This window comes from Cryptomeria japonica, chromosome 8 (genome assembly GCF_030272615.1).
Source record: "Cryptomeria japonica chromosome 8, Sugi_1.0, whole genome shotgun sequence".
NCBI lineage: Eukaryota > Viridiplantae > Streptophyta > Pinopsida > Cupressales > Cupressaceae > Cryptomeria > Cryptomeria japonica.
In genome coordinates, this window is record NC_081412.1 from 106475676 (window position 1) to 106547764 (window position 72089).

The 72089-nt window shown below is 34.3% G+C and overlaps 1 protein-coding gene across 2 annotated transcripts; it reads left to right on the forward strand.

The window, feature by feature from the left end:
* The first annotated feature begins 11114 nt into the window (after positions 1–11114).
* LOC131062451 (transmembrane 9 superfamily member 2-like) lies at positions 11115–24898 on the forward strand. 2 transcript variants are annotated; one of them, XM_059209694.1, is made up of 7 exons: positions 11115–11536; positions 12247–12287; positions 12388–12973; positions 13138–13275; positions 13399–13555; positions 13657–14141; positions 24433–24898. In XM_059209694.1, the coding sequence occupies exons 1-7, from the start codon at positions 11385–11387 to the stop codon at positions 24650–24652; spliced, it is 1779 nt and encodes a 592-aa protein (XP_059065677.1). In that variant the 5' UTR covers positions 11115–11384; the 3' UTR covers positions 24653–24898. The 2 variants fall into 2 exon arrangements, with proteins under 2 accessions (XP_059065677.1, XP_059065678.1); XM_059209695.1 differs by having other exon boundaries at positions 13138–13227.
* Positions 24899–72089: the final 47191 nt, after the last annotated feature.

Sequence of the window (72089 nt, forward strand, 5' to 3'; positions counted from 1 at the left end):
ACAAACATGAACTGTTGAAGGAAGGAAGGCCTCACCCTAAGCATCGAACACAACTAAAGGTAACGTTGGGATGCCAAAGGTTTAGTAAAGATGTCTACAACCTGCTCCTCTCTAGGTATGTAATCCAAGGTGAGAAGACCATTTTGGATCTAATGTCGAATGAAGTGCATGTGGCTCTCAATGTGCTTAGTCCGTTGATGTTCCATCGGGTTGCGAGAAATGTAAATGTAACTCTAATTGTCACACAAAAGAATAGTGTGACCATCAGGAGGACAAACAAAATCTGTCAATGTCTGAGGAAGCCATAGAACCTCCTGGCTAGCAAGTAAAGATAAAAAGTATTATACATGATTAACAATTAGATTTTCAAGAGGTTGAATTGTTTTAAAGATAGAAAAGATTATGCATGATTAACAATTAGATTGTCAAGAGGTTCAAATTTTTTTATAGATAGAAAAGATTATACATGATTAACAATTAGATTTTACCCCTTTTCCTTTAATTAAATAATATCAATTTTAATCTATTTTCTTGTTCAAGAAAATGTAAGTATTATTAGAGAATTATTTAAGAATTTGTCCATTTTTTAATAAGGGTTTTGTTTATTAGAAATATAGATTATTGAAAAAGAATTCTAGTGTGATGAAGATACTGTAAGAGAATTTAAGTTGTATATTTTTATTATATTGCTTACTGTTTTAATAATAATTAAAAGATTTCATTGAGTCAATCTTCATCAATTAGGACTTAACTTGTGCATAATATATATTTAATTAACTTTATGTCCATTATTTTATGAATGATTTTGATTCGTAGACTAAAAAATATTTGTAACCATTGATTGTGATTCATGAATAGTGGTAATTGGTGGCACATTGAGAGAAGAAGACAAGCATGTTTCCTATTTTAGTGAAAAACTAAATGACACCCCCCCAAAAAAGGTATGGAACTTAAATAATAATAATTGTATGCTATTGTTTGTGCATCAAAATAATGGAAGCAGTAGCAATTACATAAAGAATTCATTTTGTGAGAAAATAATCAAGCACAAGAATTTATCAATTTGCAAGGTATATTATCTATAGTGTAGCATGTTAGTGGAAAATTATTAATGTAGGAGACATTGCCTACTTGTCTCAATGAGACAATCATTGGGTTTGAAACTTTGAAGAAATAAAAGAAGAGTATGTAGTTGATGCCTACTTCAAAGAAATGAATGATGTCGTTAACAATTCCACAATTGTATGAAAAGAGTTCTACGATAAATAAACTTCAACTTTCTATTTTTTATTTATTGATAATATTGGTTTTTATTAATATAGAAAAATAAAGTTACAACTTCAAAAGAGGAAATAATTTTTGTCATAGAATTACCCACAAAACCACCAACCACCCAACCCAGACATAACCACCCACCCAAAACCAACTTTGCAAACCACCAACCCCCAAAAAATTCTATAGTATCGCTACACACAAAAAATGCATCTAGTCGATATAGAGCATGATAAACCAAATTTGACATAGTCCGATAAACATAGAAATGGGAATAAACTCCCAAATAGAGACCACACATCATATACAATTCATAGAGAACTACTTGCAAGGACTGCTAGTGTTTGTTTCTTTCTTGCCATGACAACCTTCATGCTTCTGGTCCTCGGTCTTAGCCTTCGACCTGTCACTTCCACGTCCCTTGCTTCTGCCCGAGCTTGACAGATCACCTCCTCCAACTCCATAATTTGTGCAAACATCTTTAGTACCTCCCACCCTCTCCTCATCGTCGCTCTAAATCTTGCCTTCACCATCTAATAAAGGGATATACGTGCCTCTCCAGTCTTGATGGAACTCCAACACCCCTTCGGAAATGTCAAAACCTTCGCTCGATATAGCACACTCCAAAAGCGACTCCATGATGTCAAGGAACTCCGCTAGTATAATCGCCTTCATTACCTTTCGGACCTGCTCGCATGAAGAATCCAACTCAAGTCTCCACGCCATGATAAGGGAGTATAAATTTGCACGGGCCCGATATCTATGACCAATCACTCCCAATTCTTCACTGAGAACCAACTGCACGCTCCTAATCAACAGAGGGTCCTTAGAGAGAAACATGTTCTTCAACCTTTGCTCCAAGACCGGTCCCCAAAATGCAATGAGGAGATTGGAGGTTTTCAGTGTGAAATTGGCCGCCATTGCAATCTGGAAAACTAGAGTGCTAACCTCAAACTTTTTGGTGAGAAACCACTCTCGTAGACCAAAAATCTTCCTGAATACACAAGGAATAACACAAACTCCCCCACTCTCTCCATAAATGTACTCACCTCAGGCTTCGTCGTCGCTGCAGCATAAATCGACATTAATTTCTAACTTCAGTCGAGCCAACCTATGCACAGGGAAAGAAAACTAGATGTCCTCATCACACACTTCGCATTAACAGTCAAGTACAAAAACCGTACAGGCTGACTAAGAATGCCATTGGCCAATAGCGTCATCACCCCCCACCATCTTGTCACACATCTATCCAATTCACACACCACGTTGGGCAATGCTTTTGTCACCTCATTCCCCCCCTCCTAATATGAGAAATACAAAAATCCTAAAAAACATTAACTTTTGAGCAAATAATTGATATGAATTTTTTAATCTGCCAGCTTGGAGACACTCCTTTCACAATTGCATCCTCCACCACTTTAGAGTCCCCTTCTAGATGCACTCTTGGGATATTCATGTTATTGGCCAATTCCACCGCTAATAAGGCGACTTGCACCTCAGCCTCATTATTCGTCCTATCTTACAATCTTCACGCCCGTTTAAAGAGGACCTTCCCCTCATCATCACGAGCTACACACCCAACACTTGAGATGCTCAAATTACCTCTTGATGCCCCATCAAAGTTGATCTTAATTCATCCCTGCTTTGGCCTAGCCCACACCTCTTCACCTCTCCTAACCACCTTACCTGAAGGATGAACCTTGGAAAACCCATGAACAGGTAACTTCAACTTTCTATTACCATAGAGGCTACAGGGGAAATAAATCATTAGTTTACACAAACAAACTTCCTTGAATTAAGAGGTTCAAATTTTTCAAAACAAAGAAAAGATTATACATTATTAACAATTAGATTTTACCCATTTTCATTTGATTAAATAATATCAATTTTAGTCTATTTTCTTGTTCAAGAAAATGTAAGTATTAGTAGATAATTAATTAAGAATTTGTCCATCTTAAAGTAAAGGTTTAGTTTATTAGAAATATATATTATTGAAAAGGAATTTTAGTGTGAGGAAGCTATTGTAAGAGAATTTAAGTTGTATATTTTTATTAGTATAATTATATTCTTTATTTTTTTAATAATAATTAAAAGATTTCATTTAGCCAATTCTTCAATAAGAACTTGACTTATATATAATATATATTTAATTAAATTTATGTCAATTATTTTATTAATTAAAAAACAAAATTTAATAAAAAATAATTTTTTTATATCTTATAAGAGCAAAAACGATTGAAAGCTTCCAGACCATTATATTTTCCATTAGAGGCCATCCACGACTCATATTCAGATAGTGTGGCAGAGCTCAGCGGAAATTAGTTTTATATCTTCTCACATATTTTCTCCCCTGCATTCATTCACAACATCTTTCTGCTACAGCACAGGTACTTTGTCGGCAGATTTTCCTCTCCTATCAAGTTTATTTCTCTCGGTTATGTTGAAGAACAAATTCTCGATATTTCAATGTCGAATTTCTCTTTTCTTGCTTATGTAAATGATTGACAAATTCTCACAAACTGCTATTAAATGCCGAATTTCTCTTTCTCATGCTTATTTCCAAGAACAAATTCTCAAAAATGGCTATTTAATTGTCGAATTTTCATTTGCTAAGATGTTAATGCTTGTGGTTTTTGCAGATTTCGCAATGGTTGGTGGGTAGATGTCTATAAGAGCCAGAGTAGGGCTTAGCGGTGATCACATCTATTCAAACTCGAAATATTCAAGACCCTTTTCGTTGCCCATTTGAGATTGGCATCATTGTAAATGGCAGATATATTAGAGCTTGTGCCTACAAATTATCAGCTGTAGAAATGGACACCATCCAATAAAGTTAGCCATCCTGAAAACAATCTCTTGAAACATCAGGGGCCTTGAGGCTCCTGATAGGAAATATATCATCAAGAGATTCCTTAATGGACATAAAGACATGGATTGTCTCCTTCTTCAAGAGCTAAAGTCTGTCGGCTTCACTTTGCAAATCGGCCTCAAGTGTATTTGGAGAGAGGCTACATCTTTTGTCACTAACCATTCCAAGGGTAAAGGTGTATAGCCATACTACTTAGTCCTAGATGGGCTAACAAAGTGATTAGCTGGGGGCAATCCCCCTGTGCTAGGGCTATCTGGGTTTCTATTTAGCTGGATGACCAAAAGTTTGGAATTTGTTTTGTATAAACCCCTAATGACTATAGAGAGAGGGGGGAGCTTTGGAACTGGCTAGCAGGTTTGGAGGACATCCATTGGATTGTAGGGGGTGGTTTCAATATGATTGAATATGCAAATGACAAAAAGGGAGGCAACAAGTTTGAATGGAAGGGTATGGAAAGGCTGCAGTGGGACAAAATGATTAATAAACTACATCTTTTTGACCCTATTGCTGGAAGGAAAGATCATTTGAACACTGTGTGGTATACTTGGTGTAATTACCAAAAGCTGAATAAGAGAATCTATTGCAGGCTGGACAGATTTTACTTCAATAAAAATCACTCTGACATTGGCAAAGAAACTCATGGGGATCAATACTATGTATCCCCATACACACTGTCAGACCATCACCCCATACTAATGGGTATTGATCTCTCCTCCTCTAGTCACCCCCCTCTACAAGACCTGCTTCCTTCACTTTAAACACTAGGCTCTTGGGGGATGAGGATCTTTGCTCTGCCATGGCCTTCATCAGATTGTATAACATGAAAGGGTAGCACCGACTTTCTAATATTGACAAATGGAATCTGAACATTAAAAGTTGGACCACCCTCTGCCAAACAGTAGGGAAAAAGAAAGCCAATGATGCCAGGAGGGTAGAGAGGCTACTACGGGAAGATCTATGTAATGCAGAGATGAATCTTCGGGACTCACCTAATGATGAAAGCCTTACTAACACCTTGGTGTCAACCAAAAACCATCTTAGGAAAATTCAAAATGAGAAGGTTAGAGGGTTGAAAACCAGGGCCAAATTGAATTGGTTGGATTCAGGGGACAAGGGCTCAAATTTTTCTTCCAATTGCTTAAGGTCAAAGAGGCAAAAGAGAGCATCAATGCTATTTGGGAAAACAATACCCACATTGCTGACACCGAGGAGATCCTCAAGTGCTTCACTTTGTTCTACCAAAACTTATTCACTGCAGCAAATGTAAATGATGAATATAGGGCTGCCAGGGTGCTCATTAAGGATTTGATCCCACCTAAGCTTAATGAGGAGGACATTGATATTGTAGGGAGTCCCATCTCAAAAGAGGAAATTGGAAAGGCCATCTCCTCAATGGGAAATGATAGATCCCCTGGACCAGATGGCTTTCCAATGGAACTTTACAAGAAGAATATCAGCTAGATTGTTGGTGACCTACATAGCCTATATCTGGAAGCTATTAATCAATGAACTCTGGGCAAAGAAATCAACCAAGGGGTGATCAAGCTCATCCCTAAGGAGGGGGACAAGACATTGCTAAAGAACTGGAGGCCTATCACATTTTTAAATGTCTCCTATAAGATCTTGGCCAAAGTGGTGGCTCATAGGCTGGTTAAAGTCCTTCCAAAGATAACCAGTCCTACCCAAGCTGGCTTTGTTAAAGGCAGATGTATCCTTGAAAATTTGATCACCTGTTGGGAATCACTCGAGTGCGCTAAGGAATCAAGGCAGAATGGGGCCATGTTGTTGATTGATTTTGAAAAGGAATGTGATAGGATAGAGTGGAGCTTCATAATTCAAATGTTGGTGAGCCTGGGGTTCCTAGAAACGTTCTGTAGGATGGTTCAAACTTTATTCTGTGAGGGCAATGTTGTTGTTGATGTAAATGGAATCAAATTTGATAATATTGTTCTTTCTAGGTCAATAAGACAGGGCCGCCCACTTGCCCCGACCTTATTTGTGTTGGTTGTTGATGCTATATACTATGTTCTTGAGGATTGCAATATGACCCCTAGGGTCAAAGGCATCTCTCTCCCTAATAAAGAGGAAAATATCAATGTTCAGTTTGCTGATGATACAACTATCCTGCTTGTCTTGGAAGAGGAGAACCTATCCTCTTTGTTGCACAACATTGAAATCTTTTGCAAGGCTTCAGGCAACAAAATTGCTCTCCATAAATCAACCTTGCTAGGATGGATTGATTCCCCCTCTAACTAGCTTTCTAAATTTGACTTGGAATGGGGAGGACCGAACCTAATCACTAGATATCTGGGTATCCCCTTTTCCGTCTCCCCGAATCTAAAAGAAATGTGGGAGTGGTCTAGGATAAGGTGGATAAAAAACTGAATAAATGGAACAGAAACTACCTCTCCCTGGTAGGTTGGTTTCAGGTCTGTCAAAAAATCTCGTCTTCATACAACATCTGTTGCTCCTCAGCTTGGCTATTTAGTAATTACTAGTTCAATTATCTTCAAAAATAAATCAGGAAATTCCTATGGTCGGATGGGAAGGGGAATAGGAAACAACATGTTGTAAAATGGGATTGGTGTGTTAGATCTAAGATGCAGGGGGGCATGGGCCTCAAAGACCTCAAAATTCAGGGCATTACCTTGGTTGTCAAGTGGATTTTTAAAGCCCTTGATGGCAATGAACCTTGGCAAATTCTGATCAGACACAATATACAGTGCTCCCTCCCTAAAAAGGCAAAGAAATGGAGGAACTTGCCCATGTGGGACTTGATTACTGGCAATTTTGAGATCTCTCATGTTGGCTCAGAGGTCTTTAAGTCCATATGGAGGGCTTGGAACCATGTCAAACAATTTATTAGTAATAGTGGCATTGTTGATAATAAGGGTACTATCAACTTGGGCAGATCTATATGGTGGAATATTCTGCATAATAGGAAGCAACTGGCTTGCCTTCAAATTCTGCCTTGAAATGGCACAACTTAGGCCTTGTTACTTTTGAACACATCTTGAAAGACGGTTCTCTGATTTCTTGGGATGTTCTTAGTTCAGCTTTCAACCTCCCCATCTCCCAAGCCAGAACCTACAATGTCCTCAAGATGGCACCGGACCCCATCCTCTCCTCATCTTCCCCTCCTTCGCTCTCCCCTATTTCTTCCCTTTGTTGGGTTGACGACTCTCCCCTCCCTCTAATGAAAGCCAAACTTGTCTACTCTTCCCTTGCTGATTCCGAAGATATCCTAACTCATCTCAATAATGTCTCTTAGGAGACTCATTCTTGGCCTTGTTGCTATGTAGATATTCTAAGGAATGATGATGTGTTTATTGGCAAGGGTAGATACCTCATTGAGTCTCTTAGGAGACTCATTCTTTGCCTTGTTGCTATGTAGGTCACAGTGGTTCTCTGCCTTGATGAAGGCAAATTTGACAGATGGTTGAACGATGGTGCAACATATGTCCTCATCAGGGAGCTGTCTCATGGGTTTACCTGGGACCAAATGGGAAGTAATAAGACACACTTTGAGCAAGCATTAATGAAATTTATGCAGGAGATGGAGGCAAGACAACAGAGAGAGGACTTCACTTAGATGGAACTGGAAGGACTGCCTACCCACCTTTTAGAGACCAGTTCATCGAGGGACATGTACGGGTGTGGTGCGAGGGCGAATTGGGATGGACTGCGTGGCTCCCCCCTTTGGGAGATAATACTGATCTCGACTCCTCCTTCCTTTTTAGCTAGTTGATAACTTGTTCCTTTTATGTTATAGTGCTAATATGGGACCTCCAATGTTGTATTTTTGTAATTTTTGGGATATATTCTGTATTATTTCCTATGCTTCATCCATAACCTGTATGTAATCGACATATGATATGGGTTGTGGGTTTTCCAACCATGGTTTTTTGATATTATGAGTCTTATCTAATAGATGGTTGTGTGTTTTCCAACCATGGTTTTTTGATATTATGAGTCTTATCTAATAGATGGTTGTGTGTTTTCCAACCAGGACTTTTGAATATTGTAATGTTGTTCTATGATAATTAATACAAAAAATTATCAGCTGGAAAGATGTGTAACAAGAGAGATCTTTATTTTGAGAAATTATTTTTTTGTGTCAAAGGAGAGGGCTTTGGATTTGAATAAATTTTCCCTTAATTGGGTATTATCTTTATCCCCAAAATCGTTCTCTAGCAAATACCAGCCAAATGGTGGAATGAGGCATCCAACTTCTCTGTCTACTCTTCTGCTTCACCTCTTTTGCCTCTAGCAGCCCTCCTTGCAACTCCAGTTTGCTTGCTATGGCGTTGAAAGATGAGAAGAGATTTAGGAAATTTGAAGCTTACCTTCTATATTTCCAAACCCTAAAAGTTGAGAGAAAGCCTCGTAATCGATTATAGAGATATATCTAGCTATGGGAACTTCCCCTGTTTTCTTATTTTGCAAGGGCACAAATAAATCTCATATGGCTTTCACTATTCTCACAATGCTAGAGATGGACGATTTAAAAAGAATGGGAGGATGGACGATTTATATAGAGTTTGCGGGTCTAAAGATGAAGTTTTGAGATCTTTTCAAATTCATGTAAATAAAGAGCCAGGTTGAGTGGACGACATATGGGAAGAGACTCGTCTTTTCTTGTTTGTCTCCGAATTCCAAAAAAAAAAAATGGAAAATGTTGCAAGTAATTTCCCAGGAACAAGTCGATTCAAGTCCTCTTTTAATTATTTTTTCATGAATCTCGATACCCTATTACAGAGCTACCAATTCAACACATGCTAAGAGAACTCTAGAAAAAGTTATGGAATTTGACTTCACCCCCTGCAATTGCATTTGTATATAAAGCTTCAATGCTTTAATGTTGTCCATTTTGTACCATCTTGAAATCAGGAACAACATTTTGCACTGTCATTTTCTGAAACAACTTTAGGGATTCTTCAATCTATCCATTCGAGTCATGCATTTACCAACCAGGGAAATAGGCTGTGGTAATCTTCAAGATCTTTACACTCTGACAATTATTTAGAAGAAGTGACTTCGTTTTTTTCAAAACTCTAACATTTTTATTTGTAATTAGATCCTTGAAGACTTGTTGAAGTCGAGGAAGATATTTAATTCAATGGTGTAAATGGTAAAGGAAAATGGTTTAAATAGTTATGAATGAGTGCTTATTTATAGATAAATTTGTAAATGAATGCTTAATAATTTTTTAACATATGAATTTCAAAACATGAGCCTTACAATGATTCTTTACACCTTTAAGGATATTTTGTAGATTTCATTAGTCACTAACTATTTTTTATGCTAACTTTTGTATATCTTTGAAACAAATGATAAATTGCACCATATAGATGTGTTTATTGCATAAAAGATCTCCAAAACAATCAAATATGAAGCAAGATCTCAAAAGAGCTCTATATAATCTCAAACAAAAAGATCCTTAATTTGTCATTAATAAAATCAAACTCAATCATTCCTAGATATAGGATTTTTTTAGTTTGTAGGGCAATTTTAAAGCTTCACCAATAAATAGACTTGATGCTTTCCTATAAGCATATGAGGCTTCCTTCATACATAGACTTCAGGCACTCAAACATATTGATCAACATCACTTTTCTCTCCCACTAATATATTTAATTGTTTAAGACGAAACTATCAATAATTTTTTTTATATTTACTATTTAAGTCCATCTCTATCTCCATCTTCCTCTCTATCTCTCTCCCCTATTTCTATCTCTATAACTATCCTTGTATGTCTCTCTCCTCCACCTCCACCTCCACCTCCACCTTCCCACCCCACCCCCCCCTCCCTCCCCCCCTTCACTCTCTCACTCTCTCTTTATTACTTATCTCTGTCACCATTTGTCTTTCTATTTCTCTACCCCGCCTATCTTATTGTCTCCCTTCTTTTATCTCCATTTCTCCCTCTCCCTCTTCCTCTCTCTATCCATCACTCCCTCTCTTATTGTCTCTCTCTTTCTATCTCTATCTCCCTATCTCTCCCCCAATATTTATATCTCATTATCTCTACCTCTCTCTCTTATTCAACCCATCTCTCCTACTCTATCTCTCACTACCTCTTTCTCTCTCTATCTCTAATCTATTTCTCCATCCTTCTCCATATCTCTATATCACTCTTTGTCTATATATCTCCCTCTCTATCTCTATATATTGTGTTATCTCCCTCTTTTCCCTCTCCCCTTCTCTTCCCATCTTTTATCTCTCCTTCTTCCTCCTCTACCTATATTTCTCCCTCTATCGCATCTCTCAATCTCTCCACATCTACCCCTCCCTCGCTCCCTCCCTATCCCCCATCCATCTCTCTATCTCTACCTCTATCTTCCTCTTTTTCTTTCCCTTTCTCTATATCCCCCAATCATTATCCATCTCTCCCGGTATCCATCTCTCTATATGTGTCTCTACTTATCTTTATTTATTTGTCTCTTTATCTATCTCTTTGTCTCTATATCCCTCTTCCCCTCTATATCTCCTTATATCTCTATCTCCACATCTCTCTCTCACACACTCTCTCCCCACTTCTCTCACCCTCTTCCTATTGCAAACAATACATGGGTTTGTCAGTAAGTGATTTTGATTATCTTCCTAATAAATAAGTTCTATTTCAATTGTATTTGGATCCTTATAGGTGGATTCAAAATATCAATTGCTAAGTGGCCTACAAATTGACCTCATGTACTACAAAAATATATGCAAAAAATAGACATTTTCCCTCACCAACCTTCCACATATCTTTTATCAGCGTACCCATTGCACACCAAGGTACGATTGCTATTAAATATTGACAATCATTAAAATTTGATCTCTAACAAACTTATTAATCATTAGGATGACAATAAGCTTATTAGTCACTCAACTTCAACACTCTTTATCAATGGCATTCAATAATTTGAATGCTCATTTTAAAAAACAAATATATTTTTTATTTTTAAATTAATTAATAAATAGGTATATTTCTGTTCTCTGCATAGACAATTCGCATTTCGCTCTGGGCAACTCACAAATTTACAGTCAAAGTCGTTGCTACCAGCTGATATGTCTACTGCTAGTCAAGTTGACCCTGTGGAAGCTACCCCAGAAACTGCCCACAAATGTTTTGGAGTATTAACAAGGAGTATGTTGGCTGGCAGACTGTTAGCGCCCAAGCTCAGGATTTGTTGGGTTTTTGCTCCAAGCTCAGGGTTTGTAGGGTTTTTATGGTTACATACTGTTAGCGCTGAAAATCATGGCGGGTAGCGTGGATAAGTTGACGGCGATTTGGACGGTAGTTATGGCAGTCATAAACGGAGTAAATCGTGGCGCCTCAGATCACAAATACAGCACGGGAGATCTGGTGCCATTATTTGCGAACAAAGTCGGCCCCTTCAATAATCCCACGTAATCTCTCTTTCCAGAATTGAACAGTCATTCACTTGTGTGTTGGCGTTTGAATGAATTTATCTTGGATTGCATGTTTTTGTAATTGAAATTGGTGAGAATTTCAGCATTAGGGTTAGAAATAATTCTAAATTCTATTAATAAATTTGGGGATAAATTTACCATCTAAATATATTTTTTATCTTCTTCTTTGCTAGGATTTATTTGTTAAATTTATCTTTAGATTTTTAAAAGAGTATAATTTGATAATTGTAACAGATTTCAAGAGATCATTTTGTAGACATCTATTCTGTTTTAACTAAAAACGGTAGAAATAAGCATATGAAGAATGATATCTCTCAACATTGTTCTTGTTCTTTGATATTTTCTTAAACACATTTCATTCTTTGTTACCACTGTAATTGTCCCTCTTAATATAAAAAAATAAACAAATTAAATCTAAAATATTTGATGAATTTCTGCCCCACTGTAATTGTCCCCCCTTAATATAAAATAATAAACAAATGAAATGTAAAATATTTGATGAATTTCTGCCCCAAATGATTATGTTGTACGGCTGCATTGAACCCTGCTGTAAGAGATTCAGCGATTTGTGTGTCTTAATGCCAAGAACAGAAGGAAGTGCCACGCTGTGATTTGAAGTTAAAGATTTTGTTTCTATAGTAGCATTCCCTGTGTCTAATATACAATTTTTTTCATTTGGTCTGCAGTGAAACATATCAATATTTTGATTTGCCATTCTGTGCTCCAGGTTTGGACCATTTCTGCACACTTCATCTTGCTTAGTGTTGTAGTTTGTTAACAGCTCTGTATTTGACTTGGCGTGTCTATTTACAATTTGTATGTTATAGATAAAGTCAAGGAGAAGAGACAAGACCTTGGAGAGATGCTGAACGGTGATAAGATGGTGGAAGCTCTGTACAAGTTGGAATTTCGGGTAAACAAAGATTCTCAACTCCTTTGCAGGAAGAAACTCACAAAAGAGGATTCGGAAAGGTTTAGGGAACCTATCAAAAATTCTTATTATTTTCAGATGTACTATGATGATCTGCCCATCTGGGGCTTTATTGGAAATTTTCAGAAAGAAAACAAGGCACGTCCAAATGGCACTACATATTTACTGTATACGCATATAGGCTTTCACATTTTCTACAACAATGACCGTGTCATAGAAATAAATGTTCGCACAGATCCAAGATTCTCAGTTGACATTACTGAGGACAGGGAAATTGAAGCTGATTTCATGTACTCTGTTAAGTGGGTGGAGACTAAAGTTCCTTTTGAATGGCGAATGGATAAATATGAAAAGTCATTAGTTTTGCCCCATCATATCAAAGCCCACTCGTTCTCCATTACCACTTCTTGTGTAACAGTTCTACTTCTGACTGGGATTCTTGCTTCTATTTACATATATGTTCTCAAGAACGACTTTGTCAAGTAAGAAAGCATAATTTGATTAGGAATTTGCTTGTGCAATGTGCAGATAATCTCATGCCACGATTCAATGAAATTGAATTGAGTGTAACATTCGCTTGGTTAGAAACTAATCCTAAAGTGAGTTTTTGAATTGTCTGTCAATCTACTCTTTTTTTGCTATGAAGGTATTCTCATGATGTGGAGTCTACTGACGACCAAAGCGAAACAGGATGGAAGTACATTCATGGAGATGTCTTCAGATATCCTCGACACAGGTCTCTGTTTTGTGCTGTTCTTGGATCTGGGACTCAGCTTTTTGCTCTGTGAGTATATAAAAGCTCCATGAGTATGATACAGAACAGTATTCCAGGGTTTTTCCCCAAAATAATAAATTCACAGTCTTCTTACGTTTATATGATTTGTGTTTCTTAATGTGCTGATTACAGTGTCATCTTCGTCTTCATGCTCGCACTAGTGGGTGCTTTTTATCCCTACAGCAGGGGAACTCTACATACAGCCCTTTTGGTTATATATGCCCTTACATCTGGCATTGCAGGCTACACCTCTGCTTCTTTTTATACTCAACTTGGGGGATCAAACTGGGTATGTTTTTTCCTTTTTCTTCATTTTTTAAGTATAAATTTGCACCAGTCCAATAAATTGGACATAATAGAATAAAACTTGATTTTTTAAATCTATTTCAGGTAAGGAATCAGTTGTTGACGGGCTGCCTATTTTGTGGGCCTCTGTTTTTAACCTTTTGCTTCCTAAATACTGTCGCAATGGCTTACAAAGCAAGTGTTGCACTACCCTTGGACACAATCATAATCCTCCTTCTCATCTGGACAATTATTGCATTCCCCTTGTTTGTGTTGGGTTGTATTGTTGGAAAAAACAGCAAGACTGAGTTTGAAGCTCCTTGCCGCACCACAAAATGCCCTAGAAAGATTCCTCCTTTGCCATTTTATAGAGGGACTATCTCTCAAATGGCCATGGCAGGATTTTTGCCGTTTGGTGTAATCTACTTCGAGCTTCCCTATATATTCGTAAGTGTATGGGGTCACAAAATCTACACGTTATACAGCATCCTCTTCATTATTTTCATCATCCTTATCATTGTGACAGCCTTAGTTATCATTGCATTCACCTACTTACAGCTAGCAGTTGAGGATCATGAATGGTGGTGGAGGTATGTGGGTGCTTCTCTCTTCAGTTCAATTTGTTTTCCATTCTATAACTGATTGCTTTGTGACGAGGTTGTCTTTTGATTGGATTTTAGTTGGATATTTCATATTTGTTTGTTAGAGCTTTAATGTTTATGTTTCATAAATAAAAAATTATATAGATGTTATGTATCCATTTTTTTTTTAAGAGTTGCAATAGTTCTATTTGTTACAAAGAAATGGTTTGTATTAATTAGATGGATGATATACATTCATTTTGTAAGTTGTGAATCTGTTCAGATTTACAAATGGTCGATAAGATTGGGATTAAGAGATTAACGTTAGGAAATTATAATGTTGATTAAATAATTTCTTTCATAATTTTATGAGAGAAAAGCATACATACAAGTTTACAGAATAATCATAATGTAAAGATTAAATACATTATGAAACATTATAATACACTTTCAAAGTCCATATAAATACTTCTAAAATGTCAAGATCCTTTAATACAACCTTCATGTGTCCAAACATATAACCACACATTTCATGCCATGCTTCACATAATCACTCAACAAAAGAGCTCAATAAAATGGTAACCAAGTCAAAAAAAAAAAAAAACCAACCCCACCACTAAACATGTGTTTGCTTTTATATATTGAAGCTCGTAGAAAACAATGGAGTGGTAAAGGTAAAACCGTGAGTGCACAAAACTATTGACTCCAACATTTACCTTTTGGTAATAAGTTTTTATAATATTAAATATTTTTTCAATCTGCCATCCACATAAAAAATCTAACTAATGTCACCTACAACTTTACAAGTGGACCCAAATAAATATTTAATGTGGCTAAACACATCCTTAAAAAATACACCACAAGTAAATATTTATTCTAGACAATTATCTTTCTTTTGCAAAGTGCACAACATTTTTTCAACAATTAGATGGACTAAATTTGGTAGAAAGATTGAAAATGCTTTCTAAATATTCCTTTAGAAAATCACCACTGATTCAAAACCTCAATGGTGGGAGGAATTTTCAATTCACTACTATTCAATAGTAGCATAAATTTACCATTTTGGAACCCAAGCTTTCATATTTTTCTTGGTGTCTCCTTTACTAGAGTCTCTTTATTGGATCTCCTTTGGTCCAACTAGATATTTATTCCCTACCAATTTTTTTGTAGACATCTAGAAACTCTTGAGAACCACGTTTTATTTTACCTTTAAGTTCAAGATGTCTAGAATTCTATCCACTACTATTGAATAGTAGCATAGGTTTAGCATTTTGGAACCCAAGCTTCCATATTTTCCTTGGTTTCTCCTTTACTAGAGTCTCTTTATCAAATCTCATTTGGTCAAACTAGATATTGAATTCCCTACAATTTTTGGTAGACATTTAGAAATTGTCGAGAAACATTTTTAGTTTTACCTAAAGATGTCTAGAACTAGATTCATGATTTCTCCAAGCCTTTTTGGCCTAAGGTTTTTCCCTAACAATTTATTATTATAGGTGGAACTTTCAATCCACTACAACTCAATGGTATCATAGCTTTACCATTTTGGAACCCAAGTTTGCATATTTTTCTTGGTGTCTCCTTTACTAGAGTCTCTTTATTGGATCTCATTTGGTCCAACTAGATATGTAACCCCTACAAATTTTTTTGCAGACATCTAGAAACTCTCAAGAATAATTTTTTGTTTTACCTTTAAGTTCAAGATGTCTAGAACTAAATTTATTATTTGTTCAAGCCTTTTTGGCCTAGGGTTTTCCCATTACACTTGATTATTGTAAGTTACTTGACTATAATGTCAATAAATGCTACTCAAGTTTAGCATGCTTGTAGAGTGGAGATTCTATTTAGTATATGGCAAAATATCGAGATAGCTTTGTTTTCAAGAACTTGTGTAGATTAATATTTTTTGATATATTTTAAAGCCATGATATGTTTCAATGTTTACTTCAAATTGAGGAGCGTTTACCTCAAATTGAGGAGCAAGCCTATAAAGTTGTACTAGAGATTGCCCACTTGCAAACTCTTATGAAACATTAGGTAAATGCTTTGTATATTGTTGCACATTTGTCAACCTCTCCCAAGAGAGGTCCTTTTCCTCCTAAGGGCATGTGCATACATAGGTGTAACCATATTATTTGTTCTAGGCACCACTCTTATTGCTATGTGTTAGTTCATGTAGACATGTCCAAACTATATTGCTTTTCAACCTCGTGATAGAAGCACTTCTAGGTGGCTAGACAGTGACAAGTACTATTGGTTGGCTTTAGCTATCCTATTCGTATTGCTACTACTAATAAAAAATAGATAACCAAAGAGGATGATGGCATCATTACAAGTTGGGAGCCAAATCCCCGTAGACGAGGACCTCCCAAATGTTTGGAATAATCCCTCTAATAGAGACTTACCTCCTCCTTCCACTCAAATTGCACTAGTTGCTTGGCAATTTGATCGCTTTTGTATATTTTGTATAAGATTTCTCACGTGGAATTTTTGAATGTGATGTCATTCCACCCATTTTTTTAAACTAATGTATATTTTATATTTTGTCTTTTCTTTAACTAATATAGAAGTACACTATTCATTAAAAATATTAAAGAGGTACAATAGTTTCATTTTCATTTACATATGGTGCTACAATGAAATGGTCCATACAGATTAGGAGAAGGATGCACATCAATTTTTTATGCCACAACACTTGTTGGACATGAAAATTATGTAGGTCTTGCATATCCAAAAATATTGAAGAACTATAATAGTTTCATTTTCTTGGGTTACAATTTACCAATTTCACTCTATTCAACATAATATGAACTTGAAGTGAGATTTTTTAGGCTCGTGCCTAACAAACACCTTCTCAATAACAAGTGGGACCTACTTAACTAAATATATTTCTAATTATATATTCCCAAGTAGGCTTCAATTTTCAACCTTATAATAGAGAATATGAGTAAATTGGACTTTGCCACATTGTGCACACCCATAAAGCTACAGTAAATAAATGATTATTCTAAATGTAGTGTAAAAGAGATATGTTTCCTTATTTTTTTTTTACATTCCATCTCTTTGTTTCTACATATTAAACCATTGCGATAAATATTAGTATATGTAAATTGTTATTATGTAAGTTGATGCTCTAACTTCATCATTTTCTTCATGTGTGCAAAGGTTTATTGCATGTGATTAACATAATCAAGTATTATGTTTACATTATAAGTAATTATTACATGATTCAAGTTGTATAGTTACTTATTTCCTCTAATACACTCTAAATTAGAAGTTAAATGTTGGAAAGAAACTAGCCCCTAGGAAGTGAAAATCTTGCATCTAAAGGGCTCAAGACTCAATAAAAAGTCTACTATTTTCTTTCCATTAAGAGTTAATAAGTACTTTGAGGAAATGGGTTACTTGAAATCAACCAATGACAATTAGTGTTTGTGTTACATTCCTAAATGAGACGAATTGTTTCCAAAGCAATGTTGTAACCCTAGGACAACATAACTCATAGGTCCAAAATAATTTAATCAAAGTTGAAAGAATAAAATCAAATTATGAAAGCAAAAAACATTGAAATTTGTTCAAGAAAACCGCCAAGTTCTATAAAATTATAGTAAACCTTGTATATAAAAAATCGGACACTTTATCCAAGTTCGAAAATCTAAAAAATATTGAAATTGCTACAAGTCCAATATCTAAAAACTAGAAAATCTAAGTTCAATCGTATATTTATTTTAGTTTGGTAATCAAGAAAGACTATAGTCATAACTCTACTAGAAATTGAATGTTCACAGTACATATCAAATTGTAGATCATTTCCAAGAATGTATGGATACAAACTTGACCCAAATATCCAAGGCAATGTTGAATGCAACCTTTGTCCAAAATAATTATTGAATTTGTCTTTATCTTCCATCTAAACACAATATGAAACATTGAGGCCTATCAACCCTTTTACAATCAGGCATCCCATAATGGGTTGTCCACTCCATGTGTAGGATAACTACTAATAACTTACACATTGAATTATTACCAAACATCTTAGATACATTGGATCTACACACAACATAAAACAATCTACTACTTGAACACCAAATTTGTATCTTGCATACCTTTAAGGGTGATGTGGAGGTTATGAATTTCTCAACACCGATTATAAGGAGGATGGAACCTACTGAAACTTTCAGAGACACTTATTAATGAGCTATAGATTTGTAAGGGTGTGCAGGGAAGGTTATTTTATTTAGTGTCAAGCATAAAAAAATTAGAGACTCGTTTTTAACATTTATTTCTATGCCACATATTCTAAGGAAAATGATATCCGGTAATAAGGAAAACAAAAAATTGAATCCTCAAATTGCAATGTTGTAAATATTATATTTTTTAATAAATATAATAATAGTTTGTTTACAAAGATATAAGTGCCTTTTTTTATAATATTGTTTCTAAAAAGATTATGGTGCTAAAACAACATATTTATTTTGTTTGGTTGAAATCTCTTTTTGGTTTTTATTCTATTAAAGATGGTTACAATTCTCTGATTGCTAAAGAGAATGGAGAAAGTTGGCCTTCTAGGCTTTGTTGGGGAACACTTGCCTACCTAAAGCATGTGCTTTTTCTTGGTTGTCTATTCAAGACAAAATTCTATTTGGCATGAGACTCGATAGATTGGGGATCTCCACCCTTTTCCTTTGTGTATTGTGTGGATAGTGCTATGATTGTACAAATCATTTGCTTCTCCATTGCACTTTTGTTCAACACTATTGGTCACAGCCCAATTCCAAAACTTGATTGGTATTCACCTTTGCATTTTTCTATTTTAAAGCAATTTCAATGCTAGCTAGCTCTCTACAACACTTCTACTTTTGCATGTATCTAGGAGTTAAGCACGTCCATTCTTATTGAGAACGTTTGGCTTGAAATAAATAGTAGACTATTTAAAAAACATGTGTCTCCTATTATGGTAGTTTTACAAAAGATTGAGAAATCTATATCGAAAGTCACAATGAGTCATGTTAGAATATTGCAACAAAAAAATCATTTTCACCTCGTGGGATGCATAAGACAATTCCATACACCCTTAGCAGAATGGAGTTGCAGAAAGGTTGAACAAGACATTGGGGGAGAGGGCTAGGAGTATGCTTAGTGGTGCTGACCTCGAACAAATTTTTTGTGCTGAAGCTATAGCCATTACTTGCTATCTAGTAAACAAATTTCCTACATCATCACTTGTTGATAAGACACTTATGGAGGTGTGGTCAGGAAAGAAGCCCTCAATGAGACATCTCAGAGTATTTGGTTGTGAAATTTATGCTCATGTTCCGAGTGGAAAGAGATCTAAGTTGGAGAACAAGGAAATGAAGTGTATTTGTATTGGCTATGGTGTCGGTGTAAAAGGGTACAAGGTTTGGGATCCAGTGACAGAGAAGGTTCTCTATGGCAGGAGTGTTATTGTTAGAGAGATGAAACCCTCCACTATTGAGTTAAAACTAGAGAAAGAGGAGAAATAGAATAAGGAGGTAGTTCATATTTCTTCTACCCTTGAGAAAGAAGAAGTATGAGCTCCTATGGACGTGATGATGAGGAGAGCTCTAGCGGCTTTGAAAGTTCAAAAGAAGATGAAGAACCTCAACCTTAGTATTTGAGGAGGTCTACTCGTGATAGGGATAAACTTGATAGATATGATTATTCACTAGAAAGGTTTGGATATTCATTGTTAGATTCCAGTTGTATTTTTGCTTTGATTGCTAACATTGATGAGCCTAGGGATGTTAGAGAGGCAATGGGTATGCATGATGCAGATTCTTGGATGGAAGCCATGAATGATGAGATGACATCTTTGAAGAAGAACAATACTTGGGATCTAATAACTTTTCCTAAAGGATGTAAGCCCATGGGATGCAAATGGGTGTTCAAGAAAAAGTTAGGTCCTAATGGTAGTGTTGAGAAGTATGAAGCACAACTAGTCACAAAGGGGTATTCCTAGGTCAAGGGAATGGATTATGGTGATATTTTTTCCCTTGTTGCAAAGCTGAAATACATTTGGTTCTTGTTATCTCTTGCTACAATTCATGATTGGGAAATTGAGAAAATGGATGTGAAGGCAACATTCCTTCATGGTGATTTGGAGGAAGAGATTTATATGTCACCACCAAAACATTTCATAGTGAAAGGTAAATAAAATCTAGTTTGAAAGTTGAAAAAGTCTTTGAATGGTTTGAAACAATCTCCTAGGATGTGGTACCAAAAGTTTGATACCCTTGTGTTGAGTTTGGGAGGCAACATTCCTTCATGGTGATTTCGAAGAAGAGGTTTATATGTCACATCCAAAGCATTTCATAGTGAAAGGTAAATAAAATCTAGTTTGCAAGTTGAAAAAGTCTTTGTATGGTTTGAAACAATCTCCTAAGATGTGGTACCAAAATTTTGATACCTATGTGTTGAGTTTGAGAGGCAACATTCCTTCATGGTGTTTTGGAGGAAGAGATTTATATGTCACAACTAGAGCATTCTATAGTGGAAGGTAAAGAAAATATAGTTTGCAAGTTGAAAAAGTCTTTGTATGGTTTGAAACAATCTCCTAGGATGTGGTATCAAAATTTTGATACCTATGTGTTGAGTTTGGGATTTTAGAGGTCTAAATCCAATCATTGTGTTTACTTCAAAATTGACAATGGTTGCATTCTCATTATTGCATTATATGTGGATGATATGTTACTATTTGCGAATTGATATTTGATTTCTGACTTGAAGTCTCAGTTGTCAACACAGCTTGAGATGAAATATTCAGGTGCAACTAGGTACATTAAAGGGATGGAGATTAGAAGAGACAAATCAAACAGAAAAATTTGGTTAAGCCAGAGTAAGTATGTGAATTTGATGTTGGAGAGATTTAGCATGACAACTTGTAGATCTATGATAGTTGGTGTTACATTGGGAACAAAATTATCTATGGAAGATTGTCCAAAATATCCTTCTGAAGTGGAGGACATGACCAATGTACCATATGTGAGTGTAGTTGGTAGTCTCATGTATGATATGGTCTATACAAGACCAAACATTGCCCAAGCAGTAAGAGTCTGAAGTTAATATATGGCTAATTCTAGATGGGTGCATTAGATGTAGTGAAGAGAGTGTTCAGATACTTAATGGGTACTTCTAAGTATTTCTTGTGCTATCATAGTGATCCTACTAGACCTTGACATTCTATAAGTATTCGTGGATATGTGGATTAGATTGGGCAGGTGACATTGACATTAGAGGATCCACCAATGATTATGTCTTTACTATGAATGTTGGTACTATTAGTTGGATGAGTAAGTGACAAGTTGTAGTCCCTTTGTCTACGACAGAAGTAGAGTATATGGAAGTTACACATGCTTGTAGGGAAGCCATTTGGCTTAAACGGTTGTGTTCGGATGTTGGGTTTGATGGAAGATTGATTACTATATGTTGTAACAGTCAAAGTGCGTTTTTCTTAGCAAAGAATCCAACTTTCCATGCTAGAACGAAGCACATTGATGTTCAGTTTCATTTTGTTCGAGATATGGTAGAGGATGGGAAGGTAAATTGGTGAAGATTGACACTTGATGAATGTTGCAGATGCATTGATGAAACTAGTGAGCATAGAAAAGTTCAAATGGTGTTGCAGTTCTGTGGGTTTGTCGACCCCCTATAGTTGATCTATAGGCTATTTGAAAGGCCTTTGACAAGTGAGAGAATGTTGGGATTAAGGTGTTTCAACCATTGCAAATCCTAAGATTGATTCGGTTATATTTTTTTTATTTTTTTATTGCCTACAAATGTCTAGTCATCCAGTGGGACCCACAGGCTTGGTGGCATCGTACTTGGCGATGATTTTATAATACATATGATGCACATGTGTAGGTAGGTATCCCACTTTGAGGATTTTAACAAGTGTCGTGTTATGACAAATTCTATGACGAATTTTATAAGTGGTAGGAGATACCTTAAGCATTGATAAAGTGGGTGCCCAAGTTCTTTATGACAAGTTGTAAGAGAATAAGCTAATAATAGTCATTTATGACGTATTCTCTTACAACTATAAGTTTTGTAAGTTATGACAACTATAAGATGCATAAGAGCATTTATCATAGCACCAAATAGTAAATTTTGGGTACCCAACTTAGAAGGTTTGAATGAGGAGTCATTTGGAGGTGTAAATGTGTCATTTGCATGCTTTTGTGTGGTCGAAAAAATAGGGCCAAATGCTTTGCACGACCCCATCTTGTAACTTCATCTAGAAGCTTCCTCTTGAGTTGTATTTTTCTATAAAAGGTAGCCTTGGAGAGTATTAGTCATGTTATGTTTGCAGGTGAAGTGTTATGTTGCCAGAATTAATCCAAATTGTGGGTTGTAGTTGTAGACTCTTGCTGAAGAAGCTAAGTGTTGATATTGTATTGTAAGAGTTTGATTATTGGAATACAAAGTATTGTTCTTTTGGAGAGTGGGGTTATTCACCTAAAAGGGTTTTCCCCATGATATTTCTTTTTTTCATTGTGTTTATCTTTATGCATGTTTATTATCTACTTGTAAATGTGTTTCCAATTTTGTAATAGAAGATTTGTAAAGAGAATGTGCACTATCTCCCCCACTAGATTAGTGTTAGGAAGTGTTTTCTGCACCTTAGCTTCCTTTCATTATTCACTCTCTCTAAATTGGAATTTGTCTCAATTCAGTTTGTTTGGCCACATGATTGTCACCAACTGGGGGCTTTATGGAGAATTATGATCTAGTTTCTAGTACGACTTGTGTTGAGTTGTTTGTTCTTCGAGTCAGATTGATTTGTGACACTTTGCAATCCTTGCTTTAACTTTGACCAATTGTTCTCGAGGCTATTATGGAGAATGCTACAGACAAATTGATAGCCTTGCATCTTCTCCTCAACCATTGTATGCCCATTTCTATCACCTCGATATCTTCAACTTTGGCTTCAGGTGCTCCATGCTCAAGTAATCGCTCTTTGCCTTTGGTGGTTTTGGGTTCCAATGGTTGTGTTTTCTTCTAGTCTTCGAGAGAACCTTCTTGAAATGATGGTGGAATGATGTCCATACTCTACATTTTTGCTAATACTCTACATATTGGTTGAATGTTTTATATAGTTTATATCATCTCCTTGTATTTGGTAGCTTTTGATGTTTGATGAGTTATTTTTTGGATGGGTTCATATAATGGGTTGAGGGTTTTTTTGGTTCTCATAAATAGATGTCTTTACGCCACCCAAGTGTCAAAAGTCTAATGTAATGGGGATTGGCAACCTTGTACGAATCTTTATGCTATTTAATATATCAATGACTTGTCACCTTTTATTCAAAAAAAAAGTCATGTTTATTTTATGAATTCGTATAATATTTGTTTATACCTTTTTTTTTGTTGAGTTCCACATTTTAGTCAATATTGTGGGGGGATAATAAAAGATTCGAAAGCTATTTAGAGTTTACTTATTTAAATTTAAGAGCATTTGATATTTTCTTTTATAATGGTGAAATTATATAGTTTAGAGATTGAAAATAAGTTGGAAAAAATTGGGGGTCTAAAGTTATACAACCGCTATATAATAAAAAAACGATGTCATATAATTGTACACATTTCCTTTCCTTCTTGGTTACATTTCTTTCTAAAGTTTAACTCCAACATTTTTCTTATTGACACAAATAAATAATTGATAACTTTTTTAATTATATGATTAAAAATATAATTTAAACTAATCGATCAAAATAAGCAAAATTCTGAAACCATTGACTCTAAAAAAACTTCTAAAATTATAAGACATTAATTGTATATAAAAGCTCCCCCCAGAAATTATTAAACAAATTAATCTAAACAATTGTGTAAAGCTATGCCCCAACTGAATGGTAATGATAACACAAAAGATTGTGATATTAGAAGTAAAATATTAGAGAGTGAAATGCAAAAAGGATAAGAATGTCTTTTCTACCTAGTTGAACCTTATAAAGCACCACATGGTAATGTTTTTCAAATTCAAATTTTACAAAACCCAATACAATGTATTCAAGTTATTGTTTACAAGTGTATTGTGCACAATATTGTCATGCATCTATCTATGGTGACTTAGATAATTAATTTTCGACATTTTGTAGTATATTTGTTTCATAAACTTGTTGTAAATCGAGAATTTATGTATTTGAAAGGAATACTTAGATTGTCAAATAGTTATACCAATCATATTTTTTAATTTGACGTTGATTATGTTTTTCTATTTCTTGTCATAATGATTACAAATTAATTAAAATCTATTGATATATTTTATATGATTTTGTTGTAGATCTATGTTATGTGGAGGATCAACTGGTGTTTATATCTTTGGGTATTCCTTATACTATTATTTTACACGGTCAGATTTGACAGGATTAATGCAAACCTCTTTTTTCTTTGGTTATAATGCTTGCATATGCTATGGGTTTTTCTTGATGCTCGGAACAGTGGGATTTCGTGCCTCTTTATTGTTTGTTCGCCACATATATCATTCAATTAAGTGCGATTAATTTTCTGCCTCAAAGAATATAATTACTATCTTTTCCATAGACTTTTGTCTTAGCCTTTGTTTAGAGCATTTTGGGTCATCTTCTTGTTATAAAATATTTTGTAGATGTAACATTGAAATTTGGTGGGTAGCTCCTCATTAAATAATTTATCCAAACATCACACACCATGCGAGTGATGGCCATGGTAACATTTGAATACATGAATTCTTATAAATCAATAGAGATCACTTTCAAACATTTATGTAATGGATTCAACAACTATTGTACTTACCTCAAGATTATAACCCAAGGTGTTTTTTTTAGTAGATTGCTATAGAAAGGCCATCATAAGTTAGTAATAGAACATTTTTACTAGATCTTTATAGCATTAATTTATTAAGTTGGAGCCTAATTCAACCTTGCTTGAGTACTATTATTCAATTATTAACTCAACATTTTGTATATAAATTTCATAATGTCTATAGTTATTTATATTACAACTTAAGTCTTCCTTTCTTTTCCACTATTATTTAAATTATTGATGTCTCTTTCTTATTTTATTAAAAAATATTTGATTTTCTTACTTGATTTACAAAATTACATTCAAAATAAATAGAAGTAAATATATGTCAAGTAATTATTCAAAATGTCTACATATTGCATGCAAATATTTATTTCTAAATAAGAGATTGTGATCTAAAAATAATATATCATCCAAATTATACTCAAATTTAATAAACTATTATCATTTTTTATTGGTAATCTTTTCCATGGGAGCATCTTATTGTCTGTTGATTCAAAAGAAATTTGCATAGCATAGAGATCAAAAGTTTTAGGGGTCTCTCATTTGTATCGAATATATGTTGCCCTTTGTTATTTTTGTGATCCTTTCTATGTGCGGTGGAGAGAACAAGTTTGCATATTGACTTACATAGTAACTGAAAGTATCCATGTTTTTTTCTCACTAAACCATGTCCAAAAAGAATTAGTGCTTGTGTTGAGAACCAATTGTTCACAACATTCACCTAAAAAATGCTCTCTATCCTCCCAAAGGGGAATTCCTTGACTATTGTTGCAATTTACCCTATCATTGATGACCTTTTGTGCTGGAGGGACTAATCCATGAGCCACCACACTCTCCTACATCTTCATCCCCCTCAATTGCACTATATTTGTGAAGAATATTTCATAAGCACACCAATGATGCGGGTGCCCATTTGCCCATTTCATTACACCAATCATTTTGATTATCATAATATTTATCTCCTTCAAACCCACATTGAACACTCTCCTCACTGAGTCTCTTTTTTGTTCATAACTAGATTTGATCTCAAAAATATTTCTCTTCATATCGCACCTAGCCACTCTCAAACCATTCCTTTTAAAATTCTAGCCTTTCCATCGAGAAAGACTCATTCCATCATCCAGACAAGTAGAACCCCAATGAAGATTAACAAACCCTTACCTTGCAATCGTCTTAACTACCAAGCAATCCCAATATCGATAGGGAGTGTGTGTTATGCCTCCAATTTGTTGATTTCATTCTTATGTCATTCTTTCTTCACATGACATCTAGACATCAATATTATCGATGAATCCTTTGCAAAACTTGTCAATTTAAATCCTCCTCTATGCTTGTGACCCTTTCATCAATCAAAATACACTCAAGTCCTTCCCACATGATCAGTTTGTCCTTCAAAACCTTTATGAGGTTTTAACACGACCTCAAGACATCAATATTATCAATGAATCCTTTACAAACTAGTCAACTAACACCCTCTTCTAAGATTGTGAACCTTTCACCAATCAAAATCTACTCAAATCCTTCCCGCATGATCAAATTGTCCTCCAATACCTCTAAGAGACTTTAACACAACCTCTAAACATCAATATTATTGGTGAATCCTTTACAAAACTAGTCAACTGACATTCTCCTCTATACTCATGCTCCTTTCATCAATTAAAATTTACTCGAGTACTTCTCACATGTTCAGATTGTTCTCCAATAACTCTAAGAGGCTTTATTTTACTCTTGCATTGACAAGAACTATTGGAATCATTTGTCATTGTGTCAAAATCTCAAACTATCAATGCTCGATACAAACGCCAGGGTTAACCCAACCAACGAGAGATGGTTAAGCCATGTCACGAGTCCCCAAGGGGGTGTTGACCACCAAGTCAACAATCTCCCTCTTAGTACCAACCAAGCATTCAACACCCACTGAAGGTAGACTCGAACCCGCGACCCAAGGCTCTAATAACAATTGTTGGAATCATTTTCCATTGCGCCAAAAGCTCGAACTATCAACCCTCGATACAAACACTAGATTTAACCCGACCCGTGAGAGGTAGTTAAGCAATGTCATGAGTCCCCAAGGAGGTGTTGACCACCAAGTCAACAAGAAGATTGACCACTTTGTTGGCCTCTCTATACACATGTCTAATTGAGAAGTCATCTGATGTCTCCAAACTTTCACATACTTGTCCACTTAGGATCGGAGTTTTGTTAGACACAATGTACCACTGAGGGTGGTGAATCAGTGGTTCTCAAACTTTTCTAAGTAGTTGTTTTATGAGAGCATACCGGTTACCAGATCTAACACAATGTAAACTTATCGGTTAGTGGGAGGATCTACACAAGAGCAATCACACAAGGAACATCACATAACACCAACATATACGAGGAAAACCCAAGATGGAAAAACCTTGATGAGCAATGTTGCTAGAGACTACTACTCCAATCCAGCCTCACAATGAAAAACACTGTTACAAAGTTTAGGGCACCAACCCAAGGAGTACCAACCCCCGACTTTATGGGCTACAACCCAAAGGAGCTACAACCCCTGTACCAAGCTACAATTTAGTGTTATTAAAGTGAACTTCAAATACAAAAGTAGTTATCTTGTTACAAGTATATCTTGCAACCATTTCAAATACCTTACTTTGTTGGTAAGATACCTTCTCTGCAACACCGACTCACTTCTCTTGCTACTCACACTTGTTGCTTCTTTGTCGGTAAGCCCTACTAGTGCACTTCTTCTTCTCTTCTTCTCTGCAGTATCTCCTCCTTACTATTATGCACTTTATTAGTTCTAAACTCCACTAGTTCACTGTCTGCCTTCTCTCGGCACTCTTTACTTTTTCTCTACCGATATAACCACTACCGGTTCTGCTTCTTCACTCTCCCTCTTGTATCAGATACTCTTTGAGTACTTGGCTGATTTGCTCTCTCATGCAGAAGTAATACTTAGTCACTTCGCAATAGCACAATATATTTCTTCTCTTCAGCAACAACACCTTAATGTCTTTTTGCCTTCATATTTATAGATTGGTTTTCCTGCCAAAAGCTCATTCAAATTATAGGCAGTTAGGGTTTCTTCACCATCCGTGAGGCAAACCAAATCTAATAAGATCTTGTCCAATCTGATCTTCCAGACTGCCAGTCTACAAAAATCTGCCATTTATGGCCTCCTAGATCACGCCTTCCATCTTTTGCGATCTTCTTTTTACCCTATCCGCTGGTCTCTTGGCCAAACACTAGGATTTGGTTTTGGTGTTTCCTTCATCTGCCTCGATCTCCTCAATCACTCTTAGTTGGTTCATAGTTGTCCTCCATACCTCGAGCCACAAACCCTTGCAAAAGCTCTGCAACATTTCCTGTGATTTGTGGGACCCTCCATTAATGTCGACCAACCCTGCAACTACCTTGTCGGTGTACATTCCATCTTTATACAAATGCAAGTTAGTCACCTTGACTCCAAGTGGCATCCATGTCTACCATCTGCCAGCTTGGCATTGCATGTCGGTCCAGATAGGATCACCGACCAAACACTTCTACCGGTTTCTTTTCTTTGTCGGTATACAAAACCTGCCTGTATATCACACTCTATCGGCTAACTCATCATGTCTGCTCTCTGTTGAACTGTTGGTTGAATACCTTGACCAGTCGCCAGACATGTCTTTCTTGAGCATGTCGATCCCACAAGGTGGGAATACATCTGCATCTCCACCTTGCTCATATTACCAATGGACTTATATACCGGTAAACCTTCTTAATGGCATTATGTCATCACCCTTCACCAGACACCATCTTCAGTCGGGCCACATTCCTCTATTTGCATATGCTCAGCCTTGCCTTCTCCCTGATCAACTTTGACCATATCTCTGCCGATTTGTCAAGTTGACAAACCCATCACTTCTTCTTGTGTACTGGCATCTCAACATGCCTTTACATCTTCTTATCTCACAGAGCTATGATGCACACAATGCATAATAGGAGATATGTTCCTCTTATCGGTGGAGTGGCACCTTGTATTCTACGTCATGCAGTGTACTCATGTGACTTCCCTATTTGTGCAACATATCTTCAAACAAGCACATGTGATCAAATGTGAGCATATTCACTGTCAGTCATTGCTTCTCATGATGACTGCATCTTTATTCGGTGGGAGTCCTGCTATCTGCAACCTCATAGCATATTGATGACCTGATCATCCTTCTCCTCCTGTGTTGATGTGATTTTGGTAGCATTCCACCTCTTCATCACACACCAATCGCTCAAGCACCTTGCCCATCCTATTTGTGCACTAGTCATGACCGTTGTTTGTTGTCAACCACTCACTTGGTTGATCTAACTCCTCTTATGTCAATATATCATGTACCAGTTGACATCCTTTCCCTATTGGTGATACACTGTACTAGGATGATCACCTTACCATCTCTTCCACTTAAGTCAGGACTAACTTGTGTACCGGTAACACTAGTGGTCAGCCATCTGATGACACTTTCTGCCTTACCTTACCAATGTTCTGCAACACAAGGTGATATCCAAGATATCACATCCTGTACTCCTCCATAGCAGTGTTGCACATGCATCTCTTCTACCGGTAGTCATCCCATACCGATTGGCATGAATGACAACACAATGCCAACAAGTTTCTTGTTGAAAGTTCCTTAATTCTTAACTATATTAAATGCAATTCATAGAATCTTGTTCAATATCAACTTGTCGAATTTTCATCATCTTGTACACCCATAGTCCTCTATCATAGCTTCCATCTCAACTTTGTTATTGGTTGTGACCCTAGTATTTTTGGATAGGACCCAAATTAACTCACCTTTGTCATTTCACACCAAACACCCTACCCTTAACTTGTCAAGTGTTAGAACTATATTTGCAAATGTCCCAGGGTTGGGATTTTTCTTTTGCCTTGGCTTTGAAATGCATTTTAAAATTCCTTTGGCAAGTGTTCTTTTTTCTCAATGACTTGCTTCCTCGGTCACCTATGGCTCAAATTATTCTCTCATGGGTTTTCTGTCGTTCTAAACCGACCCCCTGTCCTACTGTTTTCTTTTCAATTGGTATCTTTGACCCACAATAATCCTTTGTTTATTGTGCCCCTCTTTTTGTTTTAATTTCATGTGCCAAAGTATTCGGCCCCTTCCCCACGATGTCCTAGGGACACAATTTAAGTGCACATGCTACAAGTTGTTTTTAAGTCAGTCTTAGTTGTAATGGCCCTCGACATGCATTGAAATGTTTTACACGCCTTACTGAGCATCCAAGTTCTATTTGACATGTCAGCATGTCCCCCTTCCGAAGTGGTAGCTCGAGGCTCGATGAAACCTTTAAAAGTGTTTCACCAAGCTTTGAGTGGTTGTAACTCAGGCATTCGGTGAGGTGTTCCAAAACTTTTATCGAGTCCCAAGCCCTATTGATGAGCATAGGGGTTAAAGCACTTGAAGCTCATTAAAGTCTTTTTGCCTTGGTGAGCGTTTGGGGAAGGTAGTTGCAAGATGACGTATGGAGTAACTTAGCACTTGTTAAGAGGCTTTCCCTCTCCTGAGCGAGTTCTCAAGTGAGCAGTAATAAGGTGCTTTGTCCATGGATAAGAGGGGTCCAACATGTCAACTTGAGACTCATTGAGATTTCTTATGGGATTTCAATGAGTGTCTGAGAAAGGAGGAAAAGGGTTGGTGATGTTGAAACCAAGAGTCATTGTGTATACTCGATAAAGCCTTGGATGACTCTTAGTGAGCTTGAATGATAAAGTTTCTCTCAATCAAGGAGATTCAAATCTCACCAATCGTTGTTGATGGTTTTTGATCGATCAATGAGATTCAAACTTGTGTTTCTGCCCGTTTTCACCATAAAATTTACGCGAATTGCATTAATGGAAGAAAATATTGAAGATTAAAAGCAGTTGTTCACGCCTTTGATTTACTATCAAAGTCTAATGCAAAATTCGAAGCAAAGAAGAGATGAAGTTAGGTTTTCTGTAGAGAATTTCAACCATCTCCAGTTCTTTCAACTAGCTTGTCAAAACTAGTAAGTTTGCTTCTCTCATTTTTTACTATCAATCTAAGATTATTTTGAAGGAAAAATAGGGTAATTAGTCAAAACCCTAGGCCAAGATATCCAAAGAGATTGAATAGGGTATTCAAAAAGAATTCACAAAATGTCTACCTCTTCAAAAGTTTCACACTCAAGTGAACCAAAGGCAAAAAGGTAGAAAAAAGAAAAGAACCTTTATGATGGGTTAATTGCCCTACTACTTGGGTCTTCTTATAGGCCAAAGACAGGATCCCGTGTCCCAAAAAATTTTGATAAGCAAATTAATTGTAGAGAAAGCTATTTTAAGGTCAAGGGACACAACATTTTCAATTTTTTCTTCTTGAAGTCAGAGTCTAAGATCCCAAAATGTAATCAATGGAGGTTAGGGCTTGCAAGGATAGTAGTCCCCAATGTTTTTTGTTAATATATACTTAATTAAGGCCTTGACAAGATGCTATTGTTAGACAACTTAGATAGCCGAAGGACAACTAAGAGGGGGGGTGAATCAATTGTGAACAGATTATAGAACTTTAAGCATTAAAACCTTATTATCGGAATAGTAGATATAACAGTTAAGCACAAATATAAACCACATAACATTTACCAACCATCCACAAAAGATAACACCAAGATTTGTATGTGGAAAACCTAGTAAAGGGAAAAACCATGGTGGGAAGCCTACCCACAGTGAGATAATACTTCTGTTGTAAGTATGTGATTACAATAAGAGGAGCCTGCACATGCAGGAAGGCCAACATCCTAGAGCACACTGCTCATCACAAAAGAAGCCTCACAGGTTACAAAATAAATCCAAACTACAATCTGAAAGAAGAATGAACTGCAAGAATAGCATCTCCTATGCCTAAGTATAGTTTTGGTTAAGCTCAGTACCAGATATCTTAAATCTCTTGCACAAACCCAATTCGATCACCTATGATCGACCAAATCCTTTGCATATGATTACAACTTTATTCGCACATAGATAATCCCATAACCTATGACCAGATTAATCTGCATGATCTACAAAGAGATCTTATATCATATTTATACCAACCCGGGACCTAAACAATTATGTCGGCCACCTAAAAGATAATACAATAAACTCATAACTTAAACCCGCAATCTAATGAGCAATCAAGTTGGATTGAGACCGAAATAACATAATCCAATCAATAAACCCAACCGGTAACGCATCAGGATCATCCACCAACACATTACATAAACCGGTTCATAACCTAGCCAAATAAGATAGCATTAAGTTCGGACCTAAATCCAACACCACTAATAAATAGGAACACGAACAAGATAACCAACAACATCTCGAAATCCATCTAGAAGTCGCGCCAACACCACTTATCATGTGCATCAAAAGGTCTTCAACAAATCTCTACCGACAGAACCCTTACTGCTGACCAAAAGACTTACTAGAACAGATGATAGCTCTCGAGTCATCAAATCCCAAACCAACTAATCGTGATACCCATCTAAATAGCATGAATGGAATATCTAAATCAAATCCACAAGCCAAAGCATACTGGATCAATATCATAAACTAACTGCTCTACCGAAACCTACCGAAAGCCAGTAAACAACTAAAACCATCGGTGTTGCAATCAATGAAAAAACATCAATGCAACACATAATCAATTCCTCTAATTGCCAACAATCTCCCCCTTTGGCATTGATGGTAACACTAGATGTGAAAAACATCCAAGTCCCAAGAAATGCCAAACAAGTCTCCCGCAAAGGAATAAAGTCAACAATCTCCCAAAAGATTATATAACAATGAAGTAACAAACTCCCATGTGAATGATATCTCTGTTAAGGTCTAATCTCTCCCCTTGACTGATATTATGTTAAGCTCTGTTTTTCACATATATCTCTCCCCCTTTGACATCAATGCGAGAAATCTGACATGAACATCAAAGTAAAAATCATAAATCCACTGAACCACACAACTAACTACTCCCCCTAAGTAGTAGCACCAACACATCAATCCAGAATGAATAATATCTCTATAATTGCATGTCGGACTAATGTCAATCAACATCATTCAAGTCTCTACCAGAGGGGCGGAAATCCCCAATATGTCTTTGAAGTACTCAAATTATTCCTTAGGAAAAGGTTTAGTGAAGATATTTGCAATCTGCTCTTTAGTGTTCACATAAACCAGTCCGACTTCATTTGCTTCCACCTTCTCCTTCAAAAAGTTATACTTGATAGATATGTGCTTTGGCTTAGAATGAAATATCGGATTCTTTGATATATCAATAGCAACAGAATTATCACAGCGAATAACTACCGGTTCATTACAATCCGCCCTTATATCTTTCAATATTTGCTTCATCCATAGAACTTATGTACAGTTAGTAGCAACAACAACATACTCGTCTTCAGTAGTAGACAAAGATGTACATGACTACTTCTTGCTGGTCCAAGAAAAAAGTTTCTTTCGAAGAAAGAAAGCTTCACCGGATGTGCTCTTCCAATCATCAACATCTCCAGCCTAATCAACATTTGTATATGCACATAGTGTAAGTTCATCATTTTTAGGATACCACAAACCAAATTCAGTTGTTCCCTTCAAATACCTGAAAATCCTTTTCACCGCACTCTCATGATTCTCTCTAGGATCACTTTGATATCTTGATACAATACAAACTGCATTCATTATATCCAGTCTAGTCTAAGTCAAATATAACAAACCTCCAATCATAGACTTATACCTTGTAGGATTTACCGGTGTTGATGCATCTTTCTTCGTCAACTTCTCACTTGTAACCATAGGTCTACCAACCGGTTTAGAATCTTCCATACCAAATTTGTTCAAAAACTCTCTAGCATACTTAGTTTGACAGATAAAAATACCTTTATCTGCCTGAGTAATCTACAAACCTAAGAAAAAAATTGTTTTCCCAATCATAGACATCTCAAATTCATTCTTCATATTTTCAAAGAATTCCATACATAACTTATCTTCACCTCCAAAAATAATATCATGAACAAAGACTTCAACAATAAATATGTCATCATCAATGATCTTATAGTATAAATTAATGCTTGCATTACCTTTAGTGAAACTAAGCTTCAAAAGGTATTTATCCAATCTTGCATACCAAGCTCTGGGGGCTTGTTTCAATCCATATAAAGTTTTCTTTAACCTGGAAACCATGTTTTTGTCATCTAAAAGTGAAAATCCATCAGGTTGCTCAATGTAAACTTCTTCATCAAGATCTGCATTCAGAAATGCACACTTAACATACATCTGATAAACATTGTAGTTCTTATGGGCAGCATAAGCAATAAATAATCTCACAGCTTCAATCCTAGCTACCGGAGCAAAATTTTCATCATAATCAATTCCTTCCTTCTGAGAATATCCTTTACAAACCAATCTAGCTTTATTCCTCACAACTTGTCCATCTTCATTCAATTTATTCTTAAAAACCCATTTAGTTTCAATAACATTCTTATTTTTAGGTCGGGGAACTAAAGTCCATGTGTTATTCTTTTCTATCTGATCCAATTCCTCTTTCATAGCTTTCATTCAACTTTCATCTTTATATGCTTCAATTACTGATGTCGGTTCAATTTGAGAAATTAAACATACCTCATCAACTGCCAACCTTCTTCTTGTCATCATTCCTTTGCTCTTGTTTCCAATGATATGATCTTCTAAATGATTCAACCTTACATACCGAGGAGTCTTCTGACTCTCTGTCCCTCTTATCTAATCTTTAGTTACTATTAAATTTTCTGATACTGTTGGAGTAATAGGTTCAACATTCTATTCTGGTGCAGGTGCTACCAGTTCAGTTATGATCATCTCCACTGTTGGTTCTCTCTCGTAAATTCTGATTTGATTTTTTTTTTGTTCATCCACCTTGACATTAGTGCTCTCCACAATTCTCTGCAATCTTTTGTTATAACATCTATATGCTCTGCTTTCATTAGAATATCCAAGAAATATCCCTTCATCACATCTAGGATCAAACTTTCCAATGGAATCATCTCTTTTGATATAGCATTTACTACCAAAGATTCTGAAATACTTAACTGTAGGTGTATGACCAAACCATAACCCATAAGGTGTCTTACCAGTGTCTCCCTTGATATGAACTCTGTTGAATGTGTATACCATGGTGCTCACAACTTCTTTCCAGTAGATATGTGGTGGATTAGCTTCCATCATCATAGTTCTAGCCTCATCCAAGATAGTTGTGTTCTTCCTTTCCACAACTCCATTCTATTGAGGTGTTCGCGATGCCAATAATTGTCTCATTATCCCATTCTTTTCACAATAATTGTTAAATTCACCAGATGTGAATTCTCCAACCTGATATGACCTTATGGATTTAATCTTCAATCCTGTCTCTGTCTGATCTTTAGCTTTAAAGATTTTAAACTTTTCAATACTTCACATTTCTCCCTTAGAAAAGTAACCCACATCATTCTATAATAGTCATCAATGATTAGCATAAAATATCTATCACCCTGAAAACTTTTGATTCTAGCAAGACCATACAAATCAGTATGAATAAGATCAAGAACATCATTAGATTTGTCTTGTATACTCTTAAAATAAGTTTTGACTTGCTTTCTCATTTGACATTCCTTACATACCAGATTATAGGGCTTCACAATCTTAGGTATATCTCTAACTACCTTAGCAAAATTGATCATTACAATTCAATCAAAATTCACATGAGATAACCTCTTATGTCATAACCAACTCTCATCAATTTGTGAAATCAAACATGTCTTCTCACCGAAGTTCAAATGAAAGATGTTACCTTCAATCTGAGTACTAGTTGCAATCTCCAATCCAGATCTATTGATAATCTTGCATTTTCCATCCTTGAACTGTAACTGAAATCCCTTTATCCACCAATTTTCTTACACTCAAAAGATTATGCCTTAATCCTTCAACATAATAAACATTATCAATATCATGCTTACCATCTAGTGATATAGTTCCTGTTCCCTTGATCATGCATGCTTTGTCATCTCCAAATCTAACTAGACCGCCATCAAATTCTTGCAAAGATAGAAACTTCCTTTTATCTCCAGTCATATGATGTGAACATCCACTATCTATCACCCATTCATCCTTGTCTTCAATTTTAGCAGCAAGAGCCTTATCTTCAAGTACTAGATCATCTTCCTTGATAGCCAAAAATACCCATTCCTATCCATTGTCGGATCCACTAGTTGAATCTTGTGTTGGTTCATCATCAGAATCGGTCACACCTTCCTCATTAACATAGTAGCATAATTTGTCTTTGTTTCTCCTATACTTATGCTTGTTCTGATAATCACGGTTAGGTCTGAAAGATCTTCTAACTCTTTCCTTAAATATTGAATTCCTTTCACAACATCTAGATAAAAAATGACCTATCTTATTACATGCAAAACATTTAAAAGGTGATTTTCCTTCATACTTACTTCCTACGGGACCTTTAGGTACTTTTGTAGCAAATAGGACTTCAATTTCCTCAAACTATTCATCTTATTTCTCCATTTACTCCAGTTCCTTAGCATATAAGGTTTTCCAATCACTCTTGCCAGTAGATGATGTAGATGCATGAAAAGTGGGTTCAAATTTAGCAATTCTAGAAGGACTGAATTCCTCAAGCTCAAAAGAAAATAACTTCCCAACCAAGGTATCCCTATTAACAGAGGTGTTTGCCATAGTTCGCAAATCATTAATTGCAGTAGCCTTCATCTTATAAGCCGGTGGCAAAGCTCTCAATACTTTAGAAACTATTTTATCTTTGCTCAGAGATCCACCTCAACACTGAATTCCCATGACAATCACATTAACTCTCTCCATAAAAGCAGGTAATCCTTTCATCTTCTTCCATATTTAGGTTCTCATATCTCACCCGATAACTATCAATTTTAGCAATTTTAATAGTAGGGTCACCTTCATTCAGAGTCTTCAATTTATTCCTTATAGCCTTTGCAGCTGATTTTTCATATAGTCACATAATTTATTGATCAAAAAGTGCACACAAAAGGGTTTCTCTAGCTCTACAATCATTTTCAATGTCCTTATCCAATCCTACCAGAGGAGGATTTCTAGATGCCGGATTATGAGGTGTATAGCCATTCTTAGTGATCTCCCAAATCTCCTTGCCAAGAGATCTTAGATGAGTCTCCATCTGAATCTTCTGTACTTTGTAATTTGTTCCATCAAGCCTAAGAATTTCTCTCCGGAAAACAACAACAGATGAACTTGATGAACTTGCACTATTAGACGTCATAGGGTCTTCCTCAAGCAGTTAAGCTTCTGCAGAGAGGACCATGCTCTGATAGCAATTGTTAGACAACTCAAATAACTAGAGGACAATTGAGGGGGGGGGGGGGGTTGAGTCAATTGTCAACGGATTATAAAACTTTAAGCATTAAAACCTTATTACCGGAATAGCAGATATAACAATTAAGCACAAATATAAACCACATAACATTTACCAACCATCCACAAAAGATAACACCAAGATTTGTACCTGGAAAACCCGGTAAAGGGAAAAACCATAGTAGGAATCCTACCCATAGTCAGATAATACTTCTACAGTAAGTATGTGATTACAATAAGAGGGGCCCGCACATGCAGGAAGGCAAACAACCTAGGCACACTATTCATCACAAAAGAAGGCTCATTGACTACAAAATAAATCCAGACTATAATCCGAAAAAAGAATGAACTGCAAGAATAACATCTCCTATGCCTGAGTACAGTTGTGGTTAAGCGTAGTACCAGAGGTCTTAAATGTAGGTCCCAGAGACAACTGAGGAGGGGGGGGGTGAATCAGTTGTCTAATAAATTCAAACCAAAAACTTATTAACCAACTTAATGCTTAATACCGGTAAATCAGTTAAGTATGCCGGTAAACAGTGTTTAACAAAAAATTGCTATACCGGTAAGAATTAATGCATGAAACATAAGCACAAAGTCATCCACAACACATGACACCAATATTTGTACGTGGAAACCCTGTAAGGGGAAAAACCACGGTGGGAAATCTTACCCATAATCAGATGATACTACTGCAGATAGTAAGTGTACAAAAAGGGGTTTGCACATGCAGAAAGGCCAACAGCCTAGAGCTCACTGCTCAATCACAAATGGGAGTCACACTGACTATAGTTGGATGGTTAAATCCAATAAGAATGTACTGCACAAAATAGCATTTTCATACGCCGGATTCAGTACCGGTGTAATGCTGATATGCTTCTACAAATAACCTAACTTCACCTTCAAATGATGTCTTCGTGTATTCCTCTGCTTAATCTCGCATATACCTTCACACAATTCTTTTTCGCATTCCACACTTGATCTTACAAATAAGATCTTACATTTATACCATACCCTAAGACCAATTTTAGTAGGTCGGCTCTACAAGATATTACAATAAAAACATTTTACAAACAATACAATATTCAATGCAATAACCGATTGAACATGTCAGCTTAATGCATTTACAACAATAATAAATCATCTCCATAGCGTGCCATGCTGATCTGGAAAAGATAAGCCTGTCGGTGAAACCCTAGATAACCTGGACCTATTTGCCAGTAAAAGCAAATATGCAAATAAGAATATACCAATGATTATTACTTGAAAATAAAGTGTCCACATGATGTCTTCGACATTACCAAGTGTCTTCCATGTCATTGCAGGTACCGATGAATATTATATCCTGCTGGTGAACATTATATCCTGCCGGTGAACCATATACCGGTAACTATTGCACAGTTTACTGTTTGCCGATGAATGTTGCTGAATCTCCAAAGTAGGTGTATTTAGTAGGTGTTGACATCAATGAGAAAACCATATCAAAATACCAACAATCTCCCCCTTTGGCATTGATGGCAACACGATGGAAAAACCATCAAAGTGCCAAAATAGAAATGCCAAGTGTAAAACCAACAATCTCCATTTCTCCCCGTGGGAGAAACATGTGTTTATCCAAAGATTTATTTTCAATACCAATCTCTCCTTAAATGTGTTTTTCAAAATCTTTCCCCAAAAAGATAATGTATTTTTCCATAGATTTCTCTCCCCCTTTGACATCAAATGCCAAAGTCACAAAAAGTCAAGTTCATACAAAATACCAACCAATTCAATATACCAACTACTCCCCCTGAGAAGTAACTTCCTCATCAAATACTAGAATAAAAGATTTGTCCATTTAATTCTGTCGGTTGATAACAATCATCAACTGTTTAAGTCTCTACCAGTGGAGGTATGACTCCGAGCTGATCTTTGAGATACTCAAAAGTTTCCTTAGGCAAAGGTTTTGTGAAAATATTTGCAAGTTGTTCTTTAGTATTCACATAAACCAGTTTTATCTCCTTTTCTTCAACTTTTTCCCTTAGAAAATTCAGTTTGATAGAAACATGTTTTGTTTTAGAATGTAATACTGGATTCTTAGATATATCAATTGCTGCAGTGTTATCACAATATATAGTAATAGGTTCCTTGCATTTTACCTTTATGTCTTTCAACATTTGCTTAAGCCAAAGTACCTGTGTACAGTTTGTTGTTGCTGCAACGTATTCTGATTCTGCTGTTGATAAAGATGTACAACTCTGTTTCTTACTTAACCAAGAAACTAATCTCTTTCCAAGAAAGGATGCTCCTCTAGTGGTGCTTTTTCTATCATCCACATCTCCTACCCAATTTGCATCTGTGTATGCATATAGATCAAAATTTTCATCTGTAGGATACCATAATCCAAGATTTGTTGTGCCTTGTAAGTACCAGAAAATCATTTTTACTGTTGATTCATGATTTTCCCTAGGATTACTCTGAAATCTAGAAACTATATATACTACATTCATAATATTAGGTCTGATTTGTGTCAAATACAGTAAACCTCCTATCATAGATTTGTATCTAGTTGGATTAACAAGTGTAGATTCATCCCTTTGAGATAATTTGTCATTTGTTGTCATTGGTGTGCTTACCAGTTTAGAGTTCTCCATCCCAAATTTCTTAAGTAGTTCTTTCAAGTACTTAGATTGACTCAAAAATATGCCTTTATCATTCTGTAAAATCTGCAATCCTAAAAAGAATTTTATTTCTCCGATCATAGACATTTCAAATTCATGCTGTATTTCAAGAGAAAATTCTTTGCATAATTCATCTTCTCCTCCAAAGATTATATCATCAACAAATACTTCAATAATCAAGATGTCATCATTAGTTACTTTGTAATATAAATTGCTATCTGCATTTCCTTTAGTAAAACCAATCTTTAAAAGATACTTATCCAATCTTGCATACCAAGCTCTTGGAGCTTGTTTTAATCCATACAGAGCTTTTTTTAATCTGCAAACCATATCATTGTCATCTGTCAAGGAAAATCCATCAGGTTGTTCAATATAGACTTCCTCTTCAAGATCTCCATTCAAAAATGCACATTTGATATCCATTTGATAGACTTTGTAATCCTTGTGAGCTGCAAAGGCCAAGAATAATCTAACTGCCTCAATTCTGGCTACCGATGCAAAGGTTTCATTGTAATCAACTCCTTCTTTTTGAGAATATCCCTTACATACAAGTCTTGCTTTATTTCTGACAACCTTACCATCTTCATTGAGTTTGTTTCTAAATACCCATTTGGTTCCAATTACATTTTTATTTTTAAGTCGGGGAACTAATGTCCAAGTATTATTTTTCTCAATTTGTCCTAATTCTTCTTCCATAGCTTTAATCCAAAATTTATCTTCACATGCCTCATTGACAGATAATGGTTCAATTTGAGAAATAAGACATACCTCTTCATTTGCCAATCTTCCTCTTGTCATGACTCCTTTAAATTTGCTTCCAATTATCTGATCTTCAGAATGATTCAGTCTTACATACTGGGGTGTCTTAGTCTGTTGTTGTTCTTCATTTACTGTGGAATCTTCTGATGATATCGGAGTAACTGGATCATCATTCTGTACCGGTGGATTTATTGTAGGTTCATTTGTCATAATTTTTGTTCCCAGTTTAGAGTCTATATACCTTGAAGTTCCTCTGAATTGTTCATCAATCTTTACATTTGTACTCTCAACAATTTTTTGTAATCTTTTATTAAAACATCTATATGCTTTACTCTTAGATGAATAACCAAGAAATATTCCTTCATCACTTCTAGGATCAAACTTGCCAATATACTCATCTCTTCTAATATAACATTTACTTCCAAAAATTCTGAAATACTTAAGAGTAGGAGTATTACCAAACCATAGTTCATGAGGGGTCTTACCGGTTTCACCTTTGATGTGAACTTTGTTGAATGTATAGACAGCAGTGCTTACTACCTCTCTCCAGTACACATGTGGTAGATTTGCTTCTGATAACATACTTCTTGCTACATCCAAAATAGTTTTGTTTTTCCTTTCAACAACTCCATTCTGTTGTGGTGTCCGAGGTGCTGATAACTATCTTTTGATTCCATTTACTTCATAGAATGTATTAAAATATTTAGATGTGAATTCTCCTCCTTGATCTGATCTTAAACATTTAATTTTCTTACTGGTTTCATTTTCAACCATTGCTTTGAATAGTTTGAACTTCCCAAGTGCTTCTGATTTTTCTCTGAGAAAAGTAACCCAACACATTCTAGAATAATCATCAATAATTAGCATGAAACATCTATCACCTTGTAAGCTTTTAGTTCTAGCTGGACCACATAAATCAGTGTGAATTAAATCAAGGGCATTATTGGATTTTTTTGAAATACTTTTGAAACTAGCTCTAACTTGTTTTCCAAATTGACATTCCTTGCAAATTGTATTATGAGGTTTCACAATTTTAGGTAGATCTCTAACTACATTAGAAGTACTGATTTTTACCATGCAATCAAATTTACATGACATAGTCTTTTATGCCATAGCCAACTTTCATCTATATGTGCAATTAGGCATGTATTTTCACTATTATTCAAATGAAAGATATTACCTCTAGTCTGATTATCGGTTGCAATTTCCAAACCAATTCTATTCATGATTTTGCATTTTCCATTTTTAAATTGTAACTGAAAACCTTTATCAACTAATTGACCAACACTTAAAAGATTATGTTTTAATCCTTCAACATAGTAGACATTGTCAGTGTTATGTTTACGATCAAGAGATATTGAACCCTTACCTTTGATTGAACAGGCTTTGTCATCTTCGAATCTTACTAAACCTCCATTGTATTCTTGAAAGTTCAAGAATTTACCTTTGTCTCCAGTCATGTGATGTGAGCATCCTGAGTCAATAATCCATTCATCCTTTGATTCAACTTTAGCTGCTAGGGCTTGTTCTACCGGTTGAGCAATAGGTACCAGTTGATCTTCTGTTATAGCAACAAAGACCCATCCGTTGTCTGTTGGATCCTCATCAAAATCATCAGTCACACCTTCATCAGCAATGTAACAAGATTTATCTTTGTTTTTCTTAAATCTGTATCTTTGATTTTCAGGATTAGGTTTGTATGTTCTTCTAGCTTCCTGTCTTAGTCTAGCATGTCTATCAGGACATCTTGAAGCCATATGACCAATCTTATTGCAGTTAAAACATTTAAAGGGTGCTTTACCTTCATACTTACTTCCAATTGGGCCTTTTGGCATTTTTCTTGCAAATAGTGTTTCAAGTTCTTCAAGATCTTCATTCTCCTTCCTGGTTTCTTCAAGTTCTCTTGCATAAAAGGCTCTCCAGTCTGATTTGTCAAAGGATGGAGCAGATGATGTTGATGCTTTGAAGGCGAAATCGGTTTTTATAGTAGTAACAGGACCAAATTCCTCAATTTCAAAAGCTGAAAGTTTTCCAATCAATGTATCCCTAGTTACTGATGTATTAGGCATTGTTCTCAACTCATTTATAGCAGTAACCTTCATTTTATATGCCGGTGGCAAACCTCTTAAGATTTTTGAAACAATCTCATCTTCACTCAAGGTTCCTCCACAACATTTGATACCCAAAACAATTTCATCTACTCTTTCCATAAAAGCAGAAATCCTTTCATCTTCTTCCATTTTTAGATGTTCATACCTGATTCAGAAGCTTTCAAGTTTTGCAATTTTGACCGTGGAGTCCCCTTCATTCAGTGTTTCCAAATGATCCCAAATAGCTTTTGCAGTGGACCTATCTGATAATCCCACGATTTGTTGATCTGATAATGCGCTCAAGAGTGCTTCTCTTGCTTTGCAATCATTTTCTTCATCTTTGGTTAAAGTAGTGGGAGCAGTCTGACCAGCTACAGCAGCAGTATAACCATTCTTAGTAACTTTCCAGATGTCTTTACCAATGCAATTCAGATGTGTCTCCATTCTGATTTTCCATATCCCATAGTTGGTTCCATCAAGTTTAGGACTGTCCTTTCTGAAATAATTAGTAGACATTGGATCTCCTCAAGTTGTTAAACTTCTACAAAAAAAAAGGACTAGGCTATGATACCAATTGTAGGTCCCGAAGACAACTGAGAGGGGCGGGGGGGGTGGTGGGGGGTGAATCTGTTGTCTAATAAATTCAAACCAAAAACTTATTAACCAACTTAATGCTTAATACCGGTAAATCAGTTAAGTATGCCGGTAAACAGTGTTTAACAGAAAATTGCTATACCGGTAAGAATTAATGTATGAAACATAAGCACAAAGTCATCCACAACACATGACACCAATATTTGTACGTGGAAACCCTATAAGGGGAAAAACCACGGTGGGAAATCTTACCCACAATCAGATGATACTACTATAGATAGTAAGTGTACAAAAAGGGGTTTGCACATGCAGAAAGGCCAACAGCCTAGAGCTCACTGCTCAATCACAAATGGGAGTCACACTGACTACAGTTGGATGGTTAAATCCAATAAGAATGTACTACACAAAATAGCATCTTCATATGTTGGATTCAGTACCGGTGTAATGTTGATATGCTTCTACAAAAACCTAACTTCACCTTCAAATGATGTCTTCATGTATTCCTCTGCTTAATCTCGCATATACCTTCACACAATTCTTTTTCGCATGCCACACTTGATCTTACAAATAAGATCTTACATTTATACCATACCCTAAAACCAATTTTAGTAGGTCGACTCTACAAGATATTACAATAAAAACATTTTACAAACAATTCAATATTCGATGCAATAACCAATTGAACATGTCGGCTTAATGCATTTACAACAATAATAAATCATCTCCATAGCGTGCCATGCTGATCTGGAAAAGATAAACCTGCCGGTGAAACCCTAGATAACCTGGACCTATTTGCCAGTAAAAGCAAATATGCAAATAAGAATATACTAATGATTATTACTTGAAAATAAAGTGTCCACATGATGTCTTCGACATTACCAAGTGTCTTCCATGTCATTGCAGGTACCGGTGAATATTATATCCTGTCGGTGAACATTATATCCTGCCGGTGAACCATATACCGGTAACTGTTGCACAGTTTACTATTTGCCGGTGAATGTTGCTGGATCTCCAAAGTAGGTGTATTTAGTAGGTGTTGACATCAATGATAAAACCATACCAAAATACCAACATTAAACCTCTTACACAAACCAAATTTGATCACCTATGATTGACCAAATTCTCTACATATGATTACAACTTTATTCGCACATATATAATCCCATAACCTATGACCACATTAATCCCCATGATCTACAAAGAGATCTGACATCATATTTATAACCCGAGACCTAAACAATTAGGTCGGCTACCTAAAAGATAATACAATAAATTCATAACTTAAACCTACAATCTAATGATCAACCAAGTCGGCCTGAGACCGAAACAACATAATCCAATCAATAAACCCAACCGGTAACACATCGGGATCATCCACCAACCTATTACATAAACCAGTCCATAACCTAGCTGAATAAGGTAGCATTAGGTCCGAACCTAAATCCAACACCACCGATCAACAAGATCACGAACAAGATAACCAACAACATCCCAAAAGCCATCTAGAAGCCGCACTAACACCAATTATCACGTGCATCAATAGGTCTTCAACAAAGATCTACTGGCAGAACCCTTACCAGTGACCAAAAGGCTTACTAGAACAGATGATAGCTCCTAAGTCATCAAATATCGAACCAACTGATTGTGATACCCATCTGAATAGCATGAATGACATATCTAAACCAAATCCACAAGCCAAAGCATACTAGAGCATACCATATCAATATCATAAACCAACCGCTCTATTGGAACCTACTAGAAGCCAGTAAACAAGCAAAACAATCGGTGTTGCCATCAATGACAAAACATAAATGCAACACATAATCAATTCCTCCAATTGCCAACAACTATAACCCTATTGACAGATTTATTACATCTGCAAATGGGTCTCTGTTGGAAATCAACAAGGATAAAGTGCTAGAAGGTTTTGATATGAAAGATTGTAGGGAATATACCACAAGGATTGATCTAGCAAGTTTGAAGGAAAAATATGAGGCCACTAAGGGTTTATATAGAAGAAAATGGTTACCCAACCCTTACATAGGCCTAGATATAGAGGCTAGTTGCAACAAATTGGGAGAATGGAGAGGCCCCCTTACAAGGTGGATTTGTTATACAAATATTTTGAGATGACATATTATGCAGTGAGCCAAGTATTAGGGTATGAAGGAGGTCCACTTATTCCTGAGGAAATAATGTTATTAACCTATTATGTTCAGAGTGAAACTAATTATAGAAAATATGATTACCCTTAGTTTGTTGTAGATACAATCCATAATGCATTGGTTAGAATTCAACAAAATGATGCCACAATAAATTTTAAAAGGTACTCTTTATTAATGCATACATTACTATATCATGGACAATAATTTAAGGTTTGGGGATCTGAGCTCCATTTAAATTTTTTTGACTATATTGGTATTAAGAAACCGGTTCAATTTGGGATAGTGGCTCAGGCTCTTGTGTTTCAACAACATTTTGTCAAGAGAATATATATTACTTATGGTGTAGAACTCCCAAGATTGACAAAACAAGTGATGAATTTCCTAAGGCCAAAAGGAAAGGAGCGGGAATTTAAGGCCAACATTGATCACAATTGGGTAGATTATTATATGGCTGAGGAATACACATACATAAAAGTTTATGGATTTGGTGGCAAACCCCATATTTTATCTTTCATAGTGACAAACAGATTGGCTACTTTAGAAATAGTTTGGCAAATGTTTGAGGCCTCTACCCCATTTAGGGAACAAGCGAAGGGGTCATTTATTCCTATATACTTGGAGATTGGTGATTATATGATTAACATTGTTAAAGGTTATGAGCATGCATGCCATTGAGTTACTAAATTATCTTCATTTACGAGTTTGGCTAACAACAAGGCAATTTGGCCTAGACGGATATCATAATTCTACAAAGAAAATTGCTACATTGGGAGCATATGATCATGATTTTTTGTTGAACGAAGAATTGATGAGGAATTGCCAATCTTATGAAGAGGTAAAAGTAAGGTCTGCCTATTTCAAGATTCAAAATATTGAGAGAAAAAAGAGGTTGGAAGACTCATCCTATCAAGATTTATTTTTAAATGAAGTTAATAGAGTTAAAAGGATAGAGTTGTTTATCCAAAATGTTGGCACTGTTCTAGCCAATTTATCTATTCTCGCTCCTCCATCCCCAAGTCCCTCTATGTTTGAAGTAGGAGGGATATTGGTGGATCCACCATTAGCTCAAATATCTCCGGCTCCATCCACCAGTGTTGCAGTGTCATAGGGAATTGGTGAGGAAATAGAACAAGAAGAGGAAAAGGAGGTGGTACAAGAAGTGAGTTTGCAACCTCATATACCTCCCAATAATCAAAATGGTGATATCACAAAAATAACCGACTACATAGCTGAAGATGTGAGGAGGAAAGCCTTAGAAGCATTTGTGTCTGATGATGAATTTATTCATTCAAAAGGATTCAAGATGTATATTTATAAGAATAAGGGAAGAGAATTAATTGACAAACAAGTTGATATTCTCATTGAGCAACGAGAAGAGTACAACAAGAAATTAAATGAGGGTGTAAAGGAGCTAGAGAATATGACACCTAAAAAAGGAAGGGAATTGTTGAAGGTTGTGGGTTGCTTGATGATCCTAGGCTTGGATATTTAATCGTGTATTGTTTTTGATAACCTAATAAGAAGCGAAGGAATTGATTGTCGGCTCACAGATGAGGGATTAGATAAGTTATTCTTTGGATTAGACTTCGGGCCCTCATACAAGACTTTGTCGATGTCATGCTTGTATCCAGAAGGCAAGAGGTCGGCAACAATAACTAACCCACAACAAATCTTAGGGAATTTTGTGGTCGACAAGCTTAAAGACATCTCAACCACAGAGGTTGAGGACTTAAATGTAAACAAAACCCTATTTAACAAAACAAAAGTAGAAGAACAAGAACAAATAATTGATCAGCTCAAGAAAGAGAATAGTAATTTGAGAGAAGCATTAAGAGTGTCTTTAGGCAAAGGCCTCCTATTGGAGGCAAAGGCTAAAACTTCAAAGTTACAAGTTGATGTTATTTTTGAGAAAGGCAAAAGAGAAGTAGAGAGGCAATTAGCCAGAGCTTAACAAGAAAATGTATCTTTGAAAAAGGAGTAGCCAAATTTCAACAAGGTACCAAGAGACTGTCCGAATCATTGAGAGACCAAGAAAAATAGAGATTCATTTAAACTTGTAATAAAACATTTCTCTAGAAAGCATCAATTGCTTTATTTCTTACATAAGTTTTCAGAGAATGCTCATGAGGACGAAGTGGAGAAGTTGTGGGCAGACATGATGAATGAATTGAAGATCACAATGTCTAAGGTGGATGCATTCTTGATTCAACATTGCACATTTCATGGACAAACAACAAGATCTCATGGATGGTTTAATATGTTGCAGAGTACTACACCTCCACCATTTGTTAAGGACAACGAGGAGGATATAACAAAACAAGAATGGAGGGTTGATATTGGAAAGGTTCATCTATATAACATAATTGACAAATTCATAGATGATGCAAATAAGTTAGTTGAGAACCTGCAAAAGCAATTGGATGGTCTATACGAGCTTGACTATAACATTAAAATTTTGAATAGACAAAATGTAGATGTAGTACGTCCAACCTATAATGCTCATCTTGATGCTTGCAATCATTTTTTGTTGAAAAAGAAGTGAAGAATAGAACAAGAGAATATTTTAGTGCCTGGGTCATTTTTGACCAAAGTGTTTTGTCTTATTTACATGTCATTTCCAACAGGACCCATAAGTACCAGGTCATTGTCAGTTTTGATTTCTTCTCCAACTCAACATGGACATATTGGCACCCAAGGAATCATGTCAGGAGTAATCATTTGAATTTATTAGTTGAGTTCTTTTTGTCTCTCATGTATTTTGAGCAATATAATACTTTAGCATATTCTCTTGTAAATGAGTAAAAATGTGACATGTAACAAAGTAACTTGAAGCTTGTTTCTCCCTTGTGTTATAAAAGGGAATTCAAGGTACTTTGCAAGGGATTTGAGATCCCTTTTGGGTGGGAGGAGTAGAATAATTTTTAAGATATTTTTGTGAAGAAATTATTATTACAGGGTTCTATGTTGTATGAACTGAATGGAGCACTTTAATGATATTAATGAAATAACTCAATCCAAATTTTCTCCTATTCAACGTTCTTTTACTTGGATGATTTTATTTGTACAAGATGAATAAACTTGTCCTTGTGAAAAATGTCATAAGTGTGTAATGCATTTTACTAGTTTTCTTCTAGAAAGAAATTAAATCCTATAGTTGTATTATCACCAGTAAAAGAATACAACAAAGATTTTATAAGTATGATTTTGGGTGATGAATGAGAATACCTATGTTAGGCATGAGTTTTCAAATTCATAAGTGTGCTCTATGAAGTTCATTTAATGTATGACTATTACCAAATGGATATAAGCACTAGTCCTATTTGCACCAAGTTTTTGTAACTAGTCCAGTTTTAACTCGAGTTTCCTTTTCCTTTTTGTTAGTAGGAATAGATTTATAGTAAGATTTTATTCTCAAATACGTAGTAACTATGGGTAACTGGAATTGAGCCAATTTTGTATGTCATCTCATGTATTATGGTCATCAATCCGAGAATTATCTACATTTGGATGATACCATTTTTTAATTTGTCAAACCTATAGGTATTTTTAGGTATACCTACCTTGGTTTTGCAAAGCCAAAAGAGAAGGGGAATTTTCTCAAATTCTGAAGGATTCTCAAGCGTTGGCCACTAATTTGTGATATCCAATTATGGGAGAAGGCAAATCCCTAGGAATATTGCAAGAATGAGTTGGAAAGACCAACATCGGGGTTGCCTTTCAATGCCCCATCAAAAATTTGCTTCAATTTCCCTCTTAGTGGGGAAAAATTAGCCATTAGCATTTTTTATAAGGATATTTATAAAATAAATATAATTAAGTAATATAAAAATGAAAACACAATCTCTATCATAACTTACTAATTATATACTCATACGTACATTTTTACTCTTTTTTAATTATTTTAATTTCAACTTTATTTCATCCTTCCCATTTTTTAGGATCATTCTTTCTTTAAATATTCTTAATAAATTCTTAAGACTTTATTTCTACAACCATTGAAGTAAAGTTGAAATAAAGTTGTAAAGGGAAATAGCTTTTTCCTAAGGTGATTCTAGGTCAATCCAATAAAATACATAAATATAGGCATAAATTTTGGTTGAATTTATATATCATAGATGTGGGATTGTGATTAATTTAAAAATAAACACTAAAGCTAGGAAATTGAATGTGATGGATAGGTGTATTTAGCTTTAATCTTAGAGAAGGATGAGATCTAATGCATGACAGTAATTTGATGATTCAATACAAAAAACTATATAACTTGAGTGTATTGTTCTTGCATTATGTGCAAGATCTAAGTGTTTATTTAGATTGAGTCTAAGTGTGTATTCTTATTCAATGGTGGACACAAGCCCAAAAATGAAAAAAGAAAAGAAAAGAAATATTGTGATAGCCCTTGTTGCTCTAGAAGCCTTATGGATTAATTAATATGAGGAGCTCATTTCAACGAGTCTTGCCCTTTTATTTCCCTTGTACCAAAAAATATTTGTCTATGTTATCTTTATGTTTATTATTCATGGTGTCAAGTACTCATATTCTCCCTTTCTACACTTGATCTTTTATTTGAATGCTAACAACTCATTGTTCATCGCTTAAAATTAAAAGAGATCTATTTGATTTAGTGATGCATACTAGTGTAAGTTAATAAGAAGTGTAGACACTGAAATAAAATATGTACACTAATTCTTGCACTATCATCGTATGTTAACAACTAATTCATTTACCATCTCTTGATTTATTAAAATAATTAATATTTGTTGGAGTTATTGATTTAACTTTAAGTCTCAACAATCACCTGCAAGAAAACACCCATCGCAAATGAATATCAAGAAAGATATATTTGCTCAATTACTTAAGGTTTATATCGATACACATTAAATTATGAACTATAATGAAAGATGAATCCTTGTAGAAAGGATAATGAAACCCTAGATATAAACCCTAGAGAAAGATTAAATCAACTAATGACAAGTACACACACCATATTCAATGAGGCAACATGAGTTATTATTAGCCTAATCTAATAAAAGAAAAATCACTCCTAATTTTATATTAAGCAAATAAAGTAATAGGGAACCTAATTAGATAATTAATTAAGTGATATCATAATTAATCCAACACCCTCCTTAAGATTAACTAAGGGAGAAGCTAAAAAAGATGCTGATGAATGCATGAATGCAAGAATGCAAGAATAGATGGGTCTCGACAACAAGCCCTGATTAGGTACCAATGTAAAAAGCAATACAATCTCTCACAACCAGAGAAAAGGAGAAAACCACTAGGAAAAAACTCATCTCCAAAAAAGAGAAAAAATAAATAAAATGAGTACATGTGGTTAATAATGAATAACATATAAGTACAACCAAGATCCCCTCATAGGAGATAAAAGAAGAGATGATGCATCTCCCCATAAGGAAAAATCTCCAATGACAATCATGGAAGCTTGAAGATGAATGATGATGATGATCGAAGAGTGGAAAACTATGTTCCTTTCCTTATGAAGAAACAAATCCAATGGCCAAGGTAGAATCAACTCCATGAAGGGAGATGGGAGGAAAGGCCTCATCATGTGTGTCGTGGAAGAATGCTCAATGTCCACATGTTTAAATCAAAGATACCAAATCAAAAGAAGAAAATTGAAACAACCAGGAAGATACCTATAGAACAACCTCAAAAGGCATTAGAGATGAGATGACACATGGGTTGTAGTTGCCACCAAAGAGGAAGATAATATCCTCAAGAATGATCCCAAATCCTATAATGTGTGACTCAACAAATAACCCTACTATATCTAGAAAGAAGTCATCCTAAACAAAGTTGAAACTAGAAGTGAAGAAACATCATGCTGAGCAAAACTAGTCTTTGAAAAAGTAGGAGGTGGAGGAGGAGGAGGCTTAACACAAGTATTAGGAACCTAAGTGGATGATGGAAGCACACATAGGTTCAAGTGACCAAACCTCTCCTAACATATCCAATCCGCTCTTAAAAAAAAGAGAGAACTCATACAATTGGGATACATTATCAATAGTCTCAATTGCAAGAATATCTATATTTTGTAGGTCTCTAATAAGAATTGAATCAAGTGTAAACTCAACTATCTTACCCTACTCATTATGAGTAATTTGGTAGATGGAAATGAGATTGGAAAGTGAACAAACTGCATCATGAAATGTGTCATTATCAACCTTTATAGAATCTCTCCCAATAACACACATATAAGTGTTATTAACCTTTAAAATATTTGGTAAAGTGTAAGGCTTAAATGAACAGAACATATATGTAGACGAAGTCATATGATGAGAGGCTCTTGAATCATGAATTCATCAGTTGAACTGAAGATGTCTGGTTGTAAAGTGAGCATGGCCTTGCATCTTTTCTTCTCCGTGTTCCATATAGTTTGACTCATGTTGTGTAAGTACTGAAATGAAATAAATGGATGAACTAGATAAAGGTAGCTAAATATTATTCTTTTGTATAAGGTGCTTTAGCTAATCAATCTACTTTGCATAAAACCCATGCTCATCATGTCCTATCTTAGTGCAATATGCACATTTCAATTTTTCCTTCTTTGATGAATCCCTCTTAGAAGAGGAAGGATAATTTGAATTATCTTGAGAATTTGACTCCTTGTCTTGCTCATGTTACTTGGAATCCTTGTGTTTGTTTCTTTCCTTTGCCATTTGAAGCTTTTTGATCTCAAATGCACTAGGATGCAAGAAGACTCTATGATTTGGAAGATTCTAATTGACCTATCTAAAACAAGTTTGTCCACTCCCTAGTGAGGGATGAATCAAAATCATCAAGTGAAGCAAAAGTGAACCTGATACTAAGTACGTTTGTAGTGGCATAAAAGGTAGACACAAAAACAAAATAATCAAGATCAAGCTTGGCAAGGATGGATAGAATTAATTGAGAGTCCTATTTCTGAATACCACTCTACTTCAACTATAATCTAAGATACTTGATTTTAGTGAAGGATCGCTAGATGTTGTCAAAATTTGTAGGATTCAAGCCAATAAGCTCATTTTACAACTAAAAACCTCTCCATGTATCATGCTTCCCAAATAAGGTCTCCAATTGAGTCTAGACTTGATTGGGCATGGTGCAAGATTCAACATGAAAGAAAATATCTGGAGGCATAGATATGCATAATGTCCCAAAAGCCTCATCACATGTGTTAAATGACTTATCTTCTATTATCACTTGTAGGCTCAATTTATGTACCCATGGTCACTCTATACAACCCCTATTTCTTCAAATTAATCTCTATTTATTTTTTCTAACCATGGTAGTTGAAGGGAGTGAGGGGAGGAATGTGGTTTGGATCCATGATATAATTTTAAAAAAGATACAAAAATGAATTGATACAATAGTATAGACCCTCTCAATGCAAAAAAAATCCCCTTTGATCTTTAAAAAAACATAATTTGCACGTTTTTCAAGAAAGGAGACCAAAAAATAAGATTTGAGATGTGATAAGAATAATAAGTATGTGATCAATTTTCTAGAAAACAATTTTTATATTTGTGTAGAGGACTAAACCATCTTTACTATGCACTGCGATAATCACAAAAAATGGAGTCTAAATGTGAAAGTTATGGCCCTAGAAGTGCAAAGAACTAGATCTAACTTCAAAGGCTTCTAGAACACACCAAGAGAAAAAATCTACAAAAATCACCTCCCAACAATATCTCTTTCAGAAAAAATAAAGATCATATGCTCGAGGTATATCTAATTTTTTCGGAAGTTGCCCAATTTGGCTAAAAATCAAATAGGGGGCAAAAAAATATACCCTTGGTCCTATTGTGGACAAAGGGGTCTGGATCTGGGAGCAAGGCATGATCCCATAGTCACTCACATGATCATTGCAACAACAATAAGGTGTGGGGTCAATTATAGTTAGAAGAAATATTCAAAGGAATGTTTTGCAACACATATAGTACATTTGCTAGTTGTAAAATTGCATCACCATGCCACTGAGCAAAAATTATCACCAACTTTTATGCAGTGGAGTAAAGTTTTTGTGTCAACTCTTGCATAGATTGACACACACTTATGACGTAGTATGACTATAGTAATTTTTTCATAGAATGTGCCCACAAAAAAATTGCCTAGAAATTGAAGTTTTGAATTTTTATCAAATAAAAGGAAATCCTTAGATTTTTTTATCATTTCAGACACAATAGAAAATTATGTTTCATCTTAAGATGCACTAATTTATTGCTCAACCCTGCTACTTGCCTTGAATCTTGTGCCCTTATAAAAATGCCCCAAAATTCAACTACTTAGATTTTGATGAAACAATTGATCTATAAGTTTTTGGCTACTTTGAACACAATGGCAACATCTATTTGAGCCCAAAGTGTACCAAAAATTTGTTAAAAGCTAGATCCCTCAATATTTAAATGAGAACTCATAGATCTAGAGCTCCAATAGCATGTTGGAGTTATTGATTCAATGCAACAAATCTCAGCAATCACCCACAAGGAAAAAACCTATCACAAATGGAGATCAAACAAGATAGATTTTCTCAATAACTTGAGAATTGTATTGACGCACAAAAGATTATGAATTACAATTAAAGATGGATCTTTATAGAAATGATAATGAAATTGTAGATCTAAACCCTAGAGAAAGATTAAAACAGCTAATGACAAGTGTTCACATCATACTTAATGAGATAACATGAGCTATTATTAGCCTAATCTAATAAAAGAAAAAGAACTCCTAAGTTTAGCTTAAATGAATAAAGTAATAAGTAGCCTAATTAAATAATTAATTAGGTGATATCCTAATTAGAATATGTCTATTATTTTATTACAATTAAATTTATTAAATAGTATTTATCATTTGGTTTGTTTAATTTGAACTTAAATCTAAATTAATCTAAATCTTTCATGGGTTAATTGTTTAATAAAAATAGGTATCTAAACAATTAATTTTGTTAACTAAACAATCAAAATATTTAACTTGCCATTGACATACCAATGAATTTGGCTTGCTCAAGATCACAAATTAATTAAAAATTAAATAATCATCAACTTGTAAATTAAATAAGTTGATTGTCTATTCATCTCTACCCATTTTACAAATTGGTTGCCACCTCTCCCCATCAAACCCACCAATCATGGGTCCAACTCACAATCCAAAATTAAATCTTTACATTTCATTTTCCTCTCAAAAATTCTATAAATTGGAGCTTAATCGTCCATTTTTTTTCACTCCATCCTAAATCGACCAAGTAGATGCTGCAACAATGAGCAATGAACATTATCTAGAGAATATCCACTTCACACTCTATCAAAGGATTGCATGTGGTGGGAGAATACTGATTTTAAATATTATTTTTAATTTGTTGTTTTATTGTAATTCTAATGCTTATATATCATCATCTCATCATTAAATTCAATCTCAAAAATGAAATAAATATTTTGAATCCAAAACCTATCCAAGTTTCAAAGCATCCTTTTAGTCTAATCATCCAATCAATTAACCAATACAATCATTCTAATCATTCCAACCAATTAGTCGTTAACCTCTTATGTTCGGGACATTATATCTCATCAATGTCAACACACTTTGTGCCTATATATGCAATTTATTTACAATGCCATTGTATCTTCTAGTAGTAATACCATTTCAAAGAGGGTAAAAATATACACTATATAATCACATATACACTAATTTCTTTAATATCATCTCATGTTAAACATTCAACACACTCATCATCTCTTAATCCATTAAAATAATTAATATTATCCTAAGTTCATTACTTGCCATAATTTAATTCATTACATGATATTTATGGTTTAATTGATTTAATTTGAATTTAAATCTAAATTATATATGATTAAATTAATGTAAATCCTAAATTACACTTAATGAGTTAACTATCCAATAATAAATAGTTAACCAAATAATCAATTTGGTTAACTCGTCATTGATGACCATGCCAATTTGACTAACTCAAGATTATAAATTTATTAAATAATTATCAACTCACTAATCAAATAAGTGGACTAACTAGTCATCTCCATCCATTTTGTAAATTTATTTCCACATAGAGGTCCCCCATCACATTCACCAACCATGGATCCAACTCATTCTCCAAGATTATATCTCCACTATTCAATTTCCTCTCAAATATTCTATAAATTAGATCTTAATCCTCCATTTTCATCCATCCCATCCTAAATTACTAACTTAGATGCCACAACACTAAGAAACAATTATTATCAAGAGCATATCCACTTCACACTCTATCAAAGGTTTATATGTGTGATAGAATAATGAGTTCTAAATATCATTTTCGATTCTTATTCTTATTTTTATTCTCTCTTACAAGGATTGTCTTTCACAATGGGAAGAGGGTTCTTCTAGTCACACACCACTCTATGCTCACTATTTAATGCTTAATTAATGCTCCATTGCCTACTTTATGTCTCCTTTGATGTTTATTGGGTGAAAGAAATGGCCAAGCTCTAAGTATATCTTTTTCCCATCTACACCACCAAAAAAATAGCTAGTTCAAAGTGCTTTTTACTGGTAATGGAATTATTGAACACATCCTCACTTTATGTTGCCTACTATGTTATCCATGTTGGAAATATTCTAAGAGGATAGGTTTGTTGGTAGGCAAGCGGTAGTTATATGATTAAATGTTAGGTTTGGATTGTCTATAAGGGAATTATGTTAGTGGTTGGAGATAGGAACACAAAGGAGAAGAGAGTTTTATATTGGAAAATTATGCACTATGGTCATATAGAAAATCCTTCTTGTTCAAGGTGTAAACTCCTCTTAATGGGGAAACTTTAAGTACTTGTTTTTATTTGGGCTATTATGTATTGGCCATTAAATATTTCCTAAGTGCATCTGCTAGAAATCTTGTCTCTTGTGAAGGTGTGCACTATTTAGTTGTAATGTTATTGAAAGGGTTATCCCTTCATCTGAGCAATCCCACAATGTCTATTGATCTTGTGAAGCAATGGTGGTCATAGTAATGGGTTCACACATGTGTAGCAAAGCAATATAAGCCATGTGCCTTCAGGGTGGCAAGGTGGTTGGCTATGTGACTCCATTTTATTAGGGAAAAATTATGTACACAATCATTTTTATTTTTTATACGTGGAAAATTTTTGTTTAGTGTATCAATTTTTGTTATTTTATTAGGATTTAATTATAGTTTTTTATTCAAAATCATTGAACCATATTTCATGGGTAATATTTTAAAAAAAAACCATCTTCCATAAGCATCAATGGTCCACTTATAACTCATTTCATCTTAGTGATTCTTATAGAGGTGAAACATCACAACTTGTTGAAGATTTTATAAATGGGGTAGCAAACCAAGTGGGCTTCATCTTGGGAGAAAATTCATGGTTAAGCATACTTAAATTCGATTAGAATTAGAATGGTTCACCTCTTGGGAAGTCCTAATGCTTCACCTACATGAAAATCACCAACATTATATTAGTTTTAATTGGACCATTAATGATCATAAGAGATGGGTTTTTGTGAACTACTACTCATGAAATGTCAATCAATGGGATTGAATAAAAAACTATAAAATTGAATCTTAATAACACAATATAATTTGATAAATTGGAAAAAAATCTCCTACTTGTCATTAGATGAGATGAGGGACCTCTATAATGAATGGTTCATAACAAATAATACTTGTTAAAGCTTTTACAAATGGAGAAGCAAGACAAATGGACTTGATCTTGTGGGAAGCTTTATGGTTAAGCACACTTAGTTAAAGTAGTACTAGGATGGGTGACCTCCTAATGAGTCTCGATGCTTCACCTCTATGAGCATCACCTAGATGTTATGAATTATGAGTGGACAATTCATGCTCATGAGAGATGGAATTTTATGAAGCACCGAGCTCATGAAATATGGATTAATGAGTATGACTAAAAAATGAAATAATTGAATTCTAATAAACAATATGATTTGATACACTGTAAAAATACCTTCTACTTTTCATTGGATGAGCTAAAGGGGCTCTATAATGGATGGTTAAGAAGGCATTAATAATCGATATATTTTTTCGAATAGACTAGAAAGCTTAGTGGGATTGATCTTAGGGAAAACTTCATCAGTAAGCATTCTTGAGTTATAGAGTATTGGGATGGGTGACTTACAAGAAGTATTGATGCTTCACCTTAATGAGAATCTAATGCAAGTGCATCCCTGGTTCATAGCAATCTTGCATCAACCAAAAATATTCCCTTTATGTTTTTCTTTCTGTTAGTAGTTTCAACATTTCTTTCTGTGTGTCCCGAATTTAGCTCACCCAAACCTATGGAGCTTGATTTTACTTGAAGACTTGATCATCTTCCTTATTCCCAAACTGTGGAGCATTTGGATCATTTCACTACAAGTTATCGCTACCGGTTTCTGTGACAGTTTTTTGTTACCAGTTGTCTGGACCTATTTCCATTGGTGATCTACCGAATCCCCTTCCATATCTTGCGAAGCCCTGACCATTGATTTTGATGTTCCTTAGCATGTGTCTGACCTTTCCCCGTGATCTACACTTCATCCTTTGGATTTTGCAGAGGAATTTCTTTGGCGGAGGCCGACCTTGTTGGTTTTACACGTTAGGTATTGTTCTTCAAGTTTTGATCCCTTTTGGGCATAGAAGATAGATCTTAAGATTTGAGGTCCTGGTTGTGACCTATTCTGTATTTTGAACATGTTTTAGCAGGCTTGTGAGCCGGTTTTTGTAACCCTGTTGTTACCCGGTTTCTGTGATCCGGTTGGTTGTAAGCCGGTTTCTGTAACCCGGTTGGTTGTAAACAGTTTTCATGTTATAATTTAATCTATTCTCCATTGCCCCCATCATGTCCTTCTGTTTCTATTGCGTTTACTCATCCTGGTCGGTCTGGACTGATCTCTTTGAGGTCCCTCCTAGCCAGTGATTGCTACAACATCACCTAGATGCAACTAATTCTAAATGGATCTTTCATGCTCATCAAAGATAATTTTTGAACCACTACTCATGAAATATGGGTAAATGACCTGAACTAAAAAATAACATAGTTGAATTCTTATAAAATAACATAATTTAATACACTATTAAAGCACTTCCTATTTTCTATTTGATGAGCTTAAGAGGCTCTATAATGAATGGTTCATAATGACAACATGTCATAACCCTTTTTTAAGACTTCGATAAAACTTGTTAATAATACTATTATTATCCTTATCATCCTTATTATTATTATTATTATTATTATTATTATTATTATTATTATTATTCTTAATATTACTTTTATGAGTTAGAAATGATAAATTAAATAAGGTCAAAATTTTAAATACAAATGAGTAATAAGTGGTGACTCTCATGTGAGGTCATAATTTACTTGGAAATTATTTATTTCCTCAATATTCTAATTGAGCACATGGTGTAGGAGAAATAAGAATATTCTAGAAAAAAAATTCAATTTCAAAATATTAAGGAATAAATATTATATTTAGCAAATATATGACATGGGAGTTACAAAATTATTCTATAGCAAGAATAATTCTTTTCATGGCCTTTTTATGACAAAGGAGTTATGAAATTCATATTTGATAAAATGGAGGAAAATTCAAATTCAGATTTTTAATGCATGGTCAAATGTAACTGCCACTATGACAACAATCATTTTGCATGAAATTAATTTAAAAATTGCTTATTTTCTCAATATGTTATTTAGCACATGTTGTAGGAGGAAATGAGAAGGTTCTAGAAGAGAATCTCAAATTCAAATTTTTGCATGTAACCCCCACTATGACAATATTCATTTTTGCATGGGATTATTTCAGGAAAAGAATCTCAAAACCAATCAATTTACATGGTAGTGGGAAAATGACTCTCTTTTCTATATATTGAACACTAGATTTTTGAAAAGGGAGAGTTCATTGTTTTCTTTGATAAGTAGTTTTGAATTCTTGCAAATTGTGTTAGTAGTAGGAGGATTTTGGTAGACATATTGTATTATAGGAGATAGGATTTTCTAGGGGTTTTGGAGGAGATCTATACCAGGTTGCAGGACAAGGATCGAAGGGAGCAAGAGGTAAAGTCAAGAAGAAATCAAAGGGATTGAAGATCTTCAACAAAGGAGAGCATTATCAGATAAGTGAATTTTCCTCCAAACGATTAAGGAAGTTTGATCTATAAAATTTATTTAGTTGTATTTCAAAAAAAATATATGAAGTTTCTTTTATTTCTTTGTAATATCTTAGGAAATAAAATAAAAAAAAATGTTTTAGTTTTTTAGAAAGGAAATAAATATAGTTTTTATTTATTATTAAGATTTTCTATTGGTTCCAAATAATATTTTGAAATTGGAGTTTTCAATCTCATTTTATTTCAAAGAAAGCTAATGGTGTTTTAATTTATTCCAACATTTATCTTAATTTTGAATTAAAATTTTAAATAGATTTATCGATAAAATATATGAAATAGATTCATTGCATATCTATCTTGAAATACCCAATTTAACATAGTTTAATGATAATACAAAAAAAGAGAGAAGATATCAATCCATTATTATTAAATTAAATATTACTAAATTATAAGTGTCTAGATTTAATACTAAATGAGAATAATGAAATAATGTTAGGTTATCCTATTTTGGAGTTTGGCATAGGAAATATTATTATTGCAATTGACTTTAGTTACAAAAACATATTGTTTAAATTGAACATGCAAAATAATTTGTATTAATTGAACTGACTTTTTAGTCAATTAATTTCACTAAAACTTATAATTTAATTAGTTATAAACAAGGGAAAAGAGGTAATTGATATTTATATGTGGGTTCAAAAAGGAAACTTAGTTAATGAATTAATTAGTTTCATCTAAGAAATAATTACTCATAAATTATTGATTGGAAATGGAAAGTAAATCTGGGAGAGAAAAGCTATGGGATAAAAATTAAATTAAATATGGTTTTACTCTTTTCATGCAACTCTAACAATTTTTCTTTTAAAAGGCAATATAATTTGAAATGCTATCTTAAAATATCCCCTTAAATCTAGTTCTTCACCAGCACCAGCATCATTGGTCTCAATATTTGATTATGATGCAGTAGCTTATCGGTCTCAATATTTGATTATGATGCAATAGCTTATCTAGTATAATTTGTAGATTCTGCAGAGTAAGTTGTTGATTCTTCTAAAGACCTTTAACCAGTTGCTTAGAATGAAGGCTATTACCCAAGCATGCTTGATTTTTGCATGAAAGTTTTAACTTAAGTAATTGGAAAATTAGACTTAGTTAAATTAAATATAAATAGTTAAATTTAGAATTGATATGAGTAACTATTATAGATCTATACTATTGTGCAGAACAGTTTTATCTCAACTAAATTTGTCAAAACTCTTAACAACCATGAAGGTAATTTTGAATCTATTGTTCTAGAAATAGTCTATTTTATTATGTAAGTAAATTAAATAATTTTATTCATATAGAAATAGATATGAAAATATAATAAAATGAAATAAATTAAAAAAAATCGATTTAAAGTTTTATCTAAAAATAGAATAACTAAAATTGCAAAAAAAATAAAAAATGAACTACAACAAAATCAGTCATCCAATCCTTGCGAAAAGGTTTTCAAAATCTGCATAAATTTGGATGCATTAATTTGCAAACAAGACTGGGAAAAATTATCCTATTAAGATGGTTTTATACAAAATAGGAATCTGATTTATGAAAAGGGTAGCAAACTCGCAGAGAGGCATGGTAGATTTCATAGAACTCTTTTGAATGCATTCTTCTTCTTCCATTCTTCCTCAGGGTAGATTTCGTAGAACTCTTCGGAATGCATTCTTCTTCTTCCATCCTTCCCATGGTAGATTTTGTAGAACTCTTCTGAATGTATTCTTCTTCTTCCATTCTTCCCTGCAAGATCCACAATAATGAAATGAAAGAAAAGCCCTACATTTTAGTATTAGTATAAAGATTTTAGGGTTGTGGGTGAACTTTACATATAAGGGCTAAGATTAAATCTAATCTAAGGGTTGATATTGCTTACTTAATTTGTTTAGTTTAAATTTCAGTATTCACTATAATAAAAAAGAAATTATTTCCTTCATATTTAAATTTAATTTCATGAGGGTATTTATTTTGTGAAGATAATTTTATTTAAGACAAATATTAAGTAATCTTTTGTTGATAAACATATATTTAGATAATATAAATAAAAATCAATTATAGTAAATTTATCATTGATTTGATTGGTTGGTTGTTTTTTATATTAAAAGCAGCCAAAAACGAGGGGGCTGACCCATAGGAACAATTAGGAGGACAGTGGCAGAACCATTGTTCGCATATAATCAGCACAGTAGCAGCCTTTTACCTCTATCAAAAACAAAAACCATACTACAAGAGTTTATCAGCAATAAAATAAAACTAGTCATAGTGTAAGTCATTTGCCACATAGGGCAATAAACATAGAAGTATAAACAAAAGCATAAACTAGCCTTATCCATCCAACGGCTACACAAAATGGTCAAAAAACCATAAATCCTCCACATGCAGAAAGTTATTTCTTTTTCCCTTGGCTCTTTTTAGGGATCAGCTTTCTAGCCCATTCCTTAGTGAGGAACTTGAACAGGCCTTTGTAGTCGTCGTCCTCCTTGCCTTTCCCTTTGGTCATGCTTTCCTGCTTTAGGCACATCGTAGTAGCTGAGCATCACATAAAATTCAGAGAAAACTTGGAAACATCATTCATCTTGGACTCCGCCGCCTCCAATCTATTGGTGATCACCTGCACATTGTCAGAGAGGGCCTCCATCTTTTTCTCAAGCTCTGCCAGGTTGGATTCCTCCTCCTTCACGCTGCTGGCCTCTTCAACGACCAATTTTTTTTCCATCCTGAAGGTCGGGGAGGGGAAATTAGATGGCTCCGGACTCTTGGAGGATAAGGGGCTTTCAGAAACTCGGGTGGAGCTCACAGAATGAGGGGTCGGATTGTGCTGGGCCAGGGGCATTTTATCAGTTGGAATGGAATTGCCCGTGTCATGTGAGGAGGAGGGGTCTCTCAGGGATTGTGATTGGTTGGTTGTTATGTTCTCTGATATAAAAATTAATCATATTTATATTAAATTAATTGATTATTTTATAAATAAATATTAACACCCTTAATTTAAAATTGCACCAATAATTTTGAACCAATGATTTAATCAACTTATTATTTAATTACATGAGGATTAAAATTTAAAATGCTAAGGGATAAAATTGTGTTGAAGATTGTTTTTTCTAGTAATTAGTAAGTTATCTAAAAAGCTTTAAAACTTTCTTATTTGCATTTCTATAAAAAAAAATTTATTTTATTTTTTTTTTGATTGGTAATTGGCCGAAGCCTGAATAGCTTTTGACTGGAGCTATGAACTAGTGGGGACACAGTAGGGGGCCCCATCCCCATTACATATCTTTGAATTATTATTAGTATTATTATGTTTGATTACATTGACCCCAAGACCTTCCTCATCCTATGGAAGGCCAAGAGTCACAACTTAGAATTCCACTTCAGATGTCCCTATTGGGAATTGAACTTGGGTCTCCACGGTGAGAACCCAATGTTTTAACCTAGTTAAGCTCAACCCCTTGGACGCATTTCTATAAATTTTAAAATCATTTGTTAAATTATATTTATTAAAAAGAATAGTCTTAATTTAAGTGTTTGGAAATTTTATTAAAAAAATGAAAAAAAAAAGAAAAGAAAAAGATTTTATTTCTTTTCATATTTGGATGATAGTTGGGTAAAGTTTACTTTTGACCTTATCATGTGATCTCTAATTATTTAAATAAGACTTTACTTTTAAAAATTATTTAAATGCTATATAATCCTTATATTTGGGATAAAAATGGATAAGGAGTTTTTAAAATTAATATGTTGGCGATGAATTATAATTAAGAGATCAAATAACATATGAAATAAATTATTATTAATTAAACATTTTTCTTATTATTAAATGAAATGTAAGTTCCTTCAAATTATTTAAATTATGTTATAGTGTGTTAAGTTTGATAAATATTAAACTCTTTTCCAAAGTCTTGCTATTTAATCTTTTAATTTTCTTTCAAGCAATTTAGTACCTTTCAAGTATTAGGATTCACATTTAAAGTAGTGTTATCATTGTAGATGAAATTTATGTTACTTCACATGGAAGAATTAGTTGGGCTTATTATTAAATACTTTTCACTTCAAAGAAGTAGGTGTTAAAATTCATTTCCAATGTCTTGCTATTCAATCATTTAATTTTCTTTCAAGCAAATCAGTACTAGGATTCATACTTATTGTGTAATGGTTTGTTCCAAAATAATTATATCTTGCAAGTAATTCAAATAATTTTCATAAGTTATCTTTGAAAGTATCATGGTTTCCAAGCAATTAGTAATTTCATGTATTTAGTTCAAGTTGTCAAATTTTTAATTACTTTCATAATTTTTTTTCAGAGAAAATAGTATTCCCAAGTAGTCGATTTGTTTATGTTCCCTTCAATTGCATGAAATTTATACTTTAGTTTTTAAATTCAAGCAATAATTCCTTGTATATAATAGTTTCTTTTTCATAACTGTATTGGTATATTGCTTCATTTAAGATTCATGAATTCGAATTTAAATCCATAGTTAGATAACTAAACAAGAGGAGTTGAAACCAAAAATTAGCGGCGTTCAGTATCTATGGTGCCTCTAGGTCACACTTACGGGTAATGTCGTCATGTTGAACTACTGCACTTAACGCCTAATAAAGTTGCAACAATGATGTCTGTGGCATTGTCCCTCTAAATCACCAGGGAGAAATAAGGGCCATTTGGAAGTTAAAATCCAAGGGGTGGGTAATCCCTCTTGGATCGATAATCTAAAAAGATAAAATTTTAAATGAATTTTGCATCCGCTCAGTTAAACCTTAGAAAACCCCATTAGGGTTTGGTTGTGTGTTATGATCTTGGAAATTTATTTTATCCTAATGATTTCAGTAGATGATAATGGATTAAGGGTGACGTATTTAATAGGAAATAAGACTTAGTTATCTTAGGCCACAAGCGGAAGGCCACCTTGAGCCTTTTTGTTATAGAGCTACCATCGTGGGTAGCAACCATAGAGAAACTGTCTGGGGCATTGACCCTAGAAAGGGTTGTGTACCCACCAAATAATTTACATCAAACCATAGTTAGAAACGAGAACTACATACTTTACGCCTTGATCTCGTGCCGAAACGGGTATGTAGGTAGTCTACGGATGGAGTTGTCCCTTGTACTCAGGCATTTGTGGATGGGGATTAGGATTTGGTTAAGGATGAGTTGATCATTTTTTGTTGAAGTTCCTTGGTCTTTCAATGAAAGGGTATAGTAACACTAATTAGAAGATTATAAGTAATTCAATGCATACTCGGAAGGGATCCCATATGGATTCGCTTGACTCCCTGAGGCTTTAGGCCAAATTCCGAGGCGAAACTCAAGCTTGTTTATTTTTATTTTTTTTATATACTCCTAAAGACGGCGACCTCGGTGCATTCCTAGTAGGGGAGTGTAGTCTTTAGAGAGTGACTCAGGACCTGAATGGTCCCAATGAATCTAAAGTCTTTGGCCAGAGCATTACCTATTCTTTGAATAGATGCTTACTCCGTTTGGGTAGATGCCTATCCCGAATTGGATAGATGAAACTCCCTATCCCGTATGGACATATGCCTAACCCGTATGGTTAGATTCCCATCCTGATTGGATGGATGCCTATCCCGTTTGGATAGATGCCCAGAGTATGCGATTGAATCAAACACAATTAAGAATAAGTGGGAATAATTAATCATCAAAAAAAAAAAATCAATTGAGTTTTTTTTTTGGATTAAGTTAAGTGGGTCATTACACAACACTTATTTATGGTTTTACAAATATTATAAGAATCTAAGTGGGATTTATCTTGTAAGAAAATCTTTGGTTAAGTGTGCTTGAGTTGGAGTAGTATTGGGATGGGTAACCTCTTAGAAATGTTAGGAAAATGATGTCTCAACCTTGCATTTACATACAATTACTATTTATTACACCGAAGGTGTTCCCTTATATAAAAGGGATGATCTCCTTTCGGTGATCAATGACTAAACATAGTCTTCAAGCATAGCAAGACGATACAATGATTTTTAATCCTCTATTTTTCAATCATTCTTTTTTGCTGGCGTGTTCCTCCAAATTTCACCATTCTTGGGGCAAGGGTTGTTTTTCACGTTTATTGTTACTTCTCTTTTGAATGTGTTTCCACATCTTCTTTCATATCCTCTTAAACTCCAATCCATTATTTCCACCAGCCTCGGTGTAATTATTTTTTACAGAGTTTATCCTCCAGTATGGTTTTAAACTTTTTAAACTTTAACTTTTTGCTAATTGACTAACACACAATATAGTATAGTTTATGATTTATTTAATTTGCACTTATTTTCATTTTGATTTATTAGATAATAAATTAAATTTTAACTTTTTTAGACTTTTTAATCATTGATTTTTATTATTGTTAAAGATTTACATGATTAAAATAATAGATATAATATATTATAGTTAATTATATATTTAGATTTTCTAATAATAAATTATATATTTGAAGCTTTTTATATTTTTATTCTTATTAATTTTTGTTGGTGTAAATAATTATTCATCTTGGATATTATTACACTTACTTAAGTTTACTTAGGAAATGCATTTCACAGTAGTTTGGGTATGAGACACTTGGGTGTTTGTGCCACATTGGGATAGTGTGTGTAGGAGAAATTCCACCTTTTATGGTGTTGATCTTGTTGTTACACTCCACATTCAATGGGTGATCCACCTCATGTGGACTATTATATTATTTCTCCTACCTACCCACACCTATTTCCTACCTACCCTTGTTTCTTATTGAGCCACATGTCATGTTTGTGTGCTCACATATCCCTAGCCTTGCCTATATAAGCAAGCTCATCTACATTGTATGTAATTGGTTATGACTGATCATTTTCTATTGATGAGAATACCATTTATTCTTGTCCTATATTATGTCTCTATTTTGTACATTTCATTGAGCTCTTGATCTTGGCAAAATCTCACAATTTTAATAATAATTATAATATATAATATATGTGTGATATTAAGATATATGGAGATATAAAGATATTAATCATATTATTACTAGGTATACATAAAAAAATAATAGTATTTTTTTAACAGAGATAATGATTTTTAAATAATAATATTAAAATTTATTATTATTCATATATATAAGTTGGCATAAATAAATAAATTATGAATATATATATATATATATATATATATATATATATATATTATAGGTTTCACTACTTTATAGATATTTGTAAACTTAATAATACAATATATATTTATATATAAAATAAGATTATTTAATTAATTAAATAAATATATTATAATATATATATATATATATATATATATATATATATATATATATTTGTGTTGATATAATTATATTACTCTTCTTTTTTTCTTTTTTTTGGTAGGTAATAGGCCGAAGCCGCAGTATTATTATTATTATTATTATTATTATTATGTTTTGGTTAGATTGACCCTAGACCTTCCCCATTTTTATGGAAGGCCAAGAGTCACAACTTATAATTCATTTTAGATGTCCCTATTGGGAATTGAACTTGGGTCTCCACGGTGAGAACCCGATGTTTTAACCAATTAAGCTCAACCCCTTGGACTAATTATATTACTCTTTTAAAAATTAATTTAAATTCTATAAAATACAACATGTGTAAAATATATATTTTCATTTTTGTACTTGGTTTTTCTTTCTTTGGTTGATTCAAACAAAAATAAAACTATGTAGATGTTAAGATATTAAGGTTATTATTATGAAATCTATGATAAACTTTTATATAGGGGAAGGGGTCTAGTTTCTGCCCATATTCCAATAGTTGTTTATTGAATTTTGCTAATTATAAGCCCATTAAAAATTATCTGGTGGGCTAATAACTACCTACTAGTATACTGGGTAGTTTGGAAAAAGTTAGTAACTAGACTAATTGTGCAACTTTATTGGTACCAATAGCGTACAATTACTAGGGCATTTGTGCATGTTGGATTAGTTTTATAAAATTTGTGGTTGTTAAAGCGAATAGTTAATGGGGCATATAGAGTATGTATCGAACGTTAAATCAAAATGACCAATTTTTTACCCTTGTGCACATAACAAACCCCACCACATTTGGAACATCGTAACTATCCAAAAACCAAAACAATTGGTATAAGCACCGAGTTGCATACAAAGAAGCCCAAAAGAATCATCAAAATCAAATGCATTGTTAGGAGCTATAAGGTGCTTGAAGTTAGCCATATTGGCTATTGGTTCCCTTCCCCTAATATAATTTATATTATTATTATTATATCCTATATTTTATATTATGTAAATTCATTTTTCTAAATACTATAGTTATATATTAATAATTATGTATTATGACTTCTTCTCCCACTAGCCAATGAAGAAATTTGAAGACAAGTTGGTTTTTTATTTGTCTTCTTCAATAGGTCATTTTATGCAAGACATTAGATCATCCAAAGGCCATAGCCACAATACATTTGCCAATTCAATGTTTTAAAAATCGAGCACACTATTTTATGAGAATGGAGAACCTATTACATTAAAGAATCAAAAGACATACAAAATATTTTTTAAACTATTCTTAACATTGAATTTAAGCACGTAGGAGTAAAATCTTTTGTTGACCATCAAAAAATATAAAATTTAAGGATTTTCATTTCTACAACTTGGACTAAAGCACTGAAAGTAAGAGAACTATAGTGAACATAAAATGTGCATGCCAACATTAACAAACTCAAAAAAAATATTTTCTTCATTGAGAGTCATTACTATTAGAGTAAAAGGTATTAGTTTACTTAATTAATTAAATCATATTGATTTAATAATTAAGTCACCTTTTCTTTATTTCACTTAACCTAAATTTAGGAAGCTAGACTTAGGAATATTAATATTTAATTAATTATTAATTATTAATTGCTTTTAGGGTTTTTCCTTTTCAGGTTTGATCTCCATTTATAAGGGTTGATCCATTTGTATTCCCTTACAATCTAATTATAATTATTGCATATTCTTGCTCTGGTTTTTTAAAGCAATCTTTGTGTTTTGTGTGAATCTTCCATTGTTGTGACAGGTTATTTACATACAGGTGTTCATTGGCTTTTGTGAGGTTGTATTTCACGAATTTAACAATTACTTCCCTCAATTAATTGTTCTTTTCTTCTTTGGGAGTCATTACTTCCCCCGATTAATTGTACTTATTATGCTTCCAAAAAAATTTACCTTTTAGGATTCCATTAACATTTCTCTCTCTCTCTCTCTCTCTCTCTCTCTCTCTCTCTCTCTCTCTCTCTCTCTCTCTCTCTCTCTCTCTCTCTCTCTCTCTCTCTCTCTCTCTCTCTCCCTACCTTCCTAAAGAAAACCTAGCATGAGCCTCTTGGTAATGGATGCATAGTTGATTTCAAGCTATCATTTTTAAATTGAAGCCCTTGCTGCACAAACAACATTATTTGCTAAATGGATTGCCAAACCTAATCTATTGCATAAAAATATGACAAAAAAAAAGAAACAATTTCCTTGATTGACGTTCAACAACTCTTCGGTGTACCCATTGCACACCAAGGTGCAATTGCTAGTGGTAAGTTTTAATATAAACATGAATTGGTCCAAAATTTTCCCCAAAGCTTTGAATTGGGTAGATAAGAATGCTGATAAATTTTTGTTGCAATGTCATGCTAGATATGAAGATATTAAAGTTTCTATTTTTGAAAGTTGTGAACAAAAATTTTGAAGTCAAATTTGAAGGCCTTAGAAGCTACAAAATGGCCCAAAAGTGTCCATAATTGACAAAGAAATCTATAGCTTGTTAAAACACTTTGTGAGCTTTCTAACACTCAAATGGCCCATCAATGAAATGCCTAGTTTAAAAGTTATGGCCTTCAGAAGTTGGGTCTCCAAAAATAAGAAAGATAAAAATGCATTAGACATGTAAATGAGCTGAAAAAGGGACCTACACGTGTTGGTGTGTGTTTTGATGCATCGTGGGGCATCTAAGATTATAGATAAGTTGGGTAACACTTTTTGGTTAGTTTTAGCTCATGGTTTTGTAATACCATTTTGTGGTTTCATGTATTGTATCTCCTATGTATTAGGCGTGTGACATGTAGGTTGTGTGTAAGAATCTTATAACTATTGAGTTGTTTTTGGATCTTCGATTGGTGATACTCTCATGAGAAGCTTTCTTTGCAGTATATTGGATTTTGTTGTTGATTTTTGAATAATATATTGGGAAGCTTTTGGAGTGTGGGGTTCTTCTCCAAAAAGGATTTTCCTTGCATAAATCATTGTGTTGTGGTATGGATGTTATTTATGTTAAGTTTTTGCAATTATTGTAAAGATTTGAAAGGTTTTTGTTTTTCCCTCCTCTCAAGATTATTGTAGGAAGTTGTTCCACAAAATTAACTTCCTTACAAGAAAGTATCAATGCTTCACCTTTATGAGCATCAACTAGATGTAATGAATGCTAAGTGACCATCATGTAAGAGAGAATTTTTTGAATTACTCATGAAATATGTGTCAAAACTGTGTAATTGAATCGTAATAAAATGATATAAGTTGACACACTATCAGAAATACCTCCTACTATTCTTTGATGTGTTAAAGGGTCTCTATAATAAATAATTTATAAGTCACAACACTTGTAGGGAATTTTATAAATGATCTAGCAAGATAGGAGGGCTTGATCTTTGGTGAATCTACATGGTTAAATTTGTTTGATTTGGAGTATTACTATGGTGGTTGACCTCTCAAGAATTATTTATGCTTCACCTCTACAAGCATTACCAAGATGAGATGAGTTCTAAGTGAAGCATTCATACTCTTGAGAAATTGATTTTTGTGAACCACTACTAATGACATGTGGGTGAAAATTTTATTTATACTATGGGAGCTTTTATTTTAGTGATGACCAAGATACTAGCAAGTGAGGAATGATCTTCATAATAGGGAGTGGGTTGAGCTAGTAGGCTCTTGACTCTTTGTTGGGAAAATGTGTTGCTGATCTTTAGAAGCTTAACCATTTTTCTGTGTTTGATTTCTATCCCATTCATAGTAGTAGCCACATGGTCTCTACCAATAAACTCCTTGAGCCATGAGAGTGTACAATATATGAAAGGAATAGATCATGCAACTAGGATTTGAGTGGTTCTTTCAAGAGGTTGATGATGTAATTGAGGCTTGTGATGGAGTTTTTTTTTTCTCGTATTATTTTTCTTTGTATATTTTGAAGGGTTCTATTTACCATAGTCTAAAACCCTAAGCCTATGTATGGTAGTGTTTCTTTATGCTATGTTTTGTCGTTGCCTTGTTGTGTCTATGGTCGATCTCTTTAGTGATGTCTTAGAGACATTTTATTCATTTGATGACTGACCCTTTTGTCCTAGTGACTTTTTCTTCCATTTAATGTCGATGTGTTAAATAAATCATTTAAGTTGCCCTTTTATGTGCTTGTTGAACTATCCATACTAGTATCCATGTGTTGAGTCTTAACTGCATCATGCATGTTTATCTTATCGTAGGTTTATATTAGAACCAAAAATCCAAATCCATGAAATTTCAAAATTATGACATTTGTCTTTAGTGTGTCAATCCATGCTTCTATCACGATATCTTTTATGTATCACATATTCATAGTGTTGACCTATTTATCAAGTTGTGATCATGTATAGTGTTGCCAAATGTATTTCATAGAGATTATTATATGGTTGAGATTATTTTCATGGGTACAATTAGACATAGTTAATCAGATTTATAAGAGCGAATCACAAAAACTCTAATCTGATTAAAACCACTCCTAAATGACAATGAAATAACATCAAATTAATTGAATATAAAAATAACATAATGAAACTCTCTCAATTCATCTAAATAGGCTTCCATTTCTCTTCTCCAAATTGTGTGATAGGTGGCTCTCAGGTGTTGCACTGAGATTCCTACATAAGATAGATACAATTATTTTGAAGATCGTGATTCTAGATTGAAATTGAGAAATAAGCCTTGCTTTTATATATTTTCGGGTGAGATGGGGAGAGATTTGGAACTGAAGTGTCGATTGATGGTTCACTGATTTTGATTGATTACTTAAGTGGATTGATTGATATGTTAACTCATTTGATTGATCTATTAACATGATTGTTTGGATAATTGACTCAATTGATTGGCTAGATAACTAAATTGATTGAATAGTTGACTCAATTGATTGACCAGTAGACTAAATTGATTAGGGAGATGATTGATTAGATTGATTAGTCAGAAAAGGTGATTGTGAGTAAAATTGAGGAGATTGAAGAGTCAAATGAGGTAACTAATTAGTTAACTGATTTGATGAATAAGTTAGGATTTCAACACGTGCTGTAGGATTTTGAAAATGAAATTCATTTTTATTTTTATTTTTATTT

Excerpts from the sequence above, each read along its gene's own strand:
- LOC131062451 (XM_059209694.1), top strand. The coding sequence starts at position 11,385 with ATGGCGGGTAGCGTGGATAAGTTGACGGCGATTTGGACGGTAGTTATG. Across the intron at positions 11,537-12,246 it reads GGCCCCTTCAATAATCCCAC|TGAAACATATCAATATTTTG; the intron begins GTAATCTCTCTT and ends TTTGGTCTGCAG. Across the intron at positions 12,288-12,387 it reads TTTGCCATTCTGTGCTCCAG|ATAAAGTCAAGGAGAAGAGA; the intron begins GTTTGGACCATT and ends TGTATGTTATAG.